General features: G+C 34.0%; 7 protein-coding genes across 8 annotated transcripts in view; 6 read left to right on the top strand and 1 right to left on the bottom strand.

Moving 5' to 3' along the window:
* Positions 1-2,445, top strand: part of LOC125049376 (heterogeneous nuclear ribonucleoprotein 87F-like) — a 4,192-nt gene extending 1,747 nt beyond the window's left edge. Inside the window, exons 5-6 of the mRNA XM_047648601.1 lie at positions 1-203; positions 425-2,445. The exon at positions 1-203 is cut by the window's left edge and continues 107 nt beyond it. Of these exons, the coding sequence (XP_047504557.1) occupies positions 1-201 (201 nt within the window). The 3' untranslated portion in view covers positions 202-203; positions 425-2,445. The remainder of the gene's footprint in view (positions 204-424) is intronic.
* A 3,374-nt stretch (positions 2,446-5,819) lies between these two features.
* On the top strand, positions 5,820-20,981 carry LOC125049337 (trypsin-1-like). Of its 2 annotated transcripts, XM_047648504.1 has the most exons (8): positions 5,820-6,063; positions 13,442-13,571; positions 13,976-14,011; positions 14,615-14,780; positions 16,500-16,708; positions 17,246-17,406; positions 18,339-18,429; positions 19,285-20,979. In XM_047648504.1, the coding sequence occupies exons 1-8, from the start codon at positions 5,965-5,967 to the stop codon at positions 19,404-19,406; spliced, it is 1,014 nt and encodes a 337-aa protein (XP_047504460.1). In that variant the 5' UTR covers positions 5,820-5,964; the 3' UTR covers positions 19,407-20,979. The 2 variants fall into 2 exon arrangements, with proteins under 2 accessions (XP_047504460.1, XP_047504461.1); XM_047648505.1 differs by lacking the exon at positions 13,976-14,011 and having other exon boundaries at positions 5,821-6,063; positions 19,285-20,981.
* Positions 20,982-22,472: 1,491 nt separating this feature from the next.
* LOC125049338 (trypsin-1-like) lies at positions 22,473-35,186 on the top strand. The gene is made up of 7 exons (XM_047648506.1): positions 22,473-22,672; positions 23,979-24,090; positions 25,237-25,399; positions 29,853-30,058; positions 31,162-31,367; positions 32,535-32,604; positions 34,163-35,186. Exons 1-7 carry the CDS (start codon positions 22,622-22,624, stop codon positions 34,282-34,284), a joined length of 930 nt encoding a protein of 309 aa, XP_047504462.1. The 5' UTR covers positions 22,473-22,621; the 3' UTR covers positions 34,285-35,186.
* A 1,501-nt stretch (positions 35,187-36,687) lies between these two features.
* LOC125049700 (transmembrane protease serine 9-like) lies at positions 36,688-48,195 on the top strand. Its single transcript, XM_047649122.1, has 14 exons — positions 36,688-36,886; positions 37,469-37,547; positions 38,468-38,630; positions 39,643-39,848; positions 40,595-40,806; positions 41,400-41,457; positions 41,528-41,646; positions 42,363-42,512; positions 43,496-43,598; positions 44,976-45,138; positions 45,744-45,949; positions 46,480-46,685; positions 46,811-46,868; positions 47,969-48,195. Exons 1-14 carry the CDS (start codon positions 36,815-36,817, stop codon positions 48,088-48,090), a joined length of 1,917 nt encoding a protein of 638 aa, XP_047505078.1. The 5' UTR covers positions 36,688-36,814; the 3' UTR covers positions 48,091-48,195.
* Positions 48,196-48,219: 24 nt separating this feature from the next.
* On the top strand, positions 48,220-51,276 carry LOC125049339 (transmembrane protease serine 3-like). Its single transcript, XM_047648508.1, has 6 exons — positions 48,220-48,334; positions 48,411-48,474; positions 48,866-49,037; positions 49,498-49,703; positions 50,088-50,287; positions 50,545-51,276. The coding sequence occupies exons 1-6, from the start codon at positions 48,287-48,289 to the stop codon at positions 50,716-50,718; spliced, it is 864 nt and encodes a 287-aa protein (XP_047504464.1). The 5' UTR covers positions 48,220-48,286; the 3' UTR covers positions 50,719-51,276.
* LOC125049335 (stearoyl-CoA desaturase 4-like) lies at positions 51,190-59,371 on the bottom strand. The gene is made up of 6 exons (XM_047648503.1): positions 59,114-59,371; positions 57,331-57,461; positions 56,532-56,737; positions 55,922-56,104; positions 55,224-55,419; positions 51,190-51,461 (listed from the first exon to the last, which is right to left on the bottom strand). Exons 1-6 carry the CDS (start codon positions 59,298-59,300, stop codon positions 51,285-51,287), a joined length of 1,080 nt encoding a protein of 359 aa, XP_047504459.1. The 5' UTR covers positions 59,301-59,371; the 3' UTR covers positions 51,190-51,284.
* A 3,147-nt stretch (positions 59,372-62,518) lies between these two features.
* LOC125049340 (plasminogen-like) overlaps positions 62,519-71,883 on the top strand; it is a 9,486-nt gene continuing 121 nt past the window's right edge. Inside the window, exons 1-13 of the mRNA XM_047648509.1 lie at positions 62,519-62,644; positions 62,721-62,754; positions 63,055-63,220; positions 64,022-64,227; positions 64,756-64,958; positions 65,431-65,497; positions 65,561-65,605; positions 68,821-68,992; positions 69,299-69,507; positions 69,803-69,996; positions 70,877-70,934; positions 71,246-71,290; positions 71,788-71,883. The exon at positions 71,788-71,883 is cut by the window's right edge and continues 121 nt beyond it. Coding sequence (XP_047504465.1) covers positions 62,600-62,644; positions 62,721-62,754; positions 63,055-63,220; positions 64,022-64,227; positions 64,756-64,958; positions 65,431-65,497; positions 65,561-65,605; positions 68,821-68,992; positions 69,299-69,507; positions 69,803-69,996; positions 70,877-70,934; positions 71,246-71,290; positions 71,788-71,864 — 1,521 coding nt within the window. The 5' untranslated portion in view covers positions 62,519-62,599 and the 3' untranslated portion in view covers positions 71,865-71,883. The remainder of the gene's footprint in view (positions 62,645-62,720; positions 62,755-63,054; positions 63,221-64,021; positions 64,228-64,755; positions 64,959-65,430; positions 65,498-65,560; positions 65,606-68,820; positions 68,993-69,298; positions 69,508-69,802; positions 69,997-70,876; positions 70,935-71,245; positions 71,291-71,787) is intronic.

Here is a 71,883-nt window from a genome sequence, read left to right as displayed (position 1 = left end):
AACCAAAGAGGAGGCTGGGGTAACCAAGATTTTGGTAACTATGGTAACCAGGGGTACAGTGGGGGACCAACTAGGAGTCAACAGTATGGTGGGAATAATAGAGCAGCTCCATACAACATGAACCAAGGGGGTGGTGGAGGTGGTGGCTATGGGGGTGGAAACTATGGAGGTGGCGGCCAAGGAAGAGGAGGGAGATTCTAAATGTATGTATGTCACATCACATCAAACATTAAAAGACAAATCTAATCATGACACTTGCCTAATTAGTCGCAAGGCAGCATTCTAGCACCTTTAGGTATATACTTGTAGGATTAACATAACATTCACATTAGGGTGAGATAGCTCTGATTGGGTAGTTAATTAATAATGCTATGCATTTAGTATTTTTCATGTATGTTTATTAAAGGTTTTTTTCAATCTCTAGGTTACGTGCTAAGTACACTAGTAGTGCAGAGTATATCGTGCTAGTGTAGGCGCTCCGGAGCTCATAGTTACTCATCATGGTCTACATCGAGACCACCTAGGAGAAGGCGTCAGGAAAATTTTAGACATTTAGATAGAACATAGCAATCGTTAGAAATCAATTGATTGTACTGATATGTAACTCCTATTTATTATCGTATTTAGGTATCTGCCGTGACATAATTTTAAGATTAGGATAGTTTGTGATTAAATATTTTTATGACTAAGTACAATTTAGGATGATTTGTAATGTAGAAGCTAGTTACCTAGCTGTGTAGTTGACTTACATTTTCTCACTACATCCAGTATTAAGTTCTCAAATGAATGTTTAGGTATAAAATTGATTTAGGATAAAGCTATGTTAATAAAATTAAATTTATATGTGTAGGGTTGTTTATTTAGATCTGTAAATAGTCCTTTTCTTTACCATTGTTAGTTCTAAGTTACAATTTTTAGGCACTAGAAGGTTTTAATGCTAAAGTGGCATAGGAAGTAAAAGGGGAATATAATCTAGCTTCAAACCATCTAGTACTTACTGATGACAAATAATTTCAAAACTGATAGGTGTACTGACGATTAGATGTTTTAATAAATCAGTCATTTTCTTTTGTTGTTAGTCATTTCCCCTAAAATTGGAAAAATGGTAAAGTTTTATGCTAAATTTCTAAAACTAATCTCACCTGTATCCCTGGTACTAACAAAAATTGGATACTAGGTGGCTGTACGTAGAGTAGCTTTTGATGTTGGGAACTACATGTACCTAACATATTTCTTCTCATATTCTTAAATAAACTATTTTCCTAAAGTCTTAGGTTATTTCAAAATATGGTTTGATTCTACATAGACAATTCATATATACCTAGGTAGTAATTTGGTCTTAGCATTCTGAGATAAATATAAGTGAAATAAAATCTCCGTCTGTTAAATCTATGTGTGACTCAAAGGAGAGTTCCCACTGAAAGTCTGAATCTAAGCCTTACTGTTGCTATTACTCTGTACAACGCGTGTTTGAATTTTTTTCTATAGTTTGTCGAAATAGTAGATTTATCATTTTGAACAAAATTAATGCTTAAATTGAGCTGTAATATGATGTTTAATAAAGAAAAATAATAATTCATGTGGGAAATCCCGTATAGCAAAGTAAAGATTTAAATTCATGCAATGAGATTTTGTGGGTATGGATGGTATTATATTTCCGGAGGACTTACAGAAATCATGTAAGATGGTATCTCAATAGTTAATTCTCATGTTAATTATCTAGCAATTCTATACAGATTTAAACGCCCTCTATTCCTCATTTAATGTTATCGTCAAGTAGTTGGTTAACCTCTAATAAGATCTATATTTAGGTGTATTTATTGCATTTTACCTTGACATTCGGAAAACCATCGAGTCATTTACGATATACGCGAGGAACGTACAACTTAAACTACGATTTCAAAAAGAAGCCATTACATTAAGTGGCTCAACGGGTAATAGGAACTGGTAGTACTTGAGTACATAACGGAACGTTCATTAACAAATATTAACACAAGCACTCGAGTGAGTGAATTATAACAGCACGTTCACACGTTCACAGAATTTCTTAACGTCGAAGCATAGTTCGTCTTGGGTGTACATCCAACACAGGCCCACTTTTCTGATTATTCTGTATACACGTTTAGAAGCGCTGTACATAGTTACTAAGGTTAAAAATATGTTATCCACAATCAGTCGCTCATATAAAACCGAATACGATACGTATTTAATAGAGGTCTAATATAGGTTTCTATCACTTACAGCTACAGTCAAACACACTTCATCTACAGTTGGTGGGTAATGTTTTTTTTATTTTCCACGTCTATGTACATATTTAATTTGTTTATTTCCATGATTACTACGGGGAATCTGGGCATCATTCTCGAGTGGAAATGCGAATTCGGTAAGTGTTTTTCTCATATTCTGTGATCCCTTTTTATTTAAAATAAATATATTTTGAAAATACATGATGTTTTATTTATATCTTACGGAATATTTACAAATTACGTGCTTTCGTAATCTACGAAATTGGTATAGTGACGCCTAATTACGCTTTTATATAGTAATCAATGTAATAAAAACAAAGCAGAAAAGTAATTGAGTATGATAACAACATTATAGTAACAGAGCAGATATTTAAAAAACAGCGAAATACAATATTTAAATAGATGCAAAATACAAATTTCATTTAAAATATTATATTTTATAATTGATTCGCACTTGTGATTATTTAGTGGCAAAGCTGATAAGAAGATTTTTTTTATTCAAGTTTACCACATACGTAATACTATATATACGGCATATGTTACAAGGTTTTTTTTTTAAATATATGGCAATTTTGATAAACATGGTTATTTGTTAAGTGCCAATATTTTTTACTTATTATCATACCATTTTATAAGCACCAATCTTTAATACCATTAAGGTCACTGAACAAAAGCATTAAAGAGTTAACTTTATTTTTTTAAAAGTCATCAGCGAAGAGATGCTTTATACGATTTTATATGATTCCTAACAATGTAGGAAAAGTTGACAAATATAAAGAAGAGTAGCAGTCCCGAATGTGATCCTTGGGGAACACCAGATCGCGCAATGTAGTGTATGTATGTAAGGGAATAGACTCGGCGCCTCCCAACAACTAACAAGTATTGACTGAGACCTACTACAAAGTTTGAATTAGACCAGTTCAGTAAGTTTTCTGTGAATCAATTAAGATATCTATTACCTAAAGACAATAGGGGCAAAGATCTACATCGCTTTACACAGATACGCGCCTGCAATGTTGTGATAAGTTATACGTGCCGAACTCTTGCTTAACCTTTTTTGTAGGAAATTTTGGACCCCTCATGGCTATATTAATAATTTAAAAAATTATAGGCTTCTGGGACTTATTTTAAAGTTTGTTTGCTTAGGTAGTAAATACGTATAAAAACGCTATCACTCAAATATTCTTAGAACCCAATTAAATGATGGTGGTCAGCCAACCTGACGTCAGAATGGCCGGCCACTTTATTTGTTTATTATATTCTTTAATGCAGAGGTAGCAAATGTGTCTTTGAAGGTAGCAAAAAGTATCAAATAGGTAGAGAAATATGGCGTATAGTTTGATCGCGATATCAAGTTTGGTCAGCCCACCTCACGAGGAATCAGGTCTAGCCCAGCTCCTTTCTTAGTATCTAGTCCATGTATTTTCTTAGATATATATATTGAAGGGATATATATATTTCTTAGATATAACATTGCCAATATCACCTGGGGTGGAACTGGCAACAAGTATTTCATCGCAAGTATATACAGACGAAAATTAATATGAAAAAATATTAGCAATATCAGAAGATGACTTAGCTGTAACATTGTCCATTTTCATGTAAGAGGGAAGCGTAGAATGACTACCTTTCTTAATTTTTATTGTTTATAAAAAACATTTAGGATTATAAGGAATAGGTACTTGCCTTAATATTTCGCTTATATTTAGTACCTATAGCAATATTTTAGCAATATTTTAGGAAAAAAACAAGAGACGTAGAACAAAAATATCTATGTTATCCGTTGATAGACATATAAATAAGCAAATGTTGATAAATTGGCTTTGATTTTTTTGGGAATAAAATACATCTAGAATCGTTTCATTCAAAGAACAGCACCGGAACAAGTCAAAAGAACAATTTTATTTATTGACGCTTACTTATGTAGTTGGCTAAGATATTATAACAGGAGTTTGCAAAAGCTATTTTAAGTTAATGTAGTCTTGCAATCCCTAGTGCAGTACATAATATTTGTTTGCTATTCGACCAGATCTCGGCAACCTTTAAATATAAGTATGGGATGCTATCGCTACGGTATTTGATGGTAAAATTCAATTGGGTGATGGTAATTTTAATTTTTTTACTGTTTTCCGTTTTGACTTTATTTATTTTTATTGTACTGATCGTGTCATACAATTACTGATTTAGCTGATATTGTTGTATTCAAGGACGCTGATATATAAGGACATACAGTATCTACAAGAAGGTATTATCAACAATAGTTTTTGTATAAAAAAAATTGCAATGGAACAAAAACATTACGGTGGTACAATCTGCCACATATAATGGCATGCAAGTTTGTCTTACATAATTAGAAGGAAGAAGTTAAAACATAGTAGATTACATATTAAATTATTAAAAGTAGCATAGTAAAATATTATATTATTTTATCACCACTTCATCATATTATTATAATATATTATTAAATCATCAAATTAATATTAATTATAAAGTTTCACTCAAGTTATCATTAATACTTATAATAAAACATTTTTCCAAAAGTAGTATATTAAGTCCTTACCTTGATTGCCACAGAAGAAGTGTTTTTCCTAAACAATTTCAGATTAATTTTTGGCATAGTCAAAGCTTCTTAAACGAAATTACACAACTATTAAGATTGTGCTTCCCAGATTCCTCTAATACATTTTTTTGGCTTTAATACCCTATTCACTACGACTGAATGTCCCCAAATTACAATTCCATAGATGAAATAAATAAATATAGATGAAATATATGCATGCTAAGCAGTCAACATAATGCCAAAATACCTATCTATCTCCACATTTAGCGTAAGTATAAAATATAACCGTTACTTAAGTTTCGTATGTTCTGGGATCACATACTAAACTTAAGTAACGGTTAAATGTGTAAATTTAATCGGTATATTGTACCCCTCTTAGGGTCTGTTTCACAATGTATGGATAATGTATCAAATAGCTATGCGACACATAAATTATTTGGAAGATAAATTGTGTTATTTGACATTCATCGGACTCATAACTTATGATTGACTTTATGTGACGAATAGCGCTATCTGACAGTCGTGAAACGCAACAATAGTGTTTATCCTACCAATAAGTAATAAATAGCTAATTTGGAACTTATGTAGAACTTATCCGTACATTGTGAAACAAACTATTTTAGTAAACTAGGTTCTACATACCCATTTCTATTTTGAAAGAAAGAAATACGACTTACAATAACGCTAAAAATGTTTTTGTGAGTATAGTAAGAATTGCCAACAGGATATTTTATAAGAGAGAAATCAATAATGACATACCTAGAAGACAGTTTTGATTATGAAAGAAATACTTAAAACTGCGCTGGTTGATGTAGTAGAAAAAGATACGATAAAATAATAACAAGTAGGCTTCAATGACCTACAGTATTAAAGGATTGTTTTACTAAGGTAACAAATATACATATATATATAACGTTTACGCATTTCCCTTACGCCTCCTTCGCCGCTAAGGTGGGGTTGTACCTCCACAATGTTTTGGTGTGAAGAGAAAGTCGCGAAGAGGTGGCTTGGTGGCTCCAGGCCGTAGCGGATTCCGCGGCCGCGGCCGACGGCGACAGTCGGCCAGTTTGCGAAATAATGCCACACAATTTCGGCAGTGACTAGAGATGCCGCACAAATAAATAGTGCCAAAATTATCGCGTCCGACATCCAACGACAATGTGCGAATGGCGTTTGGTGGTTTTCATTCACGTGCTCCTTGTTTGCTCGATCCGGGCAAGGGAAATAAATTCGTCGGATAACCCCCTCGATAACCACGTGAGTATTTATCGGTTGTTGCGGTAGGTGCATTGCACTGCACTTTTACTTTCCACTGAGCGCATTCACTTCTCAACCGATACTGTTTGATATTGAAACTTGTTTAACATAAATATTGTTTTTGTCAGGATTAGCCTATAAGAATATTTGTTTTAATATCTACTTAAATAGCTTTATATTTACTAAATAAAAAAACAATATCAGCTCCATAATTATGAAATAATTACGAATCCTTGACTTTTGCGGTAGAGCTGGGTTACTTTGCGCAGTTATATTATTTTAATTTAATTGATAATTATGCAGGTCAAGGATTAACACTAATTTAGTGTGTTTTAAAAAGTCCATATTTGAGAACGTGAGACATAAATTTTGAAGACATGATTAACATAGTTTAGATATTATTGGAAATATACTCATAAAATCGAAATAATTTAAGACATTTAATAGTCTATAATAACTCAGGTTGATTTGATATGTGAGTATTGCATCGATAACTCATACAAAGTTAAATGAAACGAAACGATACAATCGGCATTTGGGGAAGTCAGGTAATAATACCAAAGCATTATTCAGTCAATCGGCGACCATGCATGCTGTAAAGCACGCGAAACGTCAAAACAATTCGAAATTCAAATTGAATATTAAAGGTTTTTTAATTCGGTAGTTTTTATATTTACATACGTAAAATAATATAAATTATACCAGTTACCAGCACGTTACATTATATAGTTTTAGATAGCTAATTGTTTCTAGCTCTGTTTCATTTCATTGATGATGATGTGATTTTGATTATACAACATTGTTAATTGCAAGCTCAATAAAAGCGGACATGTTCTACTTTCGCTTTTATTTTATTATTCTTACTTACGTTTCTTTTTTCATTTAACTGTAAACGTATTCAGTGATAATAATATTATAAGGTACCTCAGTCACAGAAGTCAGATCGTTTATTTAATAACGGGGATTACCTTATATGCAATAAGAAAAAAGGATTTAATTTTCTGTGAAAGCTTGCCTCCTTCCGGAAGCTGGGGTCGCTGGATTCTTAAAGTGATCTTGACGTGTATTTGTTGATTGCTTTTCCATCTACTAGGATAATGTATTACTATTTATTTCGCCTATAGAGAGGGCTCTCTGCCCACTAGCCTAGTAGTCGGCGATTTTTCTCTTTAGATCACATTTTTGAATTAGTTAGCTTTTACTTGAAACTCAGCGTATTTTGTAAGAAAATCTCATTATTTCTGGACTAGGATGCATCATGCGCGTTTAACACTATTTGGTGTTTATGAACATATATCGTTAGGTCACGCTTAACAAAACAAAAGGCACATGAAAATTACGTGTAACACACGCATTTATACATTTAAATACAGAAAAAAAATTATGATAAAATCTTAAGCCTGTAATTCTTCTTCGTAAACTTCATTACTGAAGGTCGTGCCTTGAAAAGCCCAAAGCGATACGTCGACTTGCTTCCTTCACGCCACTCTATCCTTAGCTTGTCTTATTAGTACATTGTTAGGGTTGTTGAGACCCATAATGGACTTTATTTGGTCAGACAACCACGGTCGACCCCGACTTCTCCTGCCGTCACTTCTCCCTACCATTAACAACTTGTCTAGACTATTTGGTTCTCTCCTGGCAATTCGGCCAAAGTAGCACCAAGCAGTTGAGAGTGGACGTATTGGTTCTTATTGCAGTCCATGGCATTTGGTCCATTCTCCTCCAACACCACACTCTGCCTATCTTTTTTCCGTCCGCTGCATGCAGCCTGGTCAATTCATGAATTGACCAGGACTCTGATCCGTACAAAAATATGGGAAATACCAAAGTTCTGGCGAGTCGGCTGGACCAGTTAGAACACAAAATATTTACAATGCGATCAATATTTATGGACAGAGACAATACCGGCAATGGAAGTTTAATCCAAATGTCTCCTACTATTATCTATTCCTTGTTATATTGTTAAATTTATTGCTTCGCAGATTATTCAGTTGTAGTAATGTAAATTACGAGCCAGTGTGATAATACAGTATAAGTCGCAGCACGTAACTTGGCCAAATGTAGCGTGGCGGGGAAAGTTCGCGCATATAATTTTTGTAGGAAAAACCTAATAAACGACTTCTGACCTAGTGGTTCTGACTAATTTATTTGTCGGAAGTTATAGTAGCTACACAATCTCTTCGCAATTATTCTATAGTATTACTAATCGTCATGATATTAAAATTCAACATAGAATTACATTTCCATAGATATGCATTATACTACTGAAACTTTCAAAAAATGTAATAACCCAGCTAATAAAAGGTATACTATTTTTATTAATTATTTTAAGTGTATTTATAATGCAAGCAAATTTAGAACAGTGATAAATGTTACGAACTGTAATATAACGAAGGAGAAATATATAAAGCATATTATTTTATGGCAATACATATATTTACGTTAAACATTAGCTAGCAAGTCGTACTAGCGGATTTATTGATTCACAAAGCCTCTGGGAAGTGGATTTTAATTGGACACACGATAATGCAAATAGGAATTGTTTTATTATTTCAAAATTTTGTTTTAAAGAAAAGTAGAAGATAGGTACAGTACGGTACGGTATTACTCTTGACGGGATTAATTTTAAATTAATAGCTGTTTATTAAAAAGGCATTGTTTAATATGTAACAGGTTAACAAAATTTTCCAAAAGATACATGTTTTTACAATTTCTGTGTCACCTTGGTTCTTCTATATTGCCATAAACTGATTACGAAAAAAACGTGTCCAGCAAAGATATTTTTTAAAGAGTTTTCATTTGTCTAGTTTGTCTAAAAATGTTTTATGCCCTGGATCTCACTTTTGGGTTTTTTATAACCATTTTTTATTTTTAAATGTATTTTGGCTGTGAACAGCATCTATATCTGGAAAGTATCTTAAATATAAGACTTTATTTTATCGTCAAACCTAATTTATACAATACATAAATGATGTCTATCTACTTTATACTAAAATAATACGTAAATTTACGTTTTACGAGGATTTTTTTTTTTCAAAAAATTTAATGTGTATGTGTATAGTGTAATATAGTGAAATCTCGTTAACGGCTTTATATGTTATTATTAACTACCATTTCTTTAAAAAAATAATTTATGGGCTACAGTTGCGTAACGTCAATTAAGAACGTAAAAATATTTATATAATTCCAATATCCGGTTCCGACGATTTGTTCTAGATTTCTTTGTTAACGACTTCACACGCGAACCATTGCCTTAATATATTAATCACTTAGATGTTAATTACTTGTAGGTATCAATTTCTTTCACTACATGATTATTAAATGTATGTTTGATTTTGTCAGTTGATGTTAGCTGATCATAGATGGCGCTAAGCGTAAACGGAATCAATATAGACTTAGATTTGTTTTTCTACAATCTCTAGGGGAATTATTCATAATTTTAAATAGCCTATTTCTACATAATAATTGAAATCTTAACGGAAGATAAAAATAGGAATGGAAAAATAAGGGGCATTATGCCTTCCAGGTTTGTTATAAAATTGCTGAGAGCTGTACCTCTACAGCCTTGCGATTCTGTAACTCACTTTTCGAACTCTCAGCTTTACGACTGATTTGAACGCGACCGCCGCTGTGAAAACCGCTGTGAGAGTTCGAAAAGTGAGTTACAGAATCGCAAGGCAGGTTTGATAAACTCTAACTACACGTGCGAACACTATTTATATGTATAATTTCAGTACATATCCGAGATTTTGATACAAATATATTGCCAAAGACAGTATCGTTGATTATACTCAAATGTAAACTTGAATGTTTGTCTAATTTACCGTAAAATTAATTTACTGAAATGTAAAGGAAATCATTTAGCAATCATAATAGCTCTTTTAATTGTGGCAGAATAAGGAGGAAAAACGTTATATATATATTTATAAAATATATTTAATCGATGTCAATCAAATTAACTTTCTTTTGATAAGCCGTGTAATAAAACAAGAATAACACAATTACCTCGTGAAAGGCAAAGAAAAGTAGATTAGCGACCTCACGAATTCGGAGCCATTACAGGTACATAGCGAACAAAAAACGTACTAATTTCTTTTATAGAAAGCGTATACTTTTTTCGATGCTCACTTACTCTATGGATGATTGATGTGTTCTATGAATAGTTAGATATAAATTAAAAATAATTATATAATTACATTTTCTTTAAATATATGTGCCTAATTAACCCCCCGCTCGTTCGATTAAGGAAAAAATAGAAAAGGCTAATCGTGAAAAATTATCATGAACAATACGCTAATATGCTGATTATAAAACCTCAAAGTTAAGTTGATTTGTTCGGGATTCATCATTTTTTACTTCGTAGACAAAAGCGTTTACACAATAATTTAAATGCCCCTAAATTGGGGGATTGGCTTTCTGCGGCCATAATTATAATGTGAATAATATGAAACATCAATGGTTATATTAAGAAATGCGTTTTCTATTCGCTTTTATAAAACATACAATAATGAACTTTATATAATTTTTGATGCTCTTTTACTATGTAAAACTAAGAATTTTGCGAGTATTTACCAAAACTCATATTTAAAAGAAGGTGCGGTGACTTTTTATTAATACTTAAAAATATTTATTATGTAGTTTAAAAGTTTATACAGAATCATAATTATACACTCGACTATATTATTTAAAGGATTTTCAGTCAATCTTAATCTACGATTGGACTAAGCAGCGTATACTGCACATAAGTTAGAAAAACTATTTGAACCAATTAGTGTTTTTGATTTTATTTAATTCAATCGAACAAATCAATGTCAAGTAATTTTATTGTATCCTAAAGATATAAACAACACAAAACTTTCTATTCTCAAAGAATATTTTATTTTATTATGCAATCAAAATGTCCCGATCTAGTTTTCCGAGAAACATTGAACTTCAGATTGAATTGAACGTAAATAGAACCAAGGCTTGTTTTGTAACAAGTTTAAATTAAATTAAAGTTCGAGAACTAGGTCTAACCTTGGCCACCGACATTGACTGAAACTGAAAGCAGAATTTCGCTGTTATTCGGTTACATGGTCAAAATTCTTTCAGTAACTGCTTCATTGGCATAATTGCGTGCAATATAGCCGAAAATTAAAAGGAAAAAAATATTAAGAATGTTTTACTGTAGCGTAAGTAGCCTGTGCACTCCGTTTGTTTCGGAAATAATGACATTTGACAGCTATCGAATAGTAAATGCGCATGACGTTTGCAAATGGCTACTCACTATGAGAAGGCTTATATGTCAAATGCAAAATGAAAATCATCATGAATAGTGTTATAAAATCAACCTTGTAATATAAACTTGACCTTAATCAATCAAATGAACCGAATAATTCGTATTTCTTTGTGGTTACGTTAGCTTTTCAAAGTTTATCACCTAGGTTCTTTTAAAAGACAGTTTAGTACTAGCAAAGAACAATACATTCACACTGTATTATTTTAAAGTAGACGCAGATATGTACTAGCATGCATGAACGTAGTGGAAATAATAAGAAAAAGTTTCAAGAGCTTAAAAAGTTTTTATATAATTGCATACACTGAACAATAAACAAGATACATTGTTCTATTTCAACTAGCATAACTAGGACGTGCATTATCACACCTATCGATGCATAAACAGTATCAACCTTAGCCTCATTAGTTATGTGACTTAACACATTACCTAACCGACGACATTTGCTTTCGTCATGATTGTTACGTGATCGAAGGGAAAGCTTGGCTCCAATTTCATTGCCGCATTGTAATGTTTATTTCCCATAAAGGCTTTATTTTACCCTTTCCTTTTTATTACACGAATCCATCTATTGTAGTAGTAGTAGGTATTTTTTTTGTCTGTTCATATACAGTATTTGGTTTATTTAAAAAAAACAATCAGTGGCGCTACAACCTCTTTAAGTCTTGCCTCAGATTTCTGAATCTGTTTCATGATCATTTTTTAAATCTAATAGGCAAGTAGGTGATCAGCCTCCAGTGCCTGACACACGCCGTCGACTTTTTGGGTCTAAGACATGTCGGTTTCCTCACGATGTTTTCCCTCACCGTTCGAGCAAATGTTAAATGCGCACATAGAAAGAAAGTCCACAGCCGGGGATCGAACCTACGACCTCAGGTATCAGAGTCGCACGCCGAAGCCACTAGACCAACAATGCTCTATTTAGTTTATTTACAGTACTATTTATTTACATGGTACTAATTATTATAATAAATAAATAGAAAAATTCAAACAATTTTAAAAAGTTTTGCCCCTGTGGCAGTGCACTTTTAATCCTGAACCTTTACCTGTTTATTATATGTATTTTAATTACAATTCATTTTAGTATAGGAGTGTAAGCTGCTAATTCTTATATTTAACCCAATTTTAATAAATCCTTCTATGGCAAATTTTTCTCATGGAATTCATTGCATTCCTTTTTTTCTGTGTCGCGGATAGGCTAAAAGGCGTGGTAAAGATTTCTCCTTAAATAAGTTAAATCAACACTGACCGGAATTATCTCCCGTCATTTTATTAAAACCTTAAACATTTCCTATTTAATTTTCTATTAAACGTAAAATAAGAGATAATCTACAGACAATCTCTCGTATCATTAATGGCAAACTGAAAACAAAAGAAAGCATTTCAAGAGCAAAAAAACAAACACCGGAACACAGTTATTACCAACATTGAGAAAGCAGCATTGACATTAGCCTGCCAATTAAGTATGAGTTCATTGCGCAATCGAGATCGTCGCGTGCGCACTGCAGCCAGCCGTGAAAGTAAATTCTCATAGTTATGTGTGCTAAACAAAACTTATGTAAGCTGTAAACGCTTCCGACGGAACATACCATGACGTAATTAATCATTTTACCTCAATTTTGGATTATGGTTAAACCTATTAAATTGTACTATATATGTATACATTATACACTGTACTTTAGAATTGTCACAATTCACCAACGTGTGATCAAATCCTGTCTTGTCCGACAACTTAGTTAAAACAGAGCTAATAAATAGTTTGTAAGGATGTTTTTTTTTGTTTCTGGTGTTCAGATTGTTCATACCGACATAGGGCATGAGCAAGTAGATCCATGATTTATATAGCACTCTCACTTTTATTGGAAATAAATATAATATATCTTAAGAGATGAAGATTGTAACAATATTTTATTGAAATGAAAATACAAATTACAGTTTCATGTAATTTCATGTTTTCCTGATTTTCCCTGGAAACGTCGGGGCAGTTTATTTGTAATCAATATAATTGGATTTCTAATTTTTGAACACAGGTGTAAATAATGAAATATCTACTTAAAGATCATCACACAATATATGCATCGGCAATTTTATTCATTACAGATAACGTCAGGAAATAGAACACAAAGATTCCTTTTCGATTCAATCTTCGGTCTAGAAGTCCCTCTTTTGGACGAGCAAAGTGTGGAAGATGATGAAGAAGATACAACCCAGGTCAGGAACTGTTCGTGTGGTACGTAGTGGTGTTCTCATTGAACTATTTACTTGTAGTCCTATGGCACATAGTATTTTGAATCACTCTCATGAAATTCAATATTCCGAATAGACGATTTCTGTGGTGTGGCTTTATTTTTATTGCTATGATAATTAAACACGTAAAACACTTTGGCACTGAAGTTTTTTCTTTAAAAATGTAGACCTACTTTTAGCAGCCTTTCTCTCACTCTTAAGTCTGTAGTAGGGTTATTTAAAAATATTTTAAAGGAATTCATTTTCCTTCAGCAATGATCTTTGCTTGACCGTTATCAAGTGGTTTTAAAGCTATCATGTATCGGATTTAAGCACACTTTTGTAGTTATGTAGTTTACTTTCGGATGCACTTTCTTCTAATTATTTTCTTTCACGTTTACTTTCTAGAATGCGGCAGGGCAAATCCACTTCCTAAGAAGATCGGTAAGTTATCCATTTCATATATAATTATAGATTTGTTCTTACAATATGATCACGCAATCTGTCATCGGATCATTCACGCTTAAATTAATAAATTTGAATGCTTCTGGGAAAACTGACTTCATTTTTTATTTAAAGATCCACATCACATACTCGTTAATTAGCTTTATAAGTGACCAGAGGATGAATTGTAACTAAAAAAATGTCCATTATCAAGATATCAATCTGAAACGCAATAAAAACAACAATCTACAATCAAACCGAAAAACGAATTGAGATTTTTGAGAAGAAAGAAGGCTTTGAGCAGTATTTAATATATTGAAACTCATAGAAAAAATGTTTTGGCAATTCCAAATATCACTCAAATTTATTATATTTCTTGAAGTACATATCATATAAATTTAGTTTTCAATAGGAATTTTTTGCTAAATAATGCGGATTAGGTACCAGATAGGCGCTTAACTTTTCTATTGTATTTTTAACTTTATGTAATAAACATAAATCATAACCGAGACGTTTTCTGAAGGCATTGAAGCATGGTTGTCAATACATCTAAAGCCAATGACCATTCATGAGAACTGGAACCAGTAACTTTCACTTGAACAGATTGCGGAGGTGGGCCAAACCAGGAAAACCGCATAGTCGGCGGGTTTCCGGCTGGGCTCAACCGGTACCCGTGGATGGTGAGGTTGGTCTATGATGGTCAGTTTCACTGCGGAGGATCCCTTGTTACTAAGGAGTATGTCGTCACCGCCGCACATTGTGTCAGAAAGTAAGTAATCATGCTAATGTCTTATCTCAAATATCACTTCAAATTCTTAGGTCCTTCTAACTATATGTTACGCTCTTCTAATTAAACTAAACTAATTCTATTTTTTTTTTTTTAATATTTTGTATCGTAACAATGTTTTTTTTTTAAAGACATTGCATACCAATTGACCTAGCTACCATGCTAAGCTGGTGAAGCTTGTGTTATGGGTACTAGGCGACGGATATACATACATATTATAGATAGATAGACATATAAATACATATTTAAACACCCAAGACCTAAGCACAACATCAAATGCTCATCACATCGATGTTCGTCTCAGCCGGGGATCGAACCCGGGACCCATGGATTCGCAGTCTGGGGTACTAACCACTAGACCAATGAGTCGTCAAATAGATGTTTATTGGTAATTCCATCTCACACTTTATCCTTCTTAGGCAATTCATTTACGATCTCCGCCATTAAGTTGTGGAATACGCTGCCCGACTCCGTACGATTGGCTACCTCTTATTTCTTAACCTTATCCTATCCTGATCAATCGTGACTTGTATAAATCTTATGTTTCCTTTTACATCACTATTCGCTGTTCATGTATGTGTAAGATTAGCTTTTAAGTTTTTAGTCTGTAATTAATATTTTTTTTGTATTATTTTAGATTAAGGTACTATATATATATTTTTTTTTATATAACATTTAGTTCTGCACTTCTCGCACGTATCATGTTTCTTTTTTATTTAGTTTTTCTCTTTAACTAGGGTTGCCTGGAAGAGATCGCTTATTAGCAATAAGGCCGCCCGTTGCATCCCTTATAAATTTAGTTTGTATTGTGTTTCTTTCTTTTTTTTTGCAACGAAGTGTAAATAAATAAATAAAATAAAATAATTACGAAACTCCTAGTGGGCCTAACAAATATTTTGGAGATAATTACAATAGATAAAAGTCGTATAGCATGCTAGATGCTATGCGCCATTTAATATCATTTGTATTGCTACGTAAATTAATAAATATCCTACTAATATTATAAACGCGAAAGTTTGTAAGTATGGATGGATGTTTGTTACTCTTTCACGTAAAAACTACTGAATGGATTTTAATGAAACTTTACAATAATATAGCTTATATATCAGAATAACGCATAAGCTACAATTTATAAAGATATTGTGTGAATTGTTTAAAATATAATGTAAAAAATCTACAATCTGCGAGCTAATCTTGCGTGCGCTTGCAAAACCGCTAGGGTTACACATATGTAACGTATGATGGAAATGTTTATCTTAAACAGTCCTACAAAAAAGTACGCCACAGTATATATCTATGTCTTATGTGTAAACCTTTATAGCCAAAATAGTGTAGCCAAGTATATATATATAAGTACAAAAAAAATTGATAATTAATTTCAAATGCACATTAGGTAGTATTTATATAGGTATATAAATTGATTCCTAAATAAAAAATAGATGCTTTTATCCCTTTTGGTATTTCAAGTAGATAAAATATGTCTGTCTAATTTCTTATAACTTAGTTTAATCATTTTAAATTTTAGTTACTATATTGTATTTTATCATTGTTTATTTAACAATATCTCGTGTGTAACCAAACTATGTAAGAATACAATTAACGCTTGTACATATATGTACCTTTATATAAAAATGAACAAAAATAATGAAACGTATATATTTGATCCAATACGTTATTTCATACAATTTTTTTTTATTGCAGATTAAAACGATCGAAAATTAGAATAATACTGGGCGATCACGACCAGACATTGACCACGGAGAGCGCAGCTATAATGCGTGCTGTCACGTCCATTATACGACATCGTAGCTTTGACGCGGACTCATACAACAACGATATTGCCCTGCTGAAGTTACGAAAACCAGTCACCTTTTCGAAGATCATCAAACCTGTATGCTTGCCTCCCGCAAGTAAGTTCTTAATAATATTTTTGCAGGGTCACCTTATGTTAAGTTATACCACCGCCCATGGACACTCTCAATGCAAGTGGGCTCGAAAGTGCATTGCAGGCCTTTTAATAATATATGTTTTCTTGCAAATATGTCAGATTATAACGTGTCTATTATTACAATTAATTCTTAACGCTACCCCTCGAAGCGCTGGGCTAATTTTATATTTTAAAAGAGTATTTTACTTAAAATATTTCTAGTAATAAGTATAATTCGTTTACAAGAGAATTATGATTCTTTTCCGACATGTCTAAGAGCGTTATGTTGGACCCAATGGCAAGCCAAGGTACAGAAGGTTAGGTAAGGTTAGTTAGTTACCTCTAGGGGCTGTGCACTATTATAATTGCGTCACACAAAAGTGTTTTAAACACATAGCAGCTAAATCACACACTATTCCTAGTAGGTACAATTTTCGCCCAATATCGTTTCTAACTTTAATTATTTTTTCCGTAATATATATAATACTTAAAGGTTAATGTTTATTACCTTTATTTCCAGGTGTAGATCCAGCAGGCAAAGAAGGTATAGTGGTGGGTTGGGGTCGTACATCAGAGGGTGGTCAGCTACCCGCCATAGTTCAGGAAGTCCGGGTGCCAATTTTGTCTCTACAGCAATGCCGTGGATTGAAGTACAGAGCTTCACGCATCACGAATAACATGGTATGGTTCATAAAGAATATTCATCGCATTAATGCACATATTTATGTTACGAGTTAAATAAACCCAGAACAGCCATTTACTTCAATATGAAACAATATAAATTTATATTGTTTGGCGCGCCTTTCAAGCGTCTACAACCCTACAACTCTATATGTATTTAAACAGTCGCAACTACGTAAATCTTAATGCCTACTAAATATATAGGCAATATGTTACACATGGTTAATTTTATTTTATCAGTAAGTTTGTTGGAAACGTTCGCGGTAGTAAATAATGTATTTTTTTGAAGTTATACTTCTTTTGGCGCGTAAGGGAAAAATTTTAAGAGTAAATTTTTACGATGCGCGATGTCACAATAAACCAACACCCTGAAGTTAGGATAGTCAACATTTTAAAATAAAAAATGTCAATTTCTTTAATTATGTAGAAATATTTTTTTGTGATATTTAAATAAACTTTATTTAACTAGATAAAGCGTTATAATAAAACTTAATGTGATGTTACTTAACCTACCTCTTTAGTACATACCAACATGGATCATTTTGCTATGCTACCCCAGAGACTGTTCGGTTTTCCGGAATAAAAACTTTTTAGGTTGATCTGTGAATTTTTTTCTATATAAACCTCAGAGTTCAATAATTAATAAATAAAAAATAGGGGTTGATCGTAGAGGGATGAAAATTTGTCGTATGTATTTTTATAAGTTGTGTCATAAAAAATTTTTTCCAAAAAAGAAAAAAAATTGTTTGGGACACCCCTTATCACTTAGGGGTTTGAAAAGATAGTAGCTGATTCTCAGACTTACTGAATATGCATAAAAAATTCCATAAGAATCGGTCGAGCCGTTTCGGAGAAGTATGGGAACGAACATTGTGTCAGGCGAATTTTATATATTAGAAGATATAGATATATTTTTAATAAACAATTTCCAGCTTTGCGCGGGTCGATCATCAACAGACTCATGCCAAGGCGACAGTGGCGGCCCCTTGTTGGTACAGCAAGGGGACAGATACCAGATTGTTGGTAAGTTAATATTTTACTTAGTTTTAAAGGATTTTATAGAATTATGTAAAAAATTTAGAGCAGTGTTGGCTTCAGCGTGCGACTCACATCCCTAAAGTCGTAGGTTCGATCCACAGCTGTGCACCAATGGCCTTGCTTTCTATGTGCGCATCTAACATTCGATCGAACGGTGAAGGAAAACATCGTGAGGAAACCGACACGTCTAAGACCCAAAAAATCGACTGCGTGTGTCAGGCAGGCTAATCACCTACTTGTCTATTAGATTGAAATATGATCATGAAACAGATTCAGAAATCTGAGGCCGTTGTAGCGCCACTGATTTATTTTTTCATTTTATTTTATGTAAAAAATATATAGCACAAATAGATTTTTGTACAAAAAAGGCATTATTTATACCGGGTAGTGTGTAAACCTTATTTTCACTAATAAGTAGCTTCGATGCTTTGTGTTTTAAAGAGAAATATCAAAAATTTCAAATCAGCTCTTTTTGTATTAAAACAGTAAGACAGATAAGTTATAAGGAAACTAAAATATCGCTTGCTAAGGGAGGGAATAGCCAGAAATAAAGGTGGTACTTACCTAAAAAATATAAAAGGACCAGATTAAGTCCGAAAACCAAAAGGATCTTGGGTAATTATTGTCTCCAATCAAATATTTCATTGACCTGCAATGATTCAGAGTAAAAATTTGCGCGAACAATGACAACTTACGTCAAATCCACACAAATAGGGTTTTCACACATACGTGAGTCATAATATTTAGTCTCGATCTACCCCAATACCTCACAAGAGCCTGCTACGCAACATTAACATACATATTTTAATACTTATTTATTTTTATTCATCTATTTTCTAGGTATAGTATCGTGGGGTGTTGGTTGCGGTCGGCCGGGATATCCCGGTGTCTACACACGTATAACCCGATATCTGCCCTGGCTTCGCGCTAATTTAAGGGATACCTGTCTATGCGGTGATTAATATGAGATTAAATTTCAAAATTGCGCCTTTAACAAATAGTTTTTGTTTTAATTTGACCTTACATTATTTTTGTATTCAGAAGACATATTGGTCGAAATTAAGAGTGCTTAATAATATTATGTCAAACGTGTAACCAAAATAGTTTTTATAGGTCAGTAAAAACTTTTTTTCTTCAAGCTTCATAAATTATTCCAAAAATATTAGTAACAATTTTTTTCAAGAAACAAATGCTATTATTTCCTTTTAAGAAGTGTTTTCGCCGAAGTCCCTAAAACATTGTCTCAATCGGGGTTTTCTGTATGTAATGCAGAGTGCGTAATATTTTCTTGCCCTGTTAAAGAATTATATTTTTAATTAAAGCAAAAGAGAAATTTACATTTATTAGGAAAATCACGTTATGACCATTGTTCCAGATTTTTATATTAAATTTAATTTACCTACACTAGAATTAATTAGTATTTAAGTTAAGCTGTTTCATTGTTTTTAATTATCAGAGTCGGGTATATTTTTAAGTAATTCTAAATTTAAATACCTTTGTTCTTGTATATAGATGATCATATCGATAACTATTTATTGCAGTTACTCTATGGTTGTAATAACTTAACTATAAGCCCAGGAATAAATCCTAAAATAATTTATATTTCTTGAATACAAGTGTTGGTTTAATTTAAAAATAAGGCAATTAAAAATATGGGTTCCAGCTTTCGGTTTTTGTGGTAACGGATGACAACGTATTGTGTACATTTATTATTAAATAAATCATTTAAATCTGTAAAGTATTATACGATACCATAGAGTTTATGAACAAGTATTACGTCACACGCCAGTTTGCCTGCCACCAAACAATGGTGGCAAACAGAATATGGATACGCATGTAGATACAAAAAGTGATGTTTTGTCCTACTTTTATATATTTGTTTTATAGTATTTCTCAAGCATTATCCATTTGGCATGGAAACCGAAAGTTGACGCCTGATTTGGATTATTTATTAATATTAGTTGTTAAGGTTCAGGCCGGTGGTGCAGATTACCAATATATTATAAGACGAAAAGTAGAACTACCTACGTGTTCATTATTTAAGTTTAATATTACTGTTAAAAATATTTCGTTATTGATAATGAATTACACTTAATAAGCAACTTTGAATTATTGCCAGATTTTTCTCTGTTTTATCTTCAGGAAAAAAAATGTTAGTATGGAAAATATAAGAAAGGATTTTTTTTTATCATTTGAATAAAAGATAAATGTCAGGCCTATGGTAACTCGGGAATGCATATCTTAATAAAGTTTAGTCTAAATTTTCAGTCAGACCTTTTTTTATAATAACATTGAAAGCTTCGCTTATCAATACTACTTCTTAACTGATAATGTAACTACAATGTGACTAGTATTTTTTTTATTATAATAACAGTTAAAAAAATTTAAACAATAGGTATTTATTAAGGCCGTGTACATATTTAAGTAATGTTTTGCCTTTAAATTTTGTAAATAAAATACATCGCTCTTTAGGCTGTACCTGTGATCTATGTCACGATAAAATTTATATTGTGCTATTAATTTTAATTATTTCTAAGTTTATTATGTAATTAATTTATGTTTTTGTTAAGTTTATTACTTTTTTACTCATAAATAAAAAATCAATAAATAATTAAAATATTTTACCTTTGCCTTTAATATATTTATTTACCAGAGAAATCTACGCACTGTAAATAAATATAGATCTATGAATAATACCTGTAAATAGTTAAAAAATCTTCTAATCTACTTCCAAGAAGTTTACAAGGAACATCCATAAATGTTTTCTAGTCTGTGTCTATAGAAATGGCGATAGAGAAACTGAGCATGCATCTACTCTCTGGCAAATTTCATTTATCTGTAGCAGCACGGCTATTGGCGCCATTTACCACCACATGGTTTATTGTACTGAATTTCTTGGTTTTTTTATTCTTGCTTATAAGATTTTTAATAGTAACCGATGAGTTATTTCACTTTCCGATATTTAATATGGAGCGTCTGAATTAACCAAGTAAAAACATATGTGAGAAAACCTAATGAATTTATGATGGACTATATAAAACCTACTATATACTTTTACATACTGATTTTTTTCAAAGTAAGTTTAAGTAAATTCCATAAAGGACCACTTTTTCAAAAAGTGCTGGTTATGGCATGACAACTGAAAACAAGATTATATGAATCTGCGTTAATTTGTAGGGAGATCACATAAACATCTGCTGTCAGCGTGACCCGTGCGATTTGTTAAGTGGAGGCTATATGCGTGGAAAGTGTCACTTTCGCCGCCTCTCAATGCCACGCTAAGGATGTAAGGAACTACAATACATGTTTATTTTATAATTTCTGCTTTATTGGTTATGGTGTGAAATGTGGACATTAAGATGAATGAATATGAAAGTTATTATGTTTAAAAAACTTAATATTCATTAAACACGAACCAAGCAAATTTTTAAATATGTATTTCAAAAAAAAAAAAACAATGACTCGTTAGCTTAATTGCAGTTTAATAAAAAGACTAAATCGCAAATTCTCATAGTTTGTATCATTTAGGTATATTTCGTAGCTATTTAATTTTAAATCATAAATGTCAATTATTTAGAGATTGATTCATGCTTTTGTATATGTAAGAAGTAGAGGATCTCTTTTCCTGTAGTTGAGCTAACTAAACTACGCTATCAAAATTCGAGTTAACGAAATATCGTAGTCAGCAAGAAGTTAGAAAAATATAAAATATTTAGACTATTTTCTTTCTCAACCCAGCCTTCGATCAGAAACCGCAATATTAATCAATTGGAATAAAAATCCTGTTTAAATCTCAATGAGTCCAAAGGTCGGAGTTTAAAACAAGCCTACTCCATTTAAATATGCGTTGTTTTAAAGCCAAGTATCCATTTAACGTCCATTAAGATAAGCCAATAGATATAAAATATTAAAGACTGTTTACAAATATATTAAAATTTCACAGCTTAAGTTTTCTATGTGTTTCTATTTTAATGATAGGCAAGTGGGGTGTCTTGTACCCAAATCACGTCCGTTCGAAATTCGAACGAATATATTCGTGGTGGTTATTCAGTGTGTGCCCGTTCTGAGAGCGCGCGACAAGTTTAAATGATGCGCAGAACTTGCGCGAAAATCTAAATTTCAATACTTGGTGTTTTCCTTTTTCATTTTTTTTATTATCCATGAATAGAACGTCAGGATGGTGAAGTGTTTTATTTTATTGCTTCTGGTGACTTTCACTAGCACAGAGGTGAGTACTTTCGTTTGTTTATGATTCACTAATAAATAATCAATCAGACGAAATTTTTTTTATCATAGATTAACATTTCTATCTCATAATATTAAATTAATAAATTAAAAATAGTAAATATTTAAATACGTTTGACTTTTTAAGAAGGGATAATAAATTTAGGTTAATATTTTAAACAAATTGAAGCCTTATTAACTTTGTAACAGAGGATAAATTTCTTCCGTTATAATGTAATCAGGCTCTTTTGGCATTTGATACAAGAAAATCTAGTTTTTAGGTGTTTTTATAAACTGATTTATAATCGGAACCATTAATCTTAATATAAATTGATATTTAGCTCATATTAAACGTGAATTTATTTTAAAATACGTGTTGTAAACCCCTTAAGCATATCTAAACAATATCAATGCTCGGTTTTTCAAGCAATTCAATTCTGAGAAAAACATTAATAGTTTCAATTTGCCACTTGACTAAGACAAGTGTACAGGTCTGTGACAGGTTATAAAACTTTGTAATTAAATTTATCCGTTGAGCAACTTTTTTATACAATTTTAGCAGTTTAATGATAAACAATAAGTAAAGGCTCCGACAAGTTCATTGGTAGAACTACCAAGTTATTTTAAAATTGCGTATTAATAAGTCAGAAAACAAATCGTCACACTTTAATATTAGTAACAAAGAGTCGACTTTCGAGACTGGAGTTGGACGAGTCACAGAAACTTTTGCTTTTTTTAATATTTTGTCTAATTTACATTATGTGAGAGGCAGTATTTATCCTTCGTCTGTGTGTATTTATTACATCTATAGTAATAGCTGCATGCAAGAAGCGTGTGTAAGATTTATTTGATTTCCCTCCTCAACAGGGCGATTTTGGCAGCATCTGATTATAAAATTTGAGACATTATTACAAATCCAAAGACAAGACAAAATAATTCATAGACAGGTGTAAATAAAGTTGATCTTATAAATGTCGATAACTTAATAAATATACAGGTACATTGTCAACTCTTTATAACGTCGTTTGTTAACTCTCTATACCGTAATATAAGTTAAATTTATTTTGTGTAAGCCAATAATTATTTCTTCACTAACGCAAACATTAATTCCTCACTCCCAAAAACAACATCTCTATAACGAATAAAAATGCTCGGTTCCTTGAAATTCGTTATAAAGAGTTTACACTGTAGTTTGGTTTAAAATATTGTAATGAAACGGTTGGCCTTATAATGATATCAATTATATGATGTACATTGTACAACCAAAATAGCAATCCTTATATAAAAGTTGTTGAGAATTTTATGTTTAGGACTTACAACGTCAGTCACGAGGAATATATTCGAAGAATTTCTTTGGAGGTGTTTGGGGCAATCGACCACCGCTGTTGGAACGAAACCAGGCCAGGACTTCGTGTAATTGTAGTAAATATCTTTTGATTATTTTTTAATACTATAAATACGTATTAATAATTAATTCTAATTACTTTCTAAGTAAATTTAAAAGTAAATAAGCAACAATAAAAACCACTAGTCAACACGTTTCAAAACTATAACATTGTAACGAAGTTAAAAAAACCAGTGCCGCGACAATCATCTTTCCTTGACTTTTGTATCTATTCTCGATTGATATTTACTCTATGGGCAACTAGTCTATAGCTGACACAACAGTCCTTAACTTTTTCCACACGATGTTTTCTTTTACCGCATATAAAAATAACACTAAACTGGGGTTCCGATGATTTTTGGGCGTGAACAATGAACAAATTTAACCTATTAATTTGATAGAACATTACATTGATTCATTGTAAATTATTTTCATTATTTTTACTAAAAGGTATCACAGAAGCAAGAAGAAAGAAGTAACTGAGCAACTAAGCGATATTTTACCTTTTTTCCTGCTCCCTTACTGCACTGTAACTTCCGATTCTATCAGTGATTCCGATAGTGAGGTTTTTGTTCCGTACTATCAAAGTAGCATCATCAGGATATTGAGAGAACTACATCAATACAAAAATGTGATCGGTTTTGCTTGTTCAGAGTTACAGAGTAAGGGTGCTGTTACGTTTGTTGTACAATAAATACAAAAGTATAAAGTACAGTCTACAAAAAAACCCTTAAACGTTTTTATATACTTGCAAGTCATAGAATAGTTTAGAATAAGACATTTATATCCAGTTTGTATAGTTTACACAACAATGGAAAGAGTTTCTTTATACAATTCTATACAACGCTGTGGGGGTATCTGGACTATTTTACCGCTTATGTAGCATCCTACAGGATTTTAAAAATTATAATAACGTAACATAGTATTCTATTTCTTCGTGGTAAAGCTTATGTGACACACATACTTGTATTTGACCGAGGTTTTAGATTTTTTTAGAACAGGTGGTAAACGGGTACGAGGCTCATCTGATCCTATGTGATACCCATGGACACTGGCAAAAGGCTCGCAAGTGCGTTGCCGGCCTTTTAAGAACTAAATTTTACTGTTTAATTTTTAATAATATGCCTCTTCTATTTATCATTTTCATTAGGATATTTTTTAATTGTACGCTCTGATATTTACAGAATGTGGCGAAAGGAATGACGTATCCCGTATCGTAGGCGGGACTGATGCTGCGATCAATGAGTTTCCCTGGATAGTCAAACTATCTTATTTCAAGCGATTCTACTGTGGTGGTACAGTTATTAACGACAGATATGTGGTGACAGCAGCTCATTGTGTTAAAGGGTAAGTTATTTTTTCAAAGGGTTACATTATAATTATTCATACAAATTAACAAACTACCTATAAAATTATCCTATATGCCATATATTATTATTTTTCATGTAAAACACCTAGGACAGCTCCTGTTCGACAGTACTAACTCTTCCGTATGTCAAAATTCAATACATTTTTAAGTAACGGTGTTGAACTTAGCGCTAAGTTTTGAATCTAACCCCAGATTATCCCTAAAACAAAAGACGAAACGATAGCGCGCTTTTATGTGATTGATCCAAAAGCTTCGTGTCGCGTGTTTCTGACTGTACTAAAAATATTTGCGAATCAAACAAGAGAAGCGGGCTAAAAGGAAGGAAACCATTGTTGAACCAATGTTACCAGCATTATGGGTGTTTTTACAAACAAAAACAATTCCGATAAAACTGTTTCTACTATATAAATATTGTATCAATAAGATCCAATTCCATTAAAAAATACACATAAAAAGATAATGATCAGCTTGCATCATTGTCAACGTAAAAAACCTATTTAAAAAATGAATAGAAAAAATTAAATATAGAAAAAAGGTAGTCTAATAAATATTCGTCCAATATATAAGCCAAGTACATAGACCTCTCTTACTTCTGTGGCTACTCTGGCTACTCTGGTATGTTTTTGACAAACGGTTCGCGCTAATTCTCGATTTTGAATAAAGCAGTGATTTAAGTAAAGAATATCATTAATTTAATTGTATCCTTTGATGTCATTTCTAAGATTAAACTTTTATAGCTATGAATAAAATATTTAATGTTTTAAACGAAGACAAAGGAAATAAAACATTGCTAAATACCATGTTTTTGGGCAAACCAGTTTTTGAGTAATGTTTACCTGTGTTCAAAAAGTCAAAACAAAGTGTGTTCTCGAAATAAATATTCCAAGATAATTTGATGACATACTAAAACGCGTAATAAAATTCGAGTAATTGCATTTTTTCCTTGATTGCATTCGCCGGAACGTGTAAAATAAGGTGTACTTTCGTTTTGAGAAAATTTTTAATTAGTGTAAATTTCGCGTCGTGAGGTCCGCAGGATTATTCAACAATAATTAAATTTGAGGCAATTTACATAAAGCATTATGAACTGTACCACCTTCTTCAGGAAAGTTACACTCTCCATTGGTGAAAGCTGTGCAGAAATAGGTTTGAGTTTAGCGCGTTCTTAGATACAGAAGCACTTTATTTTATAACATGTTAGATGAGTGAGCTCAATGGAAAAAATAGATATAATTAAGGCTAATTGTATATGACAAATTTAGGTTTATAATTTTTGGGTTAATGATTTAACATTTAATAATTCATTATTAATTATATTTAGTACTTTATACATGACGAAATTTTTAGGGCACATTTCTATGTGTGCATCAAATCTTATTTTTCGGCCTTAAGACGAAATACTTATCAAAAGTATCTCTCCCAGAATCCCTCATAAGTAACTAAGGGAGCGTTCAAGTATTTCGTCACAAAATTTTTGGAGATTATTGACCCCCCCCATGCAACGCGCCGTAACGTTTTTCTGTACCCAAGTACAGTACCGTACCCAAGTATAGTAAAACGTTTCGTGACCACCTACTCTTTATACCTAAAAGTTACCATTATGTGGTGTAAAGTACTGGAAAGTCGAAAATAATATTAAAAATAACGCGTAATTCAATCCCCGCCCCGCATCGTAACGTTTTACAAAAGGACCCCCTCCCCCCAAAACTCGTTACGTAATACTTGAACGCTCCCTAAAGTAATTATAGAAGTTTGATATCGTCTGCATACACGTGTCACCTATATCACTAGTACAAAATCTCTTGAAGGTTTTGAAATAAAATAACGAAGTACTTAGGTTGTAAGTTGAGTACCACTGTAAACCTGGAAGAGTTCGCTTGAAGGACAAAAGCCCGTTGCCCTCCTCATTATTTAATTATTTTAATTTGTACTGATTTTCCAGTAAGTGTTAAATGCATCAACCAAATGTGCAATCGTCAGGGATCAGACCAATTATTAATACTAACATATTCAAGAAATTTGTTGGTTTTATTCAATTAAAATCGAATGGATCGATTTGATATCAAAATATTCTTAATGTACGTCTAAATTACAGATGAAATCATAAATCAATAATATACGAGTCCGATAACCTGAGAATCGCAAAACAAGACCGAAATAATCTTGGTCCGAATTTGTGAATTCCAATATTATAGTATAGTGCGTTCACCTTAAACCGGCTAAGAGGTTGGCTCTTAACTTAGAGTTCAATATCCTCTAGAAATGTCCACTTTGATAATGTTTGTGGAGCCACTTAGGATTTTTTGTCACTCCCACATTGTTTAATTTGATCACGCGTAATCGTTAGCGGCGCTTACAAAATTTCAATAATGACGTCAATGAATGCGTGGCTTTGAAATTAACATGACCAGAACTCGAACCCCAAGTGCGTAGTTAATTGGCCATTGAGGGAAGGTATTGAGAGGAAACCGGCATGTATTAACGTCTTGCCTAGACAAAAATTGACGATGCGTTTAAAATTGACATCAGACAGATAACATGAAAATATCAATGCCATAGATGCAGAAATGTGTCTGCATTCCCAATCGAGAAATTACGGGATCACACCTGGTGTATTTGATATAAAAATAATTGGGAAGTAAGCCTTCATCAACTGCGTAATTGAGTAAGATAACACGAGACCATTTTTATAATTAATATTTTGTTAAAGATATCATTGCCGTTAATTCTAATAGGTATTAATAATTCATATAAAACTTGTTTTAATAATACATGTTTGTGACATAAATCTTCTGTGCTCGTTTGGTTTCGACTTCTAGCATGTGGATATTGACGAAAAACAATAATAAGTACTGTGATATCACGTGAGCATTCTTAAGGACCAGTGAATTGACAAGAGAAACAACTATAATTTTGAAATTACTAGGGAATGACTTCTCTTATGAGCACAAACTGTAAATAATAAAGAAACAATTTAACAATAAGTAATAAAAATTAAGTAAAAGTAAACAGGTAAAAAGTGATACATTTGCCAGAAACAAAATAATGAGCAAAAACTATGAAGACGCTGAATACAATAAGAGAAAGCGTAAATGAGGACTTTAATAGTGTCCAAGTAAATGTTTAACGGAAAATATTTCGTGTCACTTTCCCCCTGCGTCGTCACTAATTTGGTTAGTAATGACATAATGAGTTACTGGTATAATGATGCTTCCGAAATGATAAAGTTCAGGCACGTACATTAGTGATAATGCCATGTCTGTTGGTACTTTCCAGAAGTTTTACATTTCCATGTCGAATGATCTCGATGACTGCTGTACATAATTATGTATTACTTAATTATTTACCAATAACTTTACGGAAATTGTCATAACCTGAAATTATTTTTGAGATATTACAGAGACCGCGGTCCCAAACATACTAAATGAGCTATCATTCAGAATTATTAAGAAATTTGTACTTATGTTTTTAACGAATAATTTCTTTATAAGCAATTTTGATACAGTGGTAAGCGGGTAAAAAAGTACACAAGAACATAGTGTTATTGTACACTTTCTTATGTTAAATATCTTTTTTAGTAAATTAGGTTAGACATAAATTACTTATTAGTCTTAAGTAAGGCTACATCGTAATGTTAAATGATGTCTTTGTGCAGCTTATATAAAAAGCAATTTTTATCAATAATCAATTCTAGAACCTTTAGGGGGGCAATTAAGACACAGAGGCGGTCATCATAAATAAAAAATCAATTAAAAGATTATTCTACTGAGATTATTTACTCATACATATTTTAATACGTGCTACATATTATAATTAAATTTTATTAATTATTAGCTTCAGATTAAGTAGGAACTTCTTCATAGGTAGACGAGGCCTCATTCGTGGTACTATCATTTTTTTAAAATAGTGATCCTACTAATATTATAAACGCGAATGTTTGTAAGTATGGGTGGATGTTTGTTACTCTTTCACGTGAAAACTACCGAATGGATTTTAATGAAACTTTACAATAATATAGCTTATACATCAGAATAACGCATAGGCTACAATTTATAAACATATTGTGTGAATTGTCCAAAATATCAAGTAAGTAGGAAAACATCCTCAATATATTATATCTATGTCTTATGTGTAAGCAAGTATAGCCAAAATAGTGAACCATAACCACAATAACAATTATTGATGATTTATTTTAAATACACATTTGGTAGTAATAAATTGATTCCTAAATGAAAATAGATGCTTTTATCGCTTCTGGTATTTAAAGTAGATAAAATATGTTTTTCACGCTACATCATTTGGACAAATATTATTTTAATCCTTACACCAGCTAGTTGTTTAAAAGAATTGTTTTAACTGTAAACCGTTGTGGATGAGTTTAATAGGAAACAATTGGACTAATTATGAATAAATTATAAAAAATAATTACAGATTTATGTGGTTCATGATCAAAGTGACGTTTGGGGAGCATAACCGCTGCAACGCGACCATTCGACCGGAAACCAGATTCGTGATTCGCGTAACCGCCAACAAGTTCAGTCTCACCAATTTTGACAATGACATTGCGTTACTTCGCCTCAATGATAGGATCCCGATGTCTGCTGCCATCAAGCCGATTTGTCTTCCAACTGATCCATGTAAGTAAAGTAGGAGCAAAGATATAGTTATATGATTTACAATCTATACTTTTCGCTCTGTATGGTAGGAAGGAAAATTCAGTTAGTTAGCGTATTAAGAAGACCACCGCTATGTGGCTATCCACTGAAGTAATTCCGGACCAAATCGACTTAGGGTCCTTCAAGAAAAGAGCCGGCAATGTGAGTGTCTCTGGCGGCGACATCACTTAACATCGGATGAGCCGCCTGCTCTTTGGCCCCCTGTTCTATAAAAAAAAGAGTTAACAATAATATCTCCATAACAAAACAACACAAAATACGCTAAAACTTCAGCATTATTATGACAGGTAAAAGGATAGATAACTACTGGAATGAGTTATTAACACACAAAATACTCCTTCGATTATTATCCGAAATAATCGTCTTCCTTTTAAGCTGTGGTTTGGTTTCTCGACAAAACCTTTGTGATCAAATCTTATGAGTTACGAAAGTTTATACGAAAGATACGAGTGTGTCTATCCTAAGTCGCTGAGGAGCAACTGGACTTTTTAAGTGTTGTTGATTAGTTCGACCTCCCAAAACTACCATCAAAATTGATCCAGATTTAGGGGTTTTAAGATACATTATTGATCTAATAATACTTTATTTCTCCCATATAACATTGACAACAAACAATAAGATTACAGTTGAGAAGGCATTGGGAGACTGGTTTCCAAACTAGGTAAGAACCTGTGATATGGATAACCAGGCTTCCATTCCACAGGAAAGTCATATTGAGTGGTAACAAAAAGTACATAAAGTACAAAAGTACGTACATTTAACGTTTAAAAATAGAAAAAGAAAAACAAAACAGTCAACTAATTAGAAGTTAGTAGAAATAAAGTTGTATGGGCGTATGTTAGAGTGTGTGTATGTGAGTGTGTGTATATATATATATGTGTGTGTGTGTGTATGTGTGTGTGTGTGTGTGTATGTTAATAAAGTGATTTAATTCGTAAAATATTTTTACATTTTGCCTGGCCATTCAATAGTGATAATATATTTTTTTCACATTTGGATGGTACATATTTAAATTTTATATAATATGTATGTGAAACTTTTAGATATAATATTAATCCTTTCAGCGAGTACATACATCGGTGTATTAGCCGTTGCATCAGGTTGGGGAACTCTCACTGAAGAGGGCAAGGTGTCTTGCACTCTCCAGGAGGTAGAAGTTCCAGTAATAAGCAACCAAGAGTGCAAGAACACAAAATACTCTTCGTCCATGATCACGGATAACATGATGTGTGCTGGGTATCCGAAGACTGGACAAAAAGATTCTTGCCAGGTAAATATGGGTCTGGTAGTTTTTAACTTTCAAAAAACCTTTTTACTATTCCACCTCTATTTTTATCTCTGGTTATTCTTTAGAATCCAAAAAGGTTTTAATTTGGTTACGTGAAACTAAAGCACAGACTAAAAAAAAGAATAAACTACATAAGTTTTATTGAACTTTAAAACACTAAACTTAAATGTTATAGTTTCATAACAAGAACTTGATAACATAATACAATAATTAATACAAAAAACAATTACACGTCACTTCAATTAAAATTATGCATATTCAACGTAAGATCCCTATCATCCAAAAAGACAGTTAGATCTTAGCGAAAAATTAGAGAAAAAAAAGAGAAATGGAAAAAATGAGGAGAAGGGTCTTATAGGGGTAATACTAGACCACTAAAAAACTAACTTACATTTTTAAAACTTATACTAACACAACTAACAATCACATTAAGAATGTTAACTAATCAATGTTAGTATGGATTCATTAATAAAGCTCTAATAATAATAATAACATAATAGAATTTAATCGAAACATATAAATTGCAATAAATATACCTTTATATGATTTATAAAAATATATCTACTGCCGAAAATACAGTTATATACTTTGAGTAAATATAATCTATACTAACATTATACAGATGTAATATTTGATCGTTTGTATGCTTTGAATAGGCTTCAAAACTACTGGACTGGTTTGAATTATTTCTTGATTAGAATCTCACATTATCCATATAGGTTATAGTTTCAAAAGAGTAGAGGTTCCGTATGGAAAATTCGATAATGTAACCCAAGGTGAAAAAAAAATCCCTATACGATTGTACGCTATCCTCGTACGCTGCGTGCGTGAGTGGAGGTACTACAATTTTCTAAAGACTATCTCCAAAAAATCACCATGTGTCTAACAATTATAGTTAGTTAATAACTTGTTACGAATAAACTCAAAATCTTCAATTTATTTCTAAAATATTTACAAAAAGTCGTGCCATTAAAAGGGCTGCCTAGTAATATTTTGTATTAGCTGCGAGCTTCGTATCGCCTCAATATGATTTACTATAACTAAAATAAAAATATTCGAATTGGTCCAGCTGTCTTGGAGGTTTGAGCTTTGCAACATATTTTGCGATTATTGTTTATTAATAAAGATAAATATTTAATTAATTTTCAGGGTGACAGTGGAGGTCCACTCATTGCAATAAGCAAAGACAGTAAGAGAGACAAGCGTTATGAACTCATTGGTATGTATCATTTTTAGTATGTTCTTTTATGTCATGTTGTAGCTGACATCGAGAAAACCGAATTTGACGTCTATCTTTTCTGGCTAATTTTATTTTGCTGTCTAGCTAGTAACGTAAATTTTTAAACAAAGAATTTAAAGATTAATATGACATTATCGAAGTCATATTAATAACGCATTATAAATATTAACAAACAATGCGTCAATTATATGACATTCTCGAAGTCCTCAATATTTAAGCTAAAATATAATCACATTTTTATAAAGTTTAGGGTATTATAAAAGCCTCCAGTTAAAATGAAATAAGACTTATTTAATTATGAATAATCTTTACATAAACGAATTCTTGGGTAATATTTTAAATTTTAGATCGTGATCGTATAGAAATAGTCACGTTGCTATGAGGTTGATGATTGGTCAATATCGTTTAGTTCTTACGTTCATTACCGCTGAATGTTCTTTGAACAAGCCTGATTACTTGATATGATACGATAATGATACGACTACGACGTATATATTATGGAGTCCGTAAGCCCTGCGGCAAACAGATTTTGTGTGTTTCATTGTAAATTGTAGGTGATTCACATCGATTTGTAAACCTGTCGCTTTCACCGAATCTTTATTGCGTACATAAATAAAACCAATGCAATCGGAATTATTTTTTAAATTATTATTATTTGTATTAACTTGACTTACACAATCCGTTACAGAAGTTTTAAATATTTGTTTACTTCGTTGCATCCACCAGATGGGGTGAAACTTTAAAACAAATGACGTAAAACAAAACGTTGCATTCGATTGTGATTGTTACATCCTTCATAAGTTGTAATAATAATAATCCAGTGGCGAACCCTAAGTGGGTGGCCTCAAATTGCAGTTGTTTCTTTAATCTTTTATATATAATAGCTCAGCTTTTCGGCTGACGTCAATATGGATTTGAAGCCTGGTTTTCTCTTTTCCTTCACGGTACGAGCAAGTGTTAAATGCGATTGGTATTGGTATTCGTATTCTATTTACTTCGTTTGTGTTTTCTACTCTAACTTTATAAATATTTATTTCTTATCTGTGAAGAAATTTAAGAAAACTTTTCTAATTTGTATATTTAATTATATTATGTTTTCTTCTTGAATAAATAAGTGATCGGAACTACAGATGTTGACCAATCACAAACAAACGGAGCGCTCAATAGTTTCATTTTACATTCTCAGATATTCAATGATTAAGCAGAATTTTTTAAATTTCATCTGCAAAATCAAACTAGGATTTCAGGCACCTTTCATTGGAATTCTTCGCGAATACAACAGAATAAACTTTTAAAATTCCTATCTTGATATATTTGGTAGTGGGCTGAAAATTTAAAAAAAAATCCCAATCCGCATTGTTAAGCAAATTTTTAACTTACTAGTAAAAACTAAAATTTGTACTTAAAAGTTTTTTTTTAATTTTTGTAAAATTTATGTTTATAGATTGTAACATAGAATGTAGAAACTATACTACACTATATATCATGTCTCAAAAATTTCCTATGTGAATTTAGCTAAATAATTGTTTCCATCCAGGTGTTGTGTCCTGGGGCAACGGTTGCGCACGCATCGGTTATCCGGGAGTCTACACTCGCGTAACAAAATATCTCGCCTGGATAAAGGAGAATACTCAGGATGGATGTTACTGCTCCGATTAATTGTTATCAAAAATATTGTATAATAAATGTATTGTAATTCTTCTTCAAAACGCAAATCAGTCTTCACTGCCAAATTATGTTTACGCTAAGCCAGAACATCGCTTACATTGAAACAGTTAAATAAGACTGATTTAGTTTTTATAAGTATTTATTTATTGTCAAAGTTTAATATTTAACTACCCTCACAATATCTAGGGCGTATTTATGAAGATTTAGCTTAGCGCAGGGACAAATTGTCTCCGCTCACAGGCTTGATAATTAAATGTGTTTATACAATTTTCCAACAACTTTCCGATAGCTTGACATATAATAGTTTAATATTGTAAAACAAAAGAGGATCGAAATTATTATTGCCGCAATTAAAAAGAGCTTATTAATTCTGTATAGAATATTTGAAATATCGAAATTATTCTGTTTATACAAATCATCGTTTCCATCAATCATTATGAATTCATACCATTATTTGTGTCACAAGACTTTGCTCGTACATTTGAAGTAGGCGCTTCTGAAATTATATTAATTGTTAGGAAACGGTCGTAAAGCTTTCGGAGGAGTTGTTGCCCGAGTCCGGCGGGAGACGCCAAGCCTTTTAAGCAAATATAGTCCTTTTTTAGGAACAGGGAGTTTTGCCTAGCTTTTCAGTCACAGATCTGCCTGATCGCGTACCTGTTAGGCTACGATGTCCTATTAAAGCTACACTTAAAGTTATGTAAAGTACGATATCATCACTGATAATTTCAAGAAATATATATAGATTAATAAAGGTTATAAAATATTTAATATAGTAATTATTTGTATAAACTGGAATTACTTATGTATAGATAATAAGCTTTGATTTGCCATATCTATGTATAGAATTAAGATTTTGTAATTTTTATAAATAAATGTGAAGTGATCTCCAATATTGGTTTTTTTTATAAAGTAATATAACCTTATACTAAACTGATTTAAACAATTAAAATTTTCTTAAAATATACAGTATTTGGTAAGATATAGGTAATATATAATTAGGTATTAAAGAATTTTGCCGTGCTTCACTGTCCTTCAACCCGTTATACAACATCCATTATACAATTGTAAAAATATGTTTTAATGTGGTTTTAAACACAATGTTAAATTGTCTAAAAACAAAGATTTAAATAACGATTTAAGGATTTTTGTACGTTTTCTTCAGCTTATACATTAATTAAACATAACGGGAATAATAAGCAAATACAGAAATACTTAGACAATATATCAACAAAGGATAATAATTCTGAGTCACGGTCATTAAATCGGCAATATATTAGTATTGATACATGAGGTTAATGACACCGGTCGTTGCCGAATAAACTTACTAAAGCCTTCGTTCGGTGACTAAAATGTTGCTTAGCCCGCTTCTAATCTCTTCGACGCGACTTTTAGGGTTCCTTAAATGGGACATCTCAAATATTCTTTTATTAATTACGTTATACAGCTAATTTACTATATTTGACGAATTGAAATTTACAAGAAATATTTTTCTGTGATTTTATTAACGCATATTGTTTGTTAACCTTTTCTACCCTATTTTTTTTACTCGTCACGTATTTTGTGAAGCTTAGTTTACAACTAAACCATTATACACAAAAAGAATGTGTAGGTATATTGTCGATGCCTTAACATGCCGTAAACATAACCGTAATTATGATTTATTACAGAACAACATTTGATGAAATTAAAAACGGGGTTATCGGCAGGTGGCGCCGTCAGTGAATTTGTGTCTCCCGATAACAATACTTCACAGTTTCATGTTGTTACATAAGACATATATTTATTAAAATCAGGTTATACTAAAAATAATTAAAAATTCATTAAAAAGTTTAGTCCCTGTGGCAGTGAACCTTTAACGGTGGCAGCAATTACTAATACTACCAGGCGCCAACTTAATTATTTAATTAGCACCTGTGACCTGAACCCCAGCCAGCCCCAGCTTTTTTGCTTGTCCGAGGGAGGTGAGACGGGGCTAATTAGGTCTGCCACCGCTCTGTGTAGTAAAAAGATTTTACACGTTAGTAATAATAAAATAATAGAAAGCATGCAAGCAAGTTAAAAGACGGAAAATTTTGGGCAACGGCTTTAAATTATTGTATATTTTTACATAAGCACTAAAAGGATTCGCACAAGAACTTACGTTAAATTGATTTTCATGTAATATTCTAATTAACAATACATTTATTATAGCCATACTTTAAATTTGACGCACTGCGACTACCTTTTGACTATTAAAACTAACGCGCTACAGAACTCTAATTGTACGAAAACGTCTTACGCTTACCCCAATATCCTATAACAATACCTGCGATGTTCAACTGTTTTAAAAGGTATAAAGATTTCGTCCGATGCGTTTAAGTGGCAATAATTTTCGTGTTTTAGTATCAAAAAGCTACATTTTAGGTAGTCAAATATCCATAAGTACATTGAAGATTGAGAAGCGTGTTAGTGTATCCGAAGCCGTGAACTCACAGCACATAATTATATTTTGAAATTAAATCGTGACGTCATTATTCCCATGGTGATAAAAATGTGGAGATTGTGTTTTGTTTTATATCTATTTATTAATAGCGGAAGATGTATTAGTAAGGTATTGTTTTCAATTGATTTATGTTACTTTCTATTCAATTAAAATAACTTAGAATCTTTTATTACAAGATACTGCACTACGTAATGTTTAATATTAATGACAGGCAAATATATAAAATAACATGCTTTAATTTTAAAATAATAGAACCTCGTAATTTATAAGAATATCTATACTAATATTATAATGAGGAAAGATTTGTATATTAGTATGTTTGTAACGAATTGGCTCAAAAACTACTGATTTAAAAAGTTCTTTCACAATTTGAATGCTACATTATCACTGATTAATTTTTTAATTGCAAGAAAAATAACGATTCTAAATTTACAATAATATTCTCCAAGGTGTAAAAAAATGTCTATAAAATATCTTTCGTCGCATGATGCGCTGCGAAAACGATTGATAACAGAAGAAAAAAAAGTCCACAATATTAAAGAACATATTAATATTTACAAATAAAAAAATGATGTCCGCCCGTGCGAAGCCGGGACGGGCCGCTAGCAGTTAATAAATTGTCCCTAACAACACTTATAATATTTAATTACAAACTTAGATACTTTAAATTATATTTTATAAAATTTGTAGGAAGCATTCCGATTCAACCATGATACAAGTTTATATGGCCGTCAAGCTGAGAAGCATCTACCGCCCTGTAGAGACTGCAGTAAGTATAGGAGGGTGTTCGCCCTACACACTTTACTATATAACTATATATATATATATGTATATATAATACGTTAGCATGAACGGTGAAACGTCGTGAGGAAACCGGCACACTTTAGGCCCAAAAAATTGACGGCGTATCAGGCACAGGCTGATCACCTGCTTGACTATTAGGAAACATTAATGATCAGAAAACAGATACAGAAATTCGTCCAGGTTCTAGCGCCATTTTATGTTCAAAATTTTATTTATTTATTAACACTTCGTTGCAGAAATATAACACAATTGACATAATTAAATGAAAAGGAGTGCAACTGGCGCGGGCGGCCTTATCGCTTTCGAGCGATCTCTTTTCTCTTTGAATAATGTTACTATTCGTTTTTGAGTATTAAAGTGGTACGGAAACGTAAAAGGTTGTACATATCAAGTCAAACAATTTGTATGACAATACCTGGCGATTAAAAAGAGTGGCGGAAAGTTTCTTGCCAGTTCTTCTTACCCGCTCTACGCCCTTGACTTGCGAACTTGTAGTAAATGTAAATTTACGATTAATTTAACTTGACGATTCAAAAGTGTACTTGGTTACCCACTTGAATAAAGATATTTTGAGTTTGAGTTTGAAACATTTATAACTTGGATGATTCGATGTTTTGGTTTTTATTTCCGTTGGATTCGTCTCTCTCTATTATACGAGTCTCTTTGAACGTTATAGACTACCTCTAGAATAACTCTAAGACAGTTGTTCATAAACTATTTTTTCAGTTTACCTAAAAGATTCATGACATAAAATGGTAGGTGCGTTTATACTAACTCTCTAAACATAATGAACTTTACTTAGAGCATCATTAACAAGTAGGATCAGGTGAACCTATGCATTTAATTTTCAACCTGAAAATGTTTGTGTTTTATATTTAATAAAAGGTTGTGGTGAGCGAAACGAAGAGCTTCGAGTGGTTGGTGGTACAGGAAGCAGCGTGAATGCCTTCCCCTGGATAGCTAGATTGTTATACCACCAGTCCTTTGGATGTGGGGCTTCTCTTATCAATGATAGATATGTGGTGTCTGCCGCCCATTGTGTCAAGGGGTAAGTGGCGTAATAAATAATATAATAACACATACCGTCGGTCTTTCTGCTAAAAGCAGTTTCTTCCAGGCAACCCAAACATATAATATAAACATTTTAAAAAATACGAAATTGTGCGAACTCTGCCCATTTTATATAATATGAATATTAAAAATGTTCATCTAATATATAAAATTCTCGTGTAGCGGTGCTTGTGGCTAAACTCCTCCGAAACGGCTCGACCGATTCTCATGAAATTTTGAGTGCATATTGGGTATGTCTGAGAATCGGACAACATCTATTTTTCATCCCCCTAAATGTTAAGGGTAGTTCACCCCTACATATATTTTTTTTATTTTTAGATATTTTTTTCTGTTTTTATTTTTTTATGATACAACATTAAAAAATACATACAACCCCTCTACGATCAACCCCTATTTTTTTATTATAAATGATATACATGGCAAAACGACGTTTGCCGGGTCAGCTAGTATACATATAAAGAAAGATCTGCACATCTTCTCCTCAAATCCAAGACCCATGAGGTCCAGACTGTTGAACCGCCTCGCCATAAAAAACTAATAAAATATTTATTCCACGGGGACTAAGGCACAGAAGTTTAGTCTGCTTACCTGTAAAATAAAAATGTTTAAAGAAATAGATGCAATCTTATCGTCAAATACAAGACCCATAATTTTTGGAGATTTGAACTGCCTTAAAAAAATAACAAAACATTTATTCCACGGGGCAGAAGAAGTTATTAAATATAGAATGGATATCGTCGCAAATTTATCAATTTGGGCGTAAAATATAACAATTACTCTTGTTTCTAAGTCCAACGAAAGTTTATAAATTTTAAATGGAAATTTGCGGATGCGGATTTTGTTATATTTCGGTGACATATATACTAGTGTTAAGGAGTTCTTCTGAGAGAGATGTGCACAGGGCACCGGTTTTGCGTTCAAATAATCACTAATACAATATATATTAAAATAATTCACCCCCTTTGTGATGTCTTCTGATATTTTCACAGGTTTATGTGGTTCATGTTTCGTGTGAAATTCGGCGAGCACAATCGATGTGAGAGCAAGGCGATGCCGGAAATGCGTTATATTGTGAAGATAATCGCTCATAACTTCACCCTGACCGAGCTTACGAATGACATCACATTACTGCGTCTGAACAAACCTGTTGATTACTCGTATGCTATCCGACCTGTCTGCATACCGCCTATGGAAAGTGAGTATTCATAAAAGACAACAGTACTGTTGTATGTATCTAACAGAGAATGACTTGAAAGTACGGAGTAAATGGTTATGTATTATAAATGTATCGAAATTCGTTGTCAAATCTATAATCAATAAGATAAAAAATTTGAATTGAAATGATGCTGCTCTGCCTTACGAACAATTTGTATGACTTAAAACTTGGCGATTAAAAATAGTGGCGAAGACTTTCTTGTCAGTTCTTCTTGCCCGCTCTACGCGTTTGACTTGCGAACTGGTAGTTTAGAATAATTTAACATCTTTTTAGTTGACGTTCATAAGTGTCATTGGTTACCTATATGAATAAAGTTATATGTATTGAGTTTGTTCGCGGCCAAAAATCGTATCGAAATGGCATTCAGTATCTTCTCTGAACATATAACATATTAAATTAGGTGTTTATCACCCAGTACAAGGGTATATTTTATAATTAAATTGTCCTTAATTAAGGTTGTATGTTTACAAAGCTCGAACCGCACTGAATCAAATGCCTGTTCTTTTTTAACACTTTTTTATAGAGCAAAGGAATAAACGAATCACTGTATGGTAAGTGTCAACTCCTATGGACTTACAATGCCAGAAGTCTCGGTAGTGCGACGCAATTTTACGCAAATTTTACGACGTCCGAGATATTTTAGTATGATGTGTATTATGTATAAATAAAATAAAAAGCTAATGATTATGAGTATTTTCATGTATTAAAAGCGTATATTTCTCAAGGTAAAACAAAAACATATGCTCGAGAAATGGCAACAGTAGCTGGATGGGGTGCGATGGGTGAAACAGGGAACTGGTCTTGTTCTCTCCTGGAAGCACAGTTACCGGTGCTTAGTGAAGAAGAATGTTGGAACACCAGTTATAATAAATCAAAGATTAGAGACGTGATGCTCTGCGCTGGATATCCTGCCACCGCCCATAAGGACGCATGTACTGTAAGTATTTAGTGTGGACTTTAGCGATAGCACTGTAAGTATGACGTAATCATAAATTAGAAAAGGCTGACAGTTTAGAAAGGTCGATGTATATTAAAATTTATAAAGTTTGATTGTTTAATTATGATGCCCGCTTTTTAGATGCGTCACGCCTGCCATGTTTGTATATTCAGATACAACAATTAACCGCTTTAACAGTGCAAAATTGTGAAAACAATAATTGTTTGTCTACATCACTCTCTCTCTTGTTTACTTGAGCCGAAAATGGTTATTACCTCAGCGGAGCAGTCACGTTTATGATAGCTTTCTGTTCACTAGGAAACAATTATTATTTAGTGAACTCTAAATAATAATTATTTCCTAGTGTTCCCGACATCTAAGTTGCGGAGCGGTCCTTAGCATGGAGAACAAAAATGTTTTTAGGCATAGTGTAAGCTGTATCGAACACGTAATTTTGAATGCATAATCGAGTACGAGTAGAAGTACTAGAAATAAGGCAATACGATATGATTTTTTGAGAAGTATTAGTTTTTGATATTAAAGTTGAATAAAGAAGGCTTCTTTCTGAATTTAAAAACTATTTTATATTTCAGGGTGACAGTGGTGGGCCTCTAATAGCTGAAAACCGTGAACACACATATGATTTAATTGGTACGTTGAATGAATTAAGTTCCGGGATATTTTAGAATTGCAAATATTGAAGTTAACGTTTTAATCTTAGGTATTGTATCCTGGGGTTACGGGTGTGCCAGAAAGGGATTTCCTGGAATCTACACAAGAGTGACCAAGTTCTTAGATTGGATAAGGGATAACACTGCCGATGCTTGTTACTGTGACAATTGATTAAAAGGAAGAAATCTTTATTTTAAGACGTACTAAAGCCAGTAAAAATATAATTGCTTCGAAATGATACAGCAAATTTTAATTTACTGATCAAATTATACCTCGCTTATAAAACTCAATTCAACTTTGTTGCCAATAAATTTTAAATCCTTTCTGGTTTTATTTTAACGCATTAATGAAGTTTTAAATATACTTTAGACAGGTGCTATATTTCAAACTGATTTAGGGTTTTGTGTGACCTTTGCGATAAAAAGGCTTTGCGGTTTTAAAAGTTTTTGGACCCTTTATTTTATAATTTATGGAAAATAGGTTTTAACAAGAGTTTCTTTGTTTTTTATATCTCTTCTTACGTGCTATGATTTTCTGAATTACCAGTCGTATAAAGTTAAAAAAGTATTGCGGGATGTTTCCTACATAAATAACTACCTTATTTAATATATTACCAATACTTACGATCCCGACAACCTAAGCCTAAGCCAGATTGTGCCAAAAGAAATAAAATAGAATACTATCTTCATCCATGTAAAAGGACATACCCTACGGCAAAACGTGTTTACCATCATTTTACTTTTGAACTTTGTATTATGAAACGCTTTTTGTTAGTCTAGATGTTTTAAATATCACTTTACTTCAGAATATTCAATTAGATGCACCGGTTTAACAAACGGAAGGTTGTCATGGATCTATTATTAGATAGAGAACCTTGTTCTTAGTTGTGGTTGCAGGAGCAATGTCCTCATTCTAGTTTGCAACCTCCGAGAGTCGGGACTTTATGTAGTGTTTCCATAGATTTTAAAACACATAAAGTAAAAATGTGGACACTAAATGTTGTGTTTTTATTGTTTGCGTGTGTTTGTGCTCTGGTAAGTAAAATATTACGTTTTACATTCCTGCTTGATAATGTTTAGGTATGTGATCTTAAGGTTTTATTGATAATTTTTTAATGCGTGACATTCTAAGAGTTAACACCAAATTTTACTTATTTAAAAAAACACTTATAGTTTCCATTTTCAATCCATTAAAATGAGTTTTCGTATTTAGTTAACATTTTTTTAATATTCTAAATAAATAGTCACCCATCGGTTATAGTTGTAAAACAACAAATATTTTTCCTATTTTAACCAAGTTTGACTCTTGGGTCAAACGTATTTTACCACCGAGCACTTATTTCGTTAAAGTTCTCAGCCATGTCAGAGTTTGGAACGCACATAACAAGATTGTCACACTGCTTTTTAAATGAATTATGATAATTGAATCCAATTTTTTTACATGCGTTATAAATATTTTAAGGTCGTAATAAATTTTACCCAAATTGCTACTTTACCGACTCTTTGGGTAATTTATTGTCAAAGGAATTAATAGATGACGTCACTTAGAGAGGGAACTTTAAAATACATTCAAACAATAATAACTATACAGTTTATAAAAATCTGTTTATGTTTTTGTGTAGTACAGTCATTTATAGAACCAAATTCTAAGGGTCTGTTTCACAAAGTACGGATAAGTTCTACATAAGTTCCAAATTAGCTATTTATTACTTATTGGTAGGATAAACACTATTGTTGCGTTTCACGACTGTCAGATAGTGCTATTCATCACATAAATTCCATCTTAAGTTATGAGTCCGATGAATGTCAAATACCACAATTTATATTCCCAATAATTTATGTGTTGCCTAGCTATTTGGTACTATATCCATCCATTGTGAAACAGACCCTGCTTTGAGACCCTAAAAGTCTCAAAGACAAGGTTTTTTTGTGAAATACTCTTTTTTTGTATTAACTTTGCCATTTATTCCCATTGACTTTTTTAATCAGTATAATTGTATACAATTATCAATCTATAGGGAGCAGAAATAGAGTCACCAAATGAAGCTAACACATCTAAACTGAAACAAGTGCTTACGGAATCCACGTTTGATGATGAGACAAATAAGATTTGTAATTGTCGTAAGTATTAAGTTTTGATTAAGGTGTAGTTTTTCAGTATTTCTTTATTTTAGATATACTATACTTAAATACCTATACTCGTATATCGACAAAAGTTGCGTCTTCAAAATCGTTAGTTACTTTCACCCATGAGGTCGATCAATTCCCGATTCGAATGGACTTTATGACGATGTGCGCACCAAACACTCGCTCGTACGGTGAAGGGAATCATCGTGAGGAATCCCGGTATGTGTCATATTCAAAAATCGACGACTTGTGTCAGACAAAAGGCTGATCAGCAACTTGTCTATGAAATAAAAATTATAAAAAAAAACTGATGAAATCTGAGGCCTAGACCAGGGTACAACTCTCTGAATTTGTTATTATAGTACGAGGTACTTAATATATGCAAAGTTGCACTATGCTTCCTGTTGCTAGGCTAACAAAATCATATGATAAGCAGCTAGAAATTAATTGATTATAAATACGAAATTCCACCCGTATCACCTCGACGTCTGTCGTTCCACAACTGAGCGTTTTTAAGGCAGTTTTTGCCGCGCACCATTACTATGTGAAGCTATCACTGAAGTATTTCCGAACCAATTCGACTTAGGGACCTTCACAAAAGAGCGAATCAATTCTTAAAAAAATAGATGAGCCTCGTGCCCGTTTGCTCCCTATACTAGGTATAAAAAAAAGATTATATTTAGAACACAATTAATATACATCTCTATTTTTTAATAATATTGTTAAAAATTTTAGTGCTTAAATTATTCAACACGTCTTATCAACAAAATAGTTATTGAATAATATATGTATATGGAATAAATAACTCTGTACATAAAACGCGCTGAAATGTATTAGTCACACTTTTCATCATGAAATATGATTAATATAGAATTTATTTTTGAATAATACCGTTTCACTTTTCATTTTACATTCTTGACGACTGAAAATATCATGCATCTAAAAAACGATTTAGTCTGTGGTTTTAGTTTCATTTGTTTAAATCAGTATTTTAGGACAGGAACTTCTGCGCACTTTACTAAAATTACTGTCATTACTTTTTTAAAATAAATATACATAGACAATTTTACTTAAAGAGTTTGTCAACGGGGGCCATGATAATATTTTAAGCATTATTCTTTTACTTACCTAAATTTTACTAACTATGATTATAGAATAAAAAAAACAGTGGCACTTCAACCTTTTTAGGTCTGGGCCTCAGATTTCTGTATCTGTTTCATGATCATTGTTTAATCTAATAGGCAAGTAGGTGATCAGCCTCCTGTACCTGGCGCACGCCGTCGACTTTTTGGGTCCAAGGTTTCCTCACGATGTTTTTCCTTCACCGGTCAAGTGAATGTTTATAACTATGATTATATTCTTCCTTCATAGGTTGTGGAGAACGTAACGAAGCACCGCGTATAGTTGGAGGAGTGGAGTCAGCGGTAAACGAGTTCCCATGGGTTGCGCGATTGACTTACTTTAAAAAGTTCTATTGTGGAGGCATGCTCATTAATGACAGATATGTGATGACAGCTGCCCATTGCGTTAAAGGGTAAGGTTATTGACGTACGGAAACTTTCGTTCAGATGATCCTCTTATAGGAAAACAAGATACATTTTTAGAAGGTTTTAAGTACTTAGTCAAATTTATTTCAAAAAATTTAAGAATTATAATCTGTGTCCGTGTGTAACGGTTCTTTTATATAAAAACATCCAATTTATTATATATTTACATACGCCTATTACGAATTTCATAGCAAAAATATTTGCGTCAACAGTCGCCTTATATTAATATTTACTATTTATTTAATATATTTTGTGCACAAAGACATCATGTGACATTACGATCTAGCCTAACTAATAAGTAGTTTAAGGGTCTGTTTCACAATGTACGGATAAGTTCTACATAAGTTCTAAATTAGCTATTTATTACTTATTGGTAGGATAAACACTATTGTTGCGTTTCACGAATGTCAGATAGCACTATTGGTCACATAAAGTCTATCATAAGTATGAGTCCGATGAAGTGTCAAAAAACACAATTTATCTTCCAAATAATTTATGTGTTGCATAGCTATTTGGTACTTTATCCATACATTGTGAAACAGACCCTAAGTCTAACCTAGTTTATTTGATTTACTATAATTTTATATTTTAGTTTGATGTGGTTCATGATAAAGGTGACTCTGGGTGAACATAACCGATGCAATGAAACTCATAGGCCAATCACTAGATTTGTTGTCAACGTCGTGGCCCATAACTTCACTTATGTTGACTTTAGGAATGACTTAGCTCTGCTGAAGCTAAATGATAAGGTGGAAATTACGGACACAGTCAAACCAGTGTGCTTACCTCATAATGATGGTGAGTATTTCTAAGTCACAGAAATATTACAGTAGGTACATTTACAGCCCTGCGATTCTGTAACTCTCACAGCGGTTTTCGTAGCGGCGGTCGCGCTTAAATCAGTCGTGAAGCAGTCATTTTATGATTTGGCATTCTGATAAACAATAAACTACAAGCTCCCTTCTTATGAGTGAGTTCAAAAAGTGAGTTACAGAATCGCAAGGCAGCTTAGAAACTTTTTTGTATTAGATTATATTTGACGAAATTGCAGTAATTTTTAGTATAATTATTGCAATTTTATTTTTAATTATATATTTATATTATATAATTACAATTTATATTAGTATTTTAGAATATTAATAAGATTTATAAAATTAAAATAAACATGTGATACTTAAGTGAGTGGGTTTGCGATAAAAAATAGCGTGGAAAACTATTACATTAGTATTACTAAATAAATATGTCTAATTTAAAAAACAAAATATATTTGTTACATTTATTTTTAACTGTCAATGTTTGATTTTTCCAAAATTTCCAAAATTTTTCAGATAACGAATACATAGGAGTCAAAGCAATAGCTGCAGGTTGGGGATCGATCGGCGAACAAAAAAATCACTCCTGCCACCTTTTAGAAGTGGAATTACCCGTTATAAGTAACCAGGAGTGTAGGGATACGAAATATGAAACCGCTATGATTGCTGATAATATGCTGTGTGCTGGATATCCAGCAGAAGGGAATAGGGATACTTGCCAGGTACTTGATGATGATGATTTAGTATTTAATTACTGCTTTGTTTGCAGACGTTAATAGGAGTTCTAGTATAATTATTTCAATATAGGTATTTCAATCTATTAAATACGCTTTACTATAATTTACAGGGTGACAGTGGGGGCCCATTGTCAGCGGAGAGAACGGATAAACGATACGAATTATTAGGTAACTAAATTACAATAAAACGAATTATATACCCGGGCCCAGACTCTCACGAGGCGCCTCGTTGGCGCCCGAGCAGATCGAATATTGGCGAGTCGAGGCTGCACGATTAGTAGCCGTCCACACTCTCGCTAGTTAGTTGCTCGCTACATCTACAAGATGGACTGACTGCGTTAGCTACTTCATGTGCCTATCAATATTATACTGTCTTACGTTTATATCACAAATACAAATAAAAAATATCATATCATGCCAGTATAAATATAATTTAATTTAAGCCTTTTCTTTCTTAGGTGTACTCTAAAGATCGGTATTAATGATGATTTTATTCATTGATAAAATTCTACATTAAAAGCCATACAGAAATCGTTACTCCACTCATAAGGGGGCGTCCATAAATTACGTGAGGTGTTTTTTTAAATTTTCTGTACTTTTCTCCCCCCTGGTGAGATGTCGTGAGATTTTTTTCAACCTCCTCCCTCATCCCCCAATCTCACGAGAGATTTTTCAAGATGTGGGTTTCTTACTTAAACGCGTTGGATTGTTATTGTAAAAAGAAAAAAAAACTTGCTTCGTGCTTTTATTTACGACTAAAACAAAATAAGTGATATGTTGAGCGTTTAGGTATGGAGTTAGCGGGAAGTTGCAGAGATGGCCTGGCCTAAGGTCAACCGTTTTCCTAATTTTTTTTCAATTCACACAAAATTGCGTGATATTTGCCGAGATCCCCAATCTCTCCAACGTAAGATTCAATGAGATTTGACTCGACCCCCTCCCCCCCTTAAACACCTCACGTAATTTATGGACGCCCCCTAAGGAAACCCGTGCGCCCTTATAGTGCAGTAGTTAACAACAAAGTGAGTTAGCGCGAGAGTTTTGTTGATGTTCTCGCCTCGCCCGCTCGCGTTCTTTGACTTGCGCTCAAAAAACCGACGGAGAGGCGCGGCGGTGGCACAAGCGCACCGTCCACACGCGTGGACGCGGGACGCGAGCGTCTCGCGCTCGCGTCCCGCGTGTCACCTCCCGGAGAGTGTGGATGGGCGAATATAATTGATTTAAAATCCAGAATTTTTTTCAAAGGCTTCATTGTTATTGATTTTCAGGCATCGTCTCCTGGGGTATTGGATGCGGTAGACGTGGTTATCCCGGAGTGTACACCAGAGTGACAAAGTACTTGTATTGGATTAAGCATCACGCACGCCAGGGCTGCTTCTGCAAAGACTAAGACTCCTCGCCTTTCCCATACCCGTATAGCATTTTGCAATAGCTAAATAGAAATCCAATCTTACATGATCATTGACGTTATCGTAATTAAAGAGCCCGCATATAACAATTTTTTTATGTTCAAATGCCTTGGTTACCTTTATTTAAGATAGCCTTAGCTGGCCAAATCGTCAGTAGATTTTTGACAAAGTGACATTATGCGTATTTTAGCGTTGTTGTCTTTATGTTATTTTATGCATCTTTCGGTAAGAGAATATAATTTTTTGTTATTTTATTTATTCACATTGCAATGAATTATTTTTATTAATAAATTTTTTGCAGAACAGTGAAAGTTTAAGTAATTTATTGGGCTATTATTTGGGGTTTCGTCGCCTATGCTTGTGCCGTAAGTCAGTTTGTTATTTTAATATAAATTTTATATAATACACTATCAAAGAACTACACGCCATATTTCTTTAATAGGACCGTCGTATGACAGTATTTCAAATTTGTGTAATATTCGTAAAATTACTTCTAACTATTATTCATTATTGTAATTTCTTTGTATTCGTTTATCTTCTTTTCTTTTATGTTTTGTGTAAACGTTAAAGAAAAATAATTGCTGTATTCTAATAAGTCTTTGTTTCTTGCCTGCTGATGATATTTTTTAATATTGTTATATACATTTAATAAAGCGTAATTTATTATTGTAATAGTAAATTTTCTCGTGTAAGTGAATGTTGTGTTCTCAATGAGAACTAAATATCTTATACCGTAAATTTAAAACATTATTTCAGGATGTGGTGTGCAACAAGGTCAGAAAACTGGAATACATAGTCGAATGCTTGGCGGAGAAACAATTCAGCCTTTGCAAATGCCATGGTTGGTTTATATTCACACAAACAAAACATTTACTGGAACTCTTATATCGAACAGACATGTAATCACAGCTGCCTCTAATCTATATGAGTAAGTAAATTTAATATTTTTAATAATATAGAAGTCTTGCCTTACAGTTATTGGAGACATCTCGATTTGAAGTATTCAAACAACAACTTCATAGTAAAATCACATTTATTATATTTGATAGAAGTAATTAAAATCCTCTTTTAAATCCTACTTTTACTTCACATACAAAATTAATGAACATTTAGCAGCCGTATAAATGAATTTTCGTTTCGGTAGATGGACGACGGTGGCGTGATATATTATACTTTTTATGTTTTTTAATATTTTTATTTTTAGTGACATGTATGGTTGTATAAACTTCTTTAAACTTACTAAAACTCAGGGGCACCTTTCGTTCAAACTAGCCACTCATATTGAGAGGCAAAGTAACTTTCCATTTACACGATATATTTGACTTTATACCAAATTCTTTCACCCTCTTCTTCTTTATTAATTCTTATAATTTTTTTTTTAACTTAAGCATATTACCATCAAAAGTATCAGTGACTTTGGGATCTAATGGACTCTGTGATAAAGCGCCATCAGCGTTCAATGCGAGTGTTGAGGCAATATTAATAAATCCTAAATATTCACCGAGTAGGAAAAACAACGATATTGCATTGATAAAATTACACAATGAAGTTCTATTTACTGAAGTTATTGCTCCAATTTGTATGCCCATATATGGTACGTATAGAACACTATAGAATATTTTTATAGAAAAAGCTTTTTTTGATAGAATTTGATTTGATTATTCAATATAGCCTTCGAGAACGAAGATCATACAATTTTTCGGTACCATTTTTAGTACGATTTGTTAAGTATTAATATTTGCATATGTTAAACGGGCTTGACTCGATTACTTGATACCTAGTGTCTACTATCTTTGCAACGCGTCATGGTTCTGGATTAGAACATTATTAATTATTTGGTATTTGATCTTATTGTCTAGATTTGCGGTAATATACGAAGCATTGTAATCCTTTGATTTAGATTATTTACTGAAAAATGTTTGACTTGATCTTTTGACTTATTGAAAGAAATCTTATATTTCATTTATATGTGTTGCAGATGTCGGTAATATACAACAATTAGCAGAAGTAGCATCAGTAGCGACTGACGAGAAAAAGATATCTACGTATTGTGGTGCTCGCACCGCATCCTTGCCAATATTATCCGAAAGATCATGTTTATCTGCTATCAATTCCTCTTTTGTAACTCCAGATAAAGGTTGTTTGGGTCCCGTTGGTGCTATTGGGACTTTGTGTCAGGTAAATTCAATAAAAAAAAATCAATCGAAACTCCATAGAATTATTTTCGTTGTAGAATTCATTTGGCAATAATGAATAGTTTGTCGTAAATACTATCTCTAACCTTAACAGTATGATTTTATTGTCGGAATGAAAAAATCGAGGTGCATTTAATTTCCACTAAATTCAAGTTTTTGCAACCAACTTCGGTGAATATTTCGCATAAGTTATATGCAATTTATTATAATTAATGGCTTATAATTTTTTTTTCATTGCAGTCAGACATAGGTGCACCAGTAATGACGCGTTTTACCACTTTAAGCCCATACAGATTGATTGGAGTGTTATCGTCAGCATCGTGTTATGAAAAGCAAACGCCGCTTTATACCAGAATAATAGATCATCTTCCATGGATTAATGAGAATATTCGTCGGGATTGCCAGTGCTTTTAAGACAATAAATATAAAAAATGGCTAACTTATATTAAATAGAATCTTGTCTTTTATGCGTGTTTTCACTATCACTGATTGTGCTGGTTTTTAATATTTGTGACTATATGATGACTCGATCTCCCTACTCTTTACTTGTACCTCAGGGGAATATATATGTAATCAATATACGAAGAAATGGGTCCCAGAATATGTAAACACCATCTGGTCTAGTACGACGACGTAATGAGTAATCGATTCCCTATCCTCTTAAATCTCTTGCCATCACTTGTTTAGTTTTGCACTTTTTCGGTTGTCTCTTACTAATTTAGGAAACATTCTATATAGTTACGGTTCCCAAACTACGTATTGGGTTATTATAACGATGTATTTGACGTCACTCATATAAATATGTATTTTTAACTTACTTGACCTGTTGGCCATCATAGCAATTGATTAATAAATAACACTAATGGATGGATTAAAACTACGACATTTGACCACACTATTTAATTATGCATTATGCATTGCTTTACTATTTACACAGAATTTTTATTAATCACTTAGCAAGTTTATTCGAGAATAGTCGTTTATTGATTGAAAATTAGTCCTGCTTCAGACAGTATGGTATTTGGTGCTGGATACGTAACGTTGTAAGTTGGATTTAGAGGATGTAGAGGTCCTATTGCAGTGACACCTAACTTATCTTCATCGTTACCTAGGTAGTAGTGAGTACCATCACCAACCTTTAGTATACGCTTTGCCACCTGAAAAAAAAAAGGCTCTATTGAAAATCTTAATTTAGAGAATTAAAAGTAAATAGTGGAACAGTCTTTTTAGAGGTACGTTTCTCTTAATTAACTGGCATGTAGACACATTTTATTACGCAATGCATTTAACGTAGTCACATACTTGGGAATGTTTTTCTATGACTGCCTTTGCCGGTCTTGGTATCTCAGCTTCGTTTTTTTTTTCTATTACAAGGGGTAAGTGTTACCGCCGCCCATAGACACTTACATTGCCAGAGGGCTCGGAAATTCTTTGCCGGCATTTTAAGAATTGGTACGCTCTTTTCTTGAAGGACCCTAAGTCGAATTTGTTCGGAAGTACTTCGATGGGCAGCTTCCACATAGTGGTTATGCGTGGCAAAAACTGCCCTAAAAAAGGCTCAGCTGTGCGATTCTGTTAATCCGTAAGTTCACCTGGCGCTAACAACGCTCCCTTCGTCACTCACGTCATTTTTGGAATCTCATGGTATTCTGCTAAAAAGCTTGTAGTTTATTGTTTATCAGAGTGGCAAATCGTAAAATGACTGCTTCACGACCGATTTAAGCGCGACCACCGCTGCGAAAACCGCTGTGAGAGTTCGAAAAGTGAGTTACAGTTGGTGGTGGACGTCTGATGATAATATTCAACTGCAGGTATTAATCCAAACAACTCCTCTCAACACTCCCCGTGGTAAATATGCAGAGAGACACCACATCTCTACGCAACAACGCCAAGGGATCAAGCCGCTCGGCAAGTGACTGATCGTCGACGTTTCGAACTGCTTATATTCGAAACATATATAAACATTGAGAAATATTTGTTTGACCAAATTAATAACTTGCACAAGCCCATTTCCCCCCCCCCCCCTCTACAAGAAATATGAAGGTGCAGAAAAAAAAAACAGAATCTACCCCAGGGGGGTACCACACGCGCTCGCGGTGGAGAATCCCCCTCTGGGCGTCCAACACCGGGACCCTCTGCGCCCGGTGGTGGACGCACAGGCTGCCCTTCGTATTCTGGGGGGGGGGCAATTCTGCGCTCGGTAAAAACAACATTAATCGTTCTCGGGGCAAACGGAGCAATTCTACAAAGGCACCCCCGTCCACACTCGCCGTGGACTTCACAAATGGGGGCTCAATACCAATATCAACGCAGTCCACTACCATTTAGAGACTGCGAAGCCGGCCTTGCTCTTTCTTACCGAGACTCAGATTTCCTCCCCGGCTGATACTTCCTACCTCTCCTACCCGGGGTACAAATTGGAAGATCCTTTCACGACTTTGCTTTAGCCTACGACCTGACACAAATGGTCCGCGAATACCAGATGTGGATGATCATAAACCCTCTTTGTTGGACCTTCTGCTGACTTCACATCCGGAGAACTATCAAGTCTCTGTTGACCCGCCTTTGGGTTCATCAGATCATTGTGTGGTCCGGAGTACTGTGCCATCTACGCGCCCTTCACGGCCCCGTTTTATGGCTTGTTGCCGTATTTGGCACTATAAGTCAGCAGATTGGGACGGGATGCGGTCTTTCTTTGCGTCCTACCCTTGGGGGCCTATGTGCTTTTCGCCGGAAGCTCCAGATTCCGTCGCCGCCTCTGTCGCCGAAGTGGTTCTGCAGGGCATGGAACTCTTTATTCCATTTTCTGCGGTGCCGATCGGTGGCAAGTCTCAGCCCTGGTTTAAACGTTCTTGCAAGGCGGCCTCGCGTCGAAAGCGAGAATGCTTTAAGGCATGGGCGGAAGCGGCGAAATCTCGTGATGCCAATACCAGCGAACTTAAAACAGCATATAACTCAGCCTCCAGGTCCTTCAAACGGGAAATCACTAAGGCAAAGTCAGAGCACATTGCCAGATTTGGCGAGAGATTGGCCCAACTCCCTTCAGGGACTCGAGCCTTCTGGTCTCTCGCCAAAGCTGTCCAGGGGAATTTTTGTCAGCCCTCCATTCCGCCACTGCACAGGGAGTATGACTCTCTGGCCCACACTGGGAAGGAGAAGGCCGACCTTTTGGGCTGTCTCTTCGCGTCCAACTCGACTTTGGATAACCGAGGGAGATCACCACCGACCATTTCGCGGTGTGATTCCTCGATGCCGGAAATCACATTCCGGCAACGTGCTGTCCGCAAAGCACTATCTTCCTTGGACATTCATAAGTCGAGCGGGCCGGATGGTATCCCCCCAATTGTGCTGCGTACTTGTGCTCCTGAGTTGGCTCCGGTCTTAACGCGCCTTTTCCGGTACCTGTACTCGCTCGGCACTGTTCCGAAGTGCTGGAAGACCGCTTCGATACATCCGATCCCAAAAAAAGGCGATCGCTCTGATCCGTCCAACTATCGCCCAATAGCTATAACCTCCTTGTTCTCCAAAATAATGGAAACCATTATTAATAGCCACCTCTTGAGTTATCTAGAAGGCCACCAGTTGATTAGCGATTCTCAGTACGGCTTTCGTCGTGGTCGCTCAGCTGGTGACCTCCTTGTATACCTTACCCATAGGTGGGCAGAGGCAATTGAGTCCAAGGGGGAGGCGCTGGCGGTAAGTTAGGACATAGCGAAAGCCTTCGATCGGGTGTGGCACAGAGCACTGCTCTCGAAGCTTCCAGCCTATGGGCTTCCCGAGAAATTATGCGATTGGATCTCCAGCATTCTGGCCGATCGGAGCACCAAGGTCGTCATCGACGGAGCATGTTCCGACCTTAAACCCGTGAACGCTGGGGTCCCACAAGGCTGTGTTCTATCCCCGACCCTATTTCTTCTGCATATCAATGATATGTTGCAACTTAGCAACATTCACTGCTATGCGGATGACAGTACTGGGGATATTCTTTACACTGGCCGGGCCGGTATTTCTCGGGCAGTTGTTGATGAGTACCGGAACAAACTTGTGTCTGAAGTCGAAACTCTACTACGTGGAGTCTCAGACTGGGGCAGACAAAACCTAGTCCAATTTAACCCCAAGAAGACACAAGTTTGCGCGTTTTCCGCTAAAAAAACACCCTTTGTCCTCCCAAAAACACTCCTCTCTTCGAAAACACTCTTCTTAAAGCCACAGTCAGCATTGGAATACTTGGCGTTGACATATCGAACGACGTTCAGTTTCGCGGTCACTTGGAGGGAAAGGCTAAATTAGCCTCCAAAAAGCTTGGTGTGCTCAGCAAGGCGAGGCGGTACTTCACTCCGGGCCACCGCATGCAACTATATAAAGCGCAAATTCGGCCCCACATGGAGTACTGCACTCACCTCTGGGCGGGGGCTCCCCAGTACCAGCTCCTTCCACTTGACCGTATACAACGCAGAGCGGTTCGAATCGTCGACGACCAATCCCTCTCCAAGCGGCTTGATCCTTTGGCGTTGCGTAGAGATGTGGAGTCACTCTGCATCTTCTACCGCATTTACCATGGACAGTGTTCAGAGGAGTTGTTCGGATTAATACCTGCAGCTGAATTTCATCATCGGACGTCGAGACAGAATACGAAATTCCACCCGTATCACCTCGACGTCCGCCGTTCCACAACTGAGCGTTTTTCAAGGCAGTTTTTGCCGCGCACAACCACTATGTGGAACCAGCTGCCCACTGAAGTATTTCCGAACCAATTCGACTTAGGGTCCTTCAAGAAAGATTCTTAAAAGGCCGGCAACGCACTCGCGAGCCCTCTGGCATTGAGAGTGTCCATGGGCGGCGGTATCACTTAACATCAGGTGAGCCTCCTGCCCGTTTGCCCCCCGTTCTATAAAAAAAAAAAGACAATATTTTCTTACCATTTCAGGTGATGCTGACTTCAGGTCGTAAGCTAAGCCCCATTTCTCCCATAACTCAATAAATTTCGCTGAAAGGTTGAGGAACTGTGTCAGTTCAGCAGCTTTGTAATCCCAGGGGAAGGTATGATGGTAGTTGTGCCAGCCCTCACCGAATGCTAATAACGACACGAACCACGACTCCACAGGCTGAATATTTCTGATGAAAGGAATTTAAAAAACATTTATAACTAACATTAAAAACTTTTTTCCTTTGTAAGCAATAGTTTTTACATACCTATATTCCGATCGCAGTGTTTTTATGATTCTTTGAAATGAAAAGTAGGTTGTAAAACACAGAACGCGTCTCGCCTATTTTTGTATAATTTAAAAACAGAAAAAATGTAAAAATCGTTTTGAGTAAAAATATTGTATTGTAATAATAAATATTGTATAATATTGTATAACTTTTGAAAAAATAATATTAATAACTAATTCACTTTATAGAACCATATCACACATGCGGTACAGATAAAGCAAGTAAAAAGAACGGTCTTGATTATACATTTTGAATGTAGCATCTTCAATATGCAATCTGTATCTGTCATGAGATTACTTTTAACACACACTACAGCCTACACAATAACAACATACGAACTAAGTTTCATACGTATGAATATAATAGAATTTTCAGTCTATAATTATGATAATGAAATACGTACTTGTCATACGGCCGTGTGCCATACAAATGTGCTGCGCTGTTGACAAGCCAAGTTCCATTCAACTGTAGAATGTAGCGAGCAAAATAGCAAACCAGTAAGGAATTTTTGAACGTCTCTCCCATGTACCATGGTACTATAACTGGTATAAAGAACGCTATTAAACCATATAAATACCAATAATACCTGAAAGAAAATATATATTATCTACGACTGTAATTAAATAAATTTAAATACGTGAAAAAATAGTTTCTTTTCATTTTACGCTCATTTTGAAGTATTATTAATTAAAAGCCCTTAAATATAAACAAAATAAATGAAGTATTTGATAAAGTGCTTAATCTTAATCATTCTTTAAATTTGAAACGTACCAGTAGGTATTACTTTAAAAGATACGATCGCTATAGTCTGATATTTATAATATGAAAAAAAAAATAGTTTTTTATAATAAAGTGCTCTTATTATATAAAAAAACTGTTCTAATTGGACCGTTTAACTAAATTAGGTTCTATTTTGCTAACACACATTTAACAGAAAAAGACAAAAGTACTTTAGGTAAAATGCTAATTTTATTTTTTACAAGCTGTGTACTATGAGATTTAAATATACTAACTTTTTCTGGAACATGACCATTGAGTCAGCTTTAAGATCGCTCATGTCAATATTTTTACCGAATTCCTTAACGTACGGATGTTTTTTTGCCATGAGCCATCCGATATGAGAGAAGAAGAAACCCCTATTCGAGTTATGAGGATCTGCGTCCGTGTCAGAATACCTATGGTGAAGACGGTGATCACGCACCCAAATGTATATAGAATTCTGTAAAGTAACGATTCTTTGTATAACTAGTTTATTAATGGTTATATTACCAGCTTTAGAAATAGATTTTGTTCCTAACATACCAGAATTGGTTTGAAAGGAGGTCCACCTGTGCAGGTATGCCTGCGCAGGTAGACCGGAATGTGTGTGGGAATAGACCTGTGCAGGTTTTTGAACCTGCGCAGGCGACCGGCACAAGGTCGAAAATCGATTCTTTCGAATGACACCGTACGGTGTACCTGTGTACGCTCCGATACACCGGAACGTCCCCATACACGCTACCATTGTTCGGTTGACCTGCGCAGGCATACCTGCAAAGATTACCTCTCCGGTAGACCGTAGAGTGTATGGCCGGGATAAAAAGCAAGCCGGTTACCTCATGATGTTTTCCTTCACCGTTCGAATGTTAAATGCGCACGTAGAAAGAAAGTCCATTGATGCAGAGCTGGGGATCGAACCTATACGACCTCATAGATGAGAGTCGCACGCTGAAACCACTAGGCCAACACTGCTCTCCATTTTGCTATAGTGTCGTAAAATGTATGTACAAAACTAATGCTATTTAGAACGTTTTCTAATAAATAATTGTATACCTGTCCAGAACCTGTTTGCATAAGTGTGAGATAAAGTTTTAGTGGTGTTCTTGCTTTATAACTTCTATGGGCAAACAGCCTGTGAGCCCCAGATGTTATACCTTGTCCGAGACAGATCATTAAAACTGTAGCTGAAAAGCAAAATATGAAACGAAAATTAAAAGTAGTTTTAACGATGTTATAAAATAATAATTTTTTTTTTATTTAAGACAATCATAAGTCCATATGGTTATTATTGTGTTAGTTACAATGTTGTTCGATTATATATTAGTAGCTTAGTTTGTCAGTCATAAAAATAAACAGATTCCGTTGATTTTAAATAAATATTATCTTAAAGACAGCATGCAAACTAAAAGACAATCAGCTCTGTGGGTGTTTCCTTTCGAAGATTGTCCAACTAAGGTAAAGAAAGGAAAAAGTCCTGGAAAAAAGATGATTGCCTCATTCTTTGGTCGGAATGGTAATTTCGCGACAGTTGTGCTAGAAGATGGAAGGACAGTTACTACAGGCTGGTATGTCAATCGCTGTTTGTCTGTTATATTGGAAAAAACTCGACAGCACCGCCCTCGATGCAGGATCCTCCTTCACCACGACAATGCTTTAGCGCACTCCGCAAAACGGACTGTTGAATATTTGACTATGACAGGTGTCGAGATAATAAGTCATCCGCCATACAGTCCTGCCCTGCGATTCTGTAACTATAAGCTCTCACCTTTTCAGAATGCCAAATCATAAAATGACTGCTTCACGACTTATTTGAGAGCGACCGCCGATGCGAAAACCGCTATGTGAGTTCGAAAAGTGAGTTACAGAAGCGCAGGGCTGACCTGGCGTCCTGCGACTTTCATTTTTTCCCAAGAACTAAAGATAAAATTCGAGGTATTCGCGTTGAAGGGAGATCATAAAAGAATGTTGATTTGACCGGCTTGTCATGAGCATTAACGAACCCGGTCAACTTTGTAGCGCTGTAACAGCGTTTTCAATTAACGATGTTTAAAAAAAATTGTAGATGAATCTAAATCCGAATCTTCAGAAAGAGATCCTCTACAAAATTGTTCTGACATAATTTTTTGATAAAATCAAAATAAAAAAGTTTTTTACATATACCTTTTGAATTCTGGCTTTATGATAAAAAGTCACATAGACATAATTGTAGGCAAAGCGATATTTGCTACAAAATATGGATAGTTTAGGAGATATAGCCAAAAACGTGTTTTCACCCTTTTTCCAACATGGCGGCCAGGGGACAAGGGCGGCAACCCCACAAATTTGGCATACATGACCCATAAATAAAATTGCGTCCTCTAACAAATGGTCAGTTTGGCCCACAAATTGTGACATTTTAATGGACTAGAGGAAATTAAATAGGTATTTTGCTCGCCAGCTCAGTAGCTATATATTTTACATGCGAACTGTGCGTAATTACATACCTTTTGTAATCTATTTACACTAAAAAGTTATATCAAAATAAAATAAATAGTATTATCCAAAACGAATTGTGGTAAAATTGAATAGGTCTTGGTAGTTTCATATAGATACTAGCCGATCTCAGAGGAAGAGATGTAATTTTTTCAAAATTTCGATGTAATTGGTGTTTTATTATTATAAAGTGATTTATAAACATTCGAATAAATACTAATAGACCTAGTAGTGTTTGTTTAGATAAAATACAACGACAAAAAATTAACATCGCTTTGTGACATTTTATTTTTGTGACAATTGTTTTACGTTCAAAAAAAAATATATAAAAAAACTTAAATTATTAGAAAATTCATAAACTTACCCCATGCAAATGTTTTCCAACTTACTCCACCAGTCACTAATATTTTGATTCCCCAAATCCCCAAACAGTGCAAAATAGCAAAAACAACCACATTCTTCCAGACAATTTCGTGTTTATACGAAAAATCCGTCCCTATATCCTTGCTTGTAATTAGCTCTTTATTTTTTATATTATTAATATTATTCATTTTTGTCGCGGTACTTGGAATAGTTTTTGGTTACTCCCGTGGTTAGCAGACTATGAACGATCCCAATATAAGTTTTGGATCAATTATATAAGTAAAAGAATATCGCAATAGGTTGTAGATAAAATTTAGTTTTCGTTTATAACAAAAATGTCTAAATAGAGTAGTGACCTCGCCAAAACGAGCCAAGCGAAGCCATGCCTTTTCTCGAAATGTTTTGATTACAGCCCTTGGCCAGATTTGGCTTGCATCTGAGTTGAATTGGTCTTTAAAAACGCGATGCTTTATTTTTCTTAAAAGGCAAGACATTTTCTCACGATATATTTCCCTACATCACGAGCGAGCGATAAATGCGCACATAGAGATAAAAGTTTAATCACAGACATTAGGGTTGAGAGTTGCACGCTACAACGTTTGTATTGTATGATGTCCCAAACTACTAATGAGGCGTTCAGCAGTCTCATCGCGAAGAAGGCCTACTCCAACTTTTTCAACCTATTTTATTTTGTGCCATTGTCACCCAATTTTTTCCAGCTACCTTTTAGATCCCGTCGGCCTATCGCTCTATCGGTCTGTCCTTGTTCCTTTTTCCTTTTGGACCAGTCCATTAGGTTACTGTTTTTGACCATCCGTCATCTGTATAATACCAATACCGTTTAACCCGCTTTCAAGCTTCTTCTTTTCCAGCCTAATCTTCAAGTCGCATACAGTCGCGATTTAGGCGGAATCCCTATCCCTAGAAGATCGTATTGTTCTGGAAATATTGTATTAGTTGTACAATGTACGTTGCTATTATTTAGCAGTAACATGAAAGATGAATTAAAAGTCATATGAAGTAAAGCGTAACTTTTGAACTATATTGTATGCAAAATTTCTTTGTGCGTCACCTATGATCAGTATTAACACGCTAATAGGTGTCGACATATGGGATAAAAATGTTGACATGAATTATATACTTTTATTATTTTATTAGTAATCATAACAATCAAATTTAAAATTTTCTTAACCTACCTAGTACATAAGTAGTAGCAGTAAAAGTATCGGGAATGGAATAATACCACTGTTCCTGTCATATTTAAATCTTTTTAATTAAAAACTCCTTGGTTTTAAAAATCGAATACCATTTTTTTTTTAAAAAGATTCTCGGACTTTTCACAAAGTTTTGTCAAACTTGTTTAGTCGTTGAGAAAATGGAATTGACTCGAGAAAATTCAAGAGCGATGATTTATTATGACTTTCGAAGTGGTTTATCACAAAAACAGTGTGTTGACCGGATGATTTCTGCATTTGGTTATGAAGCCCCATCCAAAATTACAATTTATCGCTGGTTTGCTGAATTTCAACGTGGACGTGTCAAGCTCAGTGATGATCCCCGTCAAGGTCGTCCAAAAACTGCAGTGACCCAAGAAAACGTTGATGCTGTGCGTAAGCTGATTGAGGAAGATCGACATGTGACATACCGCGAAATTCAGGCAACTTTAGACATTCGCATGAGTCAATACAAATAATCTTGCATGAACAATTAGGTGTAAAAAAGTTGTTTTCCCGATGGATACCGCATTCGTTCTGTGAAGAGCAAAAAGCGGCTCGCGTTACTTGGTGGGTCAGAACTCTCGAAAGATTCCACGCAGGATCCTCAAATGCTGTATACAACATCGTATCAGGTGACGAATCCTGGATATACGCGTACGAACCCGAAACAAAAAACAGTTACGAGTTTGGGTGTTCGATAATGAGTTAAAGCCAACGAAAATTGTTCGTTCACGGAGTGTTGCAAAAAAAATGGTGGCCACGTTTGTCTCCGTGCCGGCCATGTTGCGACTATTCCTCTTGAGCGACAAAGAACGGTTAATGCAGAATGGTATGCTAGCATTTGTTTGCCACTGGTCGTTTCTGAACTCCGTAAAGAGAACTGCAACCGCCGCATCATCCTCCATCACGACAATGCGAGTTCTCACACCGCGCGCAGAACAAAAATTATTAGACCATCCGCCGTACAGCCCCGACCTAAGTCCTAATGATTTCTATACTTTCCCTAAAATAAAGAATAAATTGCGTGGTCAGAGATTTTCATCACCTGAAGAAGCTGTGGACGCCTACAAAACGGCCATTTCGAAGACCCCAACTTCCGAATGGTTGCTTCAATGATTGGTTCCATCGTATGAAAAATGTGTCAAATTTCGCGAAGAATACTTCGAAAAGCAATAAATACATTTTTAAATAGTAAGTGTCACTTCCTTGATTCCCGAAATTTTCAGTGCCGCCCTCGTACCAGGCGCCAAAGTAAACGTTTAATAAGCGCCTGTGCACTTTAACCCCACGGCGCAAGAGTCTACTCCAAAGGGGAAAACATCGAAGTTGTAGGAAAGACTCTTATATTTGAGCCGTTTATTTTTTTAAGATGACAGCAATATAATAATCTATAAATAAAATTTTAATTGTCTTTGTCCGTACTAAGTCTGTAATTAGCCAACAGGCGATGCATTCATTTAAATAAACGGAGAAACGGACCTTACTAATTAGAAAGCAAAACATTTATTAATTGATTACAAACAACAGTCTGCAATCTGATAAATATATAATTGATAGATAAAAATCCCATTCAGAGATAAAACGATATGTTTTCATTAAATGGACATTGGACTTATTAGAATGTACTGTTTTACGTGTAATATTTGGACTTCGAATATCAAATGAGGTCTTTCAACTTCAGAGATTGCAAAGATTGTTTTGAAATATATTTGCATAATTTGTTTAGAAAATAGTATATTTCAATAGTAAATTTATGTTCAGGTTGGAGACAAGTACCTTAATAATGGATAATATCCTTTATCCTAATTTAAAAAATTAAATAACTCTCTCCATAGTAGCTTATCATTTAAAAAATCAAACACACCACTACACAGAATACTCGTCGAACGAGTTTGCTTATCTTGCCGAAGCCGCGTACAAATCATTTGAAGAAGTCTATTAAGTATGATGGTGTACAATTATATAATCAATTACCGTCTAAAATTCGTTATATTACTAAAACTAAAACTAAAATTGGGACGGCTGATGGCGACGTTAATCTCGTTCATAATAATATTAAGTTTCTCATGTAAATAAATTCAATCTTTTTGTAATGAGAAATAAAGTTCTTTAAACATTTTTTGCAAAATGTATGAAAATCTTTGATTATTCACTAAAAATTAATTTAGGTTTTAATTAAAAAGATTTTTATTGCTAGAAAAGCTAGTTGTTTTTATGAATATGACGTTTACGGCACACTTCGTAAATTTTATATTTTGTACTTGTATAAAATGAGGTTTTATATTTTTTTCTACGTTTATTCGTTTCTTAACATAGTAAGTAGCGTGATAAATATAGGCACTTTGTAATGGTATATCTAGATAGTTCATTAAAGAAAGCGTTTTTTTTCAGATTACAGCAAAAAAATCTAATCATCTTTCTTGTGGTAATAACACTTTCTATATTATTATTAGTTAAAAAACCTTGGTTAAAAGTTAAAAGGTGGAAAAAAAGTTAAAAGTCTTGGCCCTAAATCTCTGAATATATTTACGTATAAATAGCGTAATATTTATATTGAAAAGCCGATATACATGTGATACGGAATATTTTGTCCAGATAAGTATAGAAAGTGGGTTATATATCTACGTTCCTATGATAAATTTAAAAAAAACTGTGCATGCAAGCAAATTTTTACAGATTTAGTAGGTTGTAAAATCTTGATTGTGTCATTTGACTAAAATTATAGAATGTGGAATGGCTGGTAAAAATCGTCGAATAGTGGGCGGAACGACTGTTCAGCCCCATCAGTATCCTTGGCTGGTGTCACTTATGCTTGGCCCAAAGCTTCACTGCGGTGGAGCCATCATAACAGACCAACATATCCTGACCGCTGGACATTGTATTACATTTGGGTACGTGTAATAAACCTTATTTAAAAATTTAAACTTGTCTCACATGCGGCGCAGGAACTTACGCCTGACTAACTGAGTGCATGAACTTACACTTAAGTATGAAACTACGTCTAGAATAATAAGTGCATGTTAGTGGGTGCTTGAAACTACGTCTGACTTAGTAATTGCATGAATTTACGTCTGAGTTAATGAGCGCATGAACCTACAATTGAGTTAGTATGTGTATGACTATACGCCAGAGTTAGTGAGTGTATGAACCTATGACTAAGTTTGTTAGTGCATAAAACTACGTCTGAGTTAGTAAGTACATGACTCTACGCCAGAGTTAGTGAGTTTATGAACCTATGACTTAGTTAGTGCATAAAACTACGTCTGAGTTAGTAAGTGCCTGACTCTACGCCGGAGTTAGTGAGTTAATGAACCTATGACTGAGTTAGTTAGTGCATAAAACTACGTTTGAGTTAGTAAGAGCATGACTCTACGCCAGAGTTAGTGAGTTTATGAACCTATGACTGAGTTAGTTAGTGTATAAAACTACGTCTGAGTTAGTAAGTGCATGACTCTACGCCAGGATTAGTGAGTGTGTGAACCTATGACTGAGTTAGTTAGTGCATAAAACTACGTCTGAGTTAGTAAGTGCATGACTCCACGCTAGAGTTAGTGAGTGTATGAATCTACGAATGAGTGAGTGGATGAATCTACGCCTGACTTTGCGACACAGCGAAAGATATTTCACTCAAAAATTAGCATTCATTCTTCATTCATCTTGGTAGCAAAATATATAAGGTTTTTTTTTCACAGTGTGAGCTACAAAGACTTGACAGTAAATGTTGGCATGCATGACCGTTTAGGATCGTCATTTTCTGTGGTGCGGCTAAAACATGGCGTGAAGCACCACGCCTTCACTTCAAATGCCGTACGGGATATAAACGATATTGCTGTTCTGACTTTGGATAGAAAACTGAACTTTTCCGACACAGTACGACCTATCTGTTTACCCGATGAGAGTAAGTAGGTAATATATAATGCACACGCAAACTTAAAAATGTCTGTAACAACAGTCACAAGTTCGGTAGAAAACTTCGGACGGACTTTTATCACCAATAGATCGTTTGATTCTTGAGAAAAGTGTAAGTATAAAATTCATTACGATATTATGGAAATTTATTGAAATAACGAATATTGTGGAATTCGTAAAAATTCTTGCCAAAGTACACGAAATTCAAGCACGTGTAATTGCAGCCGTAGCTAATCTGTTTTATAAACAACTTAAAAAATGTATTATATATTTCAACTAAATATCGAACATCAGTTTAAAAATTTGGTAATCTAGTACATTTCATAATTTCACAGATTTTATTTTGTAAATCATCTTTTTCTTTTGTATTTACATAGATTATAATTAATAACAAAAATAAGGCTAACTGGGCACTCACGATACGCCTTCTATCTATCTATCTTATACGTCATGCAGGTTTTATTGAATAAATAAAATTATAGTTAAATAAACGATTATAAAGAATAATTTTTTTCAGATATGGATTTTCGGGACATGTCTTTAACTGTAGCTGGCTGGGGAAAGACTAGACAAGGAGCCCTGACGTCCTCCCGATATTTATTGGAGACCAGGGTTAAGTTAGTGGATATGCGGACTTGTAGTAAGGCAGCAATTTATAAAGATAATCTTGTACGAGACACAATGGTTTGTGCTTACAGTCTTGGAAAAGATGCGTGCCAAGTGAGTATCATATCTACATACTAAAATTATATACAAGTACTAAATTGATGTTGACATTGTAACATTAAAAACCACCAGCATTAATGCCCGCCTTCTACTGCGAGCGTAACGGACCCATTACGGACTCCGCTATACTCGTAACGATGATTTTCATACATGTGCTTCCACCAAAGCGGAGAAGAGCGCAGGGGAGAGAGCGAGTTGAAAGAGTCACATATGAGGTTAGCGAGTTGACCGAGTTTCCCACGGAAATGAAATTGTATGAAAATCATCGTTACGAGTATAGCGGAGTCCGTAATGGGTCCGTTCCGCTCGCAGTGGAAGGCGGGCATAAGGCTATTGTGACAAGCTGACCAACATGTATCACAATAACGAGGGTTGAAAGCTATTTTCAGCAGTTTAAACTCAATATTAGCAGATATAAACATTAAATACTAGGGATTTGAGAGATACATACGTTTATGTTTTTTAGGGAGACAGCGGAGGCCCGTTGTTTGCAACACACAATAAAACTCGAAATAAGAAGTGGTACCAAGTTGGTAAGTTATATTTAATAAGCTTTATTTTAATTTTGGATTACGTAATTTATATTGATTTTTTAGGTATTGTTTCATGGGGAATTGACTGCGCAAAGAAAGATTATCCAGGTAAAAGTGTTTTATTTTGTTAATTTTCATAAATTTAAGCCGAATAAGAATAATATGAATAATTTTTATAACTGTGTAATTTTTTTAAGGTGTTTACACTGTCGTTTCAAAATACGTGTCGTGGATTAGACAACAAACTAAAGATGGGACCTATTGCGTATAATTACTGAAAGAATATTTGATAAAGACAAAAAGTTAGTTTTAAAATCTGGAATATTATGATTATGACTTCAATAAACCTAATTGACGACTTTTACAAAAAAATACTTTTACTTGCATTTTTATTAAAAATATTAATTTTACCTTATTAAAATTTGGTAATTATAATACTTAAATTTGGTTAATTTGTCGTAAGATAATGTCTACGAGATCGATTCTATCATATAGATATTATATTTTAATTTACTGTATGTACTGTATACCATTTATGTATAGGTACATAATATCACATGGTGCCTCTATGTGGTTTTCATACGTAAGTATCATTTCCTGGGGCGAAGTAATTTCTTTTAATCAACAACACAATTCTAATGTCTACGTTTCGGTTGTAATACTACCATTACTGATACAAAATTAATTACTATGATTTATGCTCATTGTAATTCGTTCTTGTTAATCCATTTAATTTCATTAATTACCTGCAGTTCGATTATATCCGTTAGTTTTTAAATAATATTTATTTGTCCAAATTTAAATTGAATCTTTGTAATCGTTGTTCGTGGCGCACCGTGAAATAGGACGATAAGAAAATTGTAGTATATTTTATGTTAAGCGTATAATTGAAATAAAAAAGCATAAAATGTTGTTGTTTCATTCGAATTATTTTAGATGTTACCGATTACCGAATTTTGTAGATGTCTCACCTACTTAGCAAAGTTTTTAGACACATGCAGAAAATTGTACAACGCACAGCGTATTAAATTTTCAAGGACATTATCGCGTGCATAATTCCTCCGTTCTATGTCTAAAGCGTTAAGTGAATTGAAATCAGTACTAACTGTGTCACCAATTAGAAAACATTATTAACATTAGACAATGTTGTGTTTTGTCCTCGTGATTGCTCAGGTCTGTAGTCGCAAATTATGTCATCTGTGGTATTTTAAATTATATTCAGGAATATATTTCCGTGTTTAGGTGGTGCAAATCATCGGATCGGATTGTCGTAAGTTTAGAAATTTAATAATTCAACTGTTTGAACATGGAAAAAAGTAATTTTGATTTTTTAATGTTATTATATTCATATAAAATATACGAAGCTACTTAATTAATTATTAAGAGAAAAATAATAACTAGCCTTAAATTATAATAACTAACTATATTATTAAAAGGAGTCCCTTAAGGCAAGGTTCCGAAGATACTGACAGTTATCTCCATTTGTAGCTAGACTAAATCTTTGTCCGAGGTAGCTGCCAGCTCTTCGGTCACCTGTGATGTCGACTACCCTTTTTGTTATTTTCTTTAAAAGCATTATAGCGCTAGGGCCCACGGACCAAGGGTCTCGACACCGAATGGGACAAAATCTTTTCGGAGCCTTTTTTTTCTTATAAAATGACATGTAGTATGACTAAAATATGCAAACACAGCTCAGGTTTTGTTAATGCTAACTTAGTTCTAATTAACTTAAGTTCTTGTAATAAGATTAAACAAAATTACGATTAAACATTAATAAGATTTCTGTACAAAAAGTAGTCTTCTTGAGCTAAGAATCTGTACGTAGTTAAGTGCTTAACGGCAATTTTTTCAATGTTTCTATTCACATCATATCTTATCATAACGTAACCTAACACCCGTACTTAGAGTATTCAAATTAATATATTTAATATCTATTATATAGGTCTCAGGTTTTGGAATCTCTTTCGTGACCATTTGTTTTCCTAAAAGGCATGTGATCGACGTGTGCCTGACACGCCGTTGGCTTTTCGGGTCTATGGCATGCCGGTGCATGATTTTCCTTCTCTGAGCGAGTGTACAGAGCGTACGTAGAAAGTCCATTGGTGCATAGCCAGGCTTCATATCTACGACCTCAGGGATATGACTCGCAAGCTGAAGCCAACACAGCTCTCTCTCTATATATATATATACTAGCTGACCGGGCAAACGTCGTTTTGCCATGTATATCATATATAATAAAAAAATAAGGATTGATCGTAGAGGGGTGAAAGTTAGGGGTTGTATGTATTTTTTAATGCTGTATCATAAAAAAATAAAAACAGAAAAAAAATATCTAAAAATAAAAAAATATATTTAGGGGTGGACTACCCTTAAAATTTAGGGGGATGAAAAATAGATGTTGTCTGATTCTCAGACATACCCAATATGCACACAAAATTTCATGAGAATCGGTCGAGCCGTTTTGGAAGAGTTTAACCACAAACACCGCGACACGAGAATTTTATATATTAGAGATTAGTGGATTAATAAACAAACTAACGCTATTAAAGTGCGGTGCAATTCTGATACAAAACAAGATTAACAACCTTAGTTTTAACAAGTATTTAAATATTTACTAAACGGTTTAGTATTAAAGTAAGCGTAGTTATAGGCATTAAAACATTTAGCCTAGAATACATTGCGTCGTGCGTGGCACATTGCGATTCAATGGTTCACGACGCTTGGTGAGCTAATCATTCTCATTGTTATATTATTTAGGCCTGTGACAACTGTTGTCTAAAGACCAAGGTAACTCTATAAAGCGCAAATTCGGCCCCACAAGGAGTACTGTTCTCACCTCTGGGCGGGAGCTCCCCAGTACCAGCTCCTTCCGCTTGACCGTATTCAATGAAGAGTGATTCGAATCGACAACGACTAGTCACTTTCCGTGCGGCTTGATCCTTTGGCGATGCGTAGATGTGGGGTCTCTCTGCATCTTCTACCGCATTTACCATGGAGAGTGTTCAGATGAGTTGTACGGACTAATACTTGCAGCTGAGTTTCATTATCGGACGTCAAGGCAGAATACAAAATACCATCCGTATCACGTCGACGTCCGTCGTTCCATAACTCCACACAGCCGCCCACAAAATTATTTCCGAACCAATTTGACTTAGGGTCCTTCAAGAAAAGAGCGTACCAAATCTTAATAGGCCGGCAACGAACTTGTGAGCCTTCTAGCAATATGAGTGTCAGTGGGCGGTGGTATCACTTAACATCAGGTGAGCCTCCTACCCGTGTGCCTCCTATTGCATAAAAAAGGTGTGATTCTAAGTATTTGCTAGATTGTGGGAGACCATCGGAATCCATAGTATCAATGAGGATTGTTGGAGGTAGACGAGCAGTGCCACATTCATTTCCATGGACAGTTGCAATCCTTAAAAACGAAAGAATGCATTGCGGTGGAGCGATGATAACCGACAGACATATTCTGAGTGCAGGACACTGTTTTAAATGGTAAGAAATACACGTTATTTTATCAGTACGGTAAAAACTAGCACCATTATATATTACGAAAAAATATGGTATATATAAATTTCTATTATATTCTGGAATATATTTATTCGACACCAATTGTTTAACTAAAATTATTCGTAATATTTATAAGTTTTAAAATAGTACAGGAATCAAAATGACTGAAAATATGACATCATTACTCTATATTTATATGAACTTTAACCTTCGCCGAAATGCATTGAGCCATTGAATACTAATTTTCGCATAATTCTAATACATTAATTTTACTACGCTTTGAAATTTTAGGGATAACATTCAAGATATGATGGCATTGATTGGTCTGGATAACTTGGACCTTTTAGCTGAGGTGGAGAAAAGGAATATATCCAGCGTGAAAATACACGAGCGTTTTACGTCCACTGCGGTTCGCGATGAAAACGACATCGCTATTGCTACTTTAAATATACCAGTGGATTTTAGTGATAACATTGTGCCTGTATGCCTTCCGAAACCAGGTAAATGCGACTAAATTCAACTTGGCGCAATAGGGGATGTACTAAAAACAATTGCGGATCTTGGGCTTAAAAGAAATTAACTTTATAATATTTATTTAATAGTCATTCCCTTTGAGGAACCCTACAGAAGGCCTGTATGACTTCATAATTATGCAATTTAGGTATCCGCGCTTGATTATTCTGTATTTAGTAAAAAAAACTTATAGAAGTACGGCTATCGTAGTGTCGTTGCCACCTTGTCTTTTTGTCTTTTATCACAAGCTTAGTAGATTTCATCCCTAATATTTTTTTCCAGGCCAAGATTTTTCCAATAGGGTAGGCACAATAGTTGGTTGGGGTCGGGTTGGCGTTGAAAAGACGTCTTCAAAGGTGCTCTTAAAAGCGAGCCTACGAATATTGACAGATGATGAGTGCATCAAGTCAAAACTGTCTCAGCATCTAAAGCCGACCATGATGTGTGCATTCTCGAAGGGAAAAGATGGCTGTCAGGTATTTTCTCTTATTTTTAGGCAGTTTATTATTTAATCCGAGCCAACAAGTTTACAATATGCAATAATTGGAAATTATTATTATAACCCAGTATAATCTTGTTGATTTAAATTAAATGATTGTTAACGTCGTTTTTTTCTTATCGCCATTTTGCATGGAAATAAATGAACAGACTTTTAATTAGTTTTTGTGATTTTGTTGGAAGAGAAACGTCCATTTTTACACGCTTTATATTAGCTTCACCTGTATGTATGTATGTATGTATGTAACCGACTCCTTCGGACTCGATTTTGACCCACTTTTAACGGACAGATTTAATTCAAACTTTGCGCACCTGTCAAAGATCGATGACAATGCAATAATCCGAAAAAAAAATGAAAAAAATAAAATAAATATTAATTATTTAACTATAAAAAAAAACTAAAAAACACGCTTTTAAAGCACATCAAACTTAAAAGTGAAAAATAATTATAATAATGAAAAATAATTATATGATAATTTAGGCTGAAAATGGTACTGAACAAAAAATACTGGTATTATTGTGAAAAAGCGTGGGGCGCTCTGTGCCATATTTTTCGTCTATCGAGCAACCCACGCTTTTTCACAATAAATACCAGTATTTTTTGTTCATTACCATTTTCAGCCTAAATTAGGAATTATTTTTCACTTTTTAGTTTGATGTGCTTTAAAAGGCGTGTTTTTTTAGTTTTTTTAAACTATATTTATTGTATTTTAATGCAGTTTTTCACGTTTTGTTTATGCTACAAAGTATTTTCATGATCAGATTTAAAAAAATCTAAGTGCGATCTAACTCTCGCCGATCAATCTCAATGAACATGGTGTTTATCTCAATCTTTAAATCTAAAAATGTCTATTTCAGGGTGATAGTGGAGGTCCTCTATTGGTGTTTGAACCAGATGGAAATTACGTTCAAGCAGGTAATAATTCGCAACGAAACGTATAATTTTACTTAACAAATTATAATACAGTTTCAGCCATAACGATTCTTTAACTGCACGCGGGCGGATAACAACTCGCCCTTATCTCCCAGTTTTGTGATTGACTAAAGACGTAAGATAGACCAATCGCTGTAGTGGGTGAAAGCAAGCTTATACTTGCATAATAATAAGGCAAATCGATCAGAAATTCCAAGAGCAACCAACCACCTATAAATAAACTAGAACAATAATAAGAAATTACCAACTATGAATTCATTTAAATTTAAAATAACCATTTCAACTATTTTTAGGAGTAGTGTCTTGGGGTATCGGATGTGCCGATTCAAGGTATCCAGGTAATTGGGCGTTTTCTTATTATTTGTCTATTGCCGAAATCACGTGTGTAAAAATGTTTGCAATCTATGGTAACTAGACTCTATACTGCGACGTATTTAACTAGACTCTATACTGCGACGTATTTTCTTCATTATACAGTCACTTTCATAATCGTATGATTAGTCTCAGTTTGTACCTAACTTGGACACGGGAAGACATTGGGTGTTCTGTCAGCAGGAGAAATGATAAAACCACTTCTGCTCATTTGACATTGTTGTTAAAAATGACATCTTAAATAGTAGGTAATGAATATTTTGACGTTAATCCTCTCGTTTCACCTTGAAATACGAAGAAGAGAGTTTTTTTTTTGAGTTATCTCGGTTACGTTTTATTGTATTGTAGACACCATTTACAAAGTAATAAATAATAATAAGGACAAATTAATAAGGAGGAGGATTATTTAATTTCAATAAGGGAGATGTAGGACTATATTGATTTTCTTATTTTTCTGTTTCAGGCGTTTACACAAAAGTTAGTAACTACATAGATTGGGTCAAACGACATTCTTCCAGTGGCAAAACATGCGAAGCCTAAAATAATATTATGTTTCCGC

The sequence above is a fragment of the Pieris napi genome, chromosome 5 (genome assembly GCF_905475465.1).
Source record: "Pieris napi chromosome 5, ilPieNapi1.2, whole genome shotgun sequence".
In the NCBI taxonomy this organism is placed as follows: Eukaryota; Metazoa; Arthropoda; class Insecta; order Lepidoptera; family Pieridae; genus Pieris; species Pieris napi.
The sequence above is the reverse complement of the archived record's forward strand: the minus strand, read 5'-3'. Positions and strand labels throughout refer to the sequence as shown.

Bases quoted from the DNA above. Each gene is read 5' to 3' on its own strand.
- LOC125049335 (XM_047648503.1), bottom strand. From the start codon at position 59,300: ATGAATAATATTAATAATATAAAAAATAAAGAGCTAATTACAAGCAAG. The intron at 57,462-59,113 runs GTAAGTTTATGA...TTTGCTTTTCAG, and splicing joins TTGGAAAACATTTGCATGGG to CTACAGTTTTAATGATCTGT. The intron at 56,738-57,330 runs GTATACAATTAT...GTTACTTTACAG, and splicing joins TGCAAACAGGTTCTGGACAG to AATTCTATATACATTTGGGT.
- LOC125049338 (XM_047648506.1), top strand. From the start codon at position 22,622: ATGGTGAAGTGTTTTATTTTATTGCTTCTGGTGACTTTCACTAGCACA. The intron at 31,368-32,534 runs GTAAATATGGGT...ATTAATTTTCAG, and splicing joins GACAAAAAGATTCTTGCCAG to GGTGACAGTGGAGGTCCACT. The intron at 32,605-34,162 runs GTATGTATCATT...GTTTCCATCCAG, and splicing joins CAAGCGTTATGAACTCATTG to GTGTTGTGTCCTGGGGCAAC.
- LOC125049337 (XM_047648504.1), top strand. From the start codon at position 5,965: ATGTGCGAATGGCGTTTGGTGGTTTTCATTCACGTGCTCCTTGTTTGC. The intron at 17,407-18,338 runs GTATGGTTCATA...AACAATTTCCAG, and splicing joins CACGCATCACGAATAACATG to CTTTGCGCGGGTCGATCATC. The intron at 18,430-19,284 runs GTAAGTTAATAT...TCTATTTTCTAG, and splicing joins GGACAGATACCAGATTGTTG to GTATAGTATCGTGGGGTGTT.
- LOC125049700 (XM_047649122.1), top strand. From the start codon at position 36,815: ATGGTGATAAAAATGTGGAGATTGTGTTTTGTTTTATATCTATTTATT. The intron at 39,849-40,594 runs GTGAGTATTCAT...ATATTTCTCAAG, and splicing joins CTGCATACCGCCTATGGAAA to GTAAAACAAAAACATATGCT. The intron at 46,686-46,810 runs GTACTTGATGAT...TATAATTTACAG, and splicing joins GGAATAGGGATACTTGCCAG to GGTGACAGTGGGGGCCCATT.
- LOC125049339 (XM_047648508.1), top strand. From the start codon at position 48,287: ATGCGTATTTTAGCGTTGTTGTCTTTATGTTATTTTATGCATCTTTCG. The intron at 49,038-49,497 runs GTAAGTAAATTT...TTTTAACTTAAG, and splicing joins GCTGCCTCTAATCTATATGA to CATATTACCATCAAAAGTAT. The intron at 50,288-50,544 runs GTAAATTCAATA...TTTTCATTGCAG, and splicing joins CTATTGGGACTTTGTGTCAG to TCAGACATAGGTGCACCAGT.